Below are 72,089 nucleotides of genomic sequence, written 5' to 3'. Positions count from 1 at the left end.
AAATTCTGTTTTTGCACTAATGTATATATTGTCTAACAGCATAAATACTTTAGCTTAAATTGGCTAAGATTTGCATGTAAATACCTTTATCTTTTTTATTGCTTCCAAGATGATCTTTTATCTTGAATCTTGTAGATACCACACAGCTGAATTTAAAATAACTACATTATGAAAATCTCTGTGTTTAAAACTGGATTATTTATTTCATTTAAATTACTGCAATTTTTAATGAGAAAAATTAATCCATGTTTCCTTATTTTTTCCCTTGTGTGTACTGTGTGCTTTCCCCCTAATTTCTATCATTATTTCCTTTTGTTATATTTAGATGACTATAGACTACCAGAACTTTTGCATCATAAAAACAAGATAAAAATTCAAGGGGTAAATGAATGGAAATAAACAATTTTAATCAAAGTCTGAGAACTCACCTTAATCATTGAGTTCAAAGTAACTAAAATGATCAAATGAATGAATTAGCTTATGAAATAAAATACATTAAATAAAACTTGCCAAAATAGTAGCTGAAGTTATAAAGGGGAAAACAAATACAAATAAACAAATCCATACTTGGAGATGAAGGTATATTTTGTAAACAAAAAATATAACAGTGAATTTACTTCATAATGAATATAAACAGATATGATTAGTATTTATTATTATTATAGTAAATTACTAATTTTGATGACTCAAAATAATGAAAATTTTGTGCAAGAACATATGACTGGATCATATATTACTGTGCTAGAATCAAGTTATAAGGAAATGTTTGCTTTTTCTGTAAGTTCCAGTAGAACATATTTAATCATTGTGGTGTTTTTCCCTTGTCTTCTTTTCAAAACACATGTTCTGCAGTTTCTAAAATTTCTTCATATTTCTTTACTTATAGACTCATCCTCTTTGGAAGTCTGCTTGTAAGTTAACTCATGCCCATGATGTACCTCCTGATTCTCTTCTTAGTACTACATTTCACTCTGCATAAAACAGCAAACGTTTCTATAAATTCTTCTTCTTCTTCTTCTTCTTCTTCTTCTTCTTCTTCTTCTTCTTCTTCTTCTTCTTCTTCTTCTTCTTCTCCTCCTCTTCTCCTCCTCCTCCTCCTCCTCCTCCTCCTCCTCCTCCTCCTTTTTCTGAAGTAGATGATGCCTTCATAATTTCTATGTACTGGGACATAATATTTTCAGGAATTTTACTAAAGAAAGTAGTCTTATACTGCATGTAAGGGGCCAACTATAATATCACAGTATAAAAATTGAAAGCAGGAAACAAAAATATGTGTTGGTTCAGTTGTAACAACAACAGCATTAAAAAAATCATATTTTAAAACTAATGGGATTTTTTGATAGAATATAATCTATCATCTCCACTTAATTGGGGTTAAAATTTTAGTTGAGGTCTTAGTTTCAACTGCTTTTCTGCCAAATGAAGCCTGAAGCCTTCCTCTCTGATTTTTGTTTGAATATAAAAGTGTGGCAAAAAGTCATTAGTGTCCAATTTCAGGCCTTTATGCTTTCAGATATTATATTTCTTTGCAAATTAAAGATCTATAAAAATAGTTTTACTGCTTGGACTACAAATTCAGCCAAAGGCACACATATATTGTGATAATATTGTTTCAAAACATTGTATGTGTCATTTGCACTGTAATATCAAAATCTCTTTATATAGAAACCAGTGTTTAATTTCAGGGCATAGTACAGAATTATTTTGATCAATAAATAGGAAGTATCAAATACTTAAAAACAAAACTCCATGTAGATTACCTAATATTTAACAATCAATCTCATCAAAGCAACAGGAAAATTTGTCACATTAAATAACTAGTCAGAATTTGGAGAATTCCTAGTGCTGTACATGTGACCAGTCTTCATAATTTAATTTATTTACTAAAATGATACATATTTATGATCAAATATTATTAAAATGTTTTCATTGAGGTTATTGTTTATAGAATCAGGATATTGTATGTTTGCTCCTAAGAGTCTCAAAGATATTCTTTTCTTTTCAAGGATAAATTGTATTAATTATTTAAATTGACAATATCATTTGAGATTTTTTTCAAAACTAAATCACTAGCTAGTTGACTCAGTGTACATTATAGGTTGTTATAACACCAGATTAATTTGTCATTCCTTTTGTATTCTAGATTGCAAATGAAAAAGACTCTCTAGCCTCAAGATTTACTTGACTGCAGCATAATGCAGAGAAGTAAGAAAAGCTGAGACATTCAGTAATAGTTCACAAAAGACTTGTTTGACCTCTTGCAATTTACGAGAAAGGAAAATGTAATCTTTAGAATAAAATAAAACTTTTCTTGAGTAATACACAATTAGGAATTCTGAGGAGGTATGTGTATGTATGTTTTCAAGGATGACCACTTTGCAATAAACAAGCAACAATAGTAAGAATCCCTGAGAGAGGCTAATGCTCGACTCCTAGTAGTCATTAGTTGCTGTAGTTCTTTGTCTAAGGGTAAGAAAAATATCACCTTGCCATGTTAATAAGTTCTTAGATATTATAATTTTCCAGTCTTGTTTATTTAGGCATATCTTGGAAACACTTTCACAGCAGACTTTCTGGTATTTTGGCTCTTAAAATCTCCCTTACAATGTTGTCTGAGTTACAGATGTAGATTTAATCATTAGGGATAAGATCTGTATAGTCTGTTGTTGTCTATAGTTTCCAGCTATAATTTTCTCTGATGGTCTCTGTTTTCAGTGAAGAGAGACTTCTTTGATGAAGGATGGTAGCTACACTTCTCTGTGAGGATAAGAATAAGATTTAGAATGCAATAATTATGCTAGTTTAACAATGACAGAAGATTATTTCCTAAGGTCTATTGCCTTATATAACCCATGTGTATGTTATTATGCATTATTTTCTTCTTACTGAATAGAACTTAAATTCAATAGTTGGTAGTTGCTACCAAGATGTGAGTATTACTTAGTACACTTTTTATGTATATCCTGCTATACTAGTCATTGTTGTATTGATAGGATTGTTTAATTGCTTCCACTCTTAGCAGCTTAGATAGTATTTTCTGGGACCATGAGAGTTAGACTGAAGGAAAAGTGCTTTCAGGTGAGATTCATGTAAAATTATCTACATCCTGTGTACTAACTATGCAGTTTTTTAAACAATAGGGCAAATTCTCAACCCAGAAGAAGCAAACAAGGGCAATGTCTATAATGTAGTTTGTTTAGGGAATTATTTGGATTAGACGACAAAATTCCAATTGGCTTCAGCATAGAAGTCCTAGAAAAATTATGACTTGAGAAAACATACTTTAACATAATAAAGGCTATATAGGACAAATTCACAGTGAAAATAATTATACATATAGAAAAATTCACAGCAACCCCATTAAAATTAGTAATAAAATAGAACTAACCTGTAGTTCCACACATTTTCAATATACTGCAGGAAGCACTAGCTGGAGCAGTAATGAAAAGATGAAAATTAAAGAGGTTCATAAAAGAAAAGAGTAAAAATTTCTCAATTTTTAGACAATGTAAGATACATTTAAAATTCCCCCAAATTCCATCAGCATTCTTCTAAAAACAATCAACAATTTTTACAAAGTGGCAGAGTGCAAAATCAACTTAACAAAAATAAGTAGTTTTTCTTTACAGCATCAACAGAAGCAATGAGAAAAAGATCATGGATATACTCCCACTGACAAAAGCATCAAAGATACTACAATGTCTTGGAATAAATTAGCCAAGAAGGCAAAAGACCTACACAATGAATAAGGCAATCTCCAAAGAAAGATTGCAGCCGACACTAGGAAATGGAAAGAGATCTTATGTTCATAGATTTGCAGACTTAATAGTGTCAAAATAACTATCCTACGAAGAGCAATTTACACATTCAAAAGACTTGCATTCAAAATTGAAATACCCACAAACACCATAGAAATAGAAAAAAAACCCTCCTAATCTACATATGATATGAGAAAAGGCCTTAGATATCCAAAGCATTCTGAAATCTTGTCAAACCAAAAAGCTTCCTTACAAAGAATCAGTCAACTGGAGGAGAGGAAGCTCACAGTAGGGAAGGGAAGATTTGTCAGCTATATATTTGACAGGGGATTTATATCTACAGTGAACAACAAACTCAAAAACAAGAATCAAGGAATCAAATGGCCAACAAAAACTAGACCACAGATCTAAACAAAGTTCTCAATAAAACAAATAAAATGGTTAAGAAAGTATTTATGTGAAAGGAAATGGTGATCTAAAATAAAAAGTTAATTTAAATTGCTCCATTGGGATGCTGAAGGAGATTAATGGAATTCGGAGTGAATGTGTCAGTTAAACATACCTTCATAAGAGAAGTGAATTTTGTATTTTTTACGACTCATTTAAATTAATTAGTTCATTCTGTCTAACAATGTTAAGTTTGAGCCTTCACTAAGTCTATTCTTGGCAACAGCCAAGAATACAACATGAAATACATTATATCTTCCTATAAGCAATTGTACTGGTAATAAGTACAGAGAATATAAGCAATGATCTAAAAAAATTTCAAAGCCATTAAATTTAAAAAGGTGCTTAATACAACAGAGAGAATTAAGGTGGATGTTAGGAAGCAACAATTGCTGGAATGGTAAGATATGCACAATGCTCAGAAAGTGACATCCACATGTCTGTGGCTACCAATAGCTGTGTAACTGGATTTAATGCCCACTGAATAGAAGACAAAACCTCCCAGAGAAAATGAAATTTAAATAACATCAGCCTTCATGGATAGAAATGTTGGTATGTTGGAAAATGCACATAAATCATCATATAGAAATGTTGAGAACCAAGTTAGAGATTCAGATTTAAGGCTGGAGACAGAGGAGAGCTAGAGCTTTCAAGACAGATAGTATCTTGTAAGTATTCTTCAGAAGTGTGCCTTTGTAGTGCTAGTCAGTGATGGGAGAGAATCCATGTGGAAAAACACATGGTGAAGAAACAAGAAATTATGGCCAAGCATATAATTAAATTGTTTAAGGACATGAACATTCAAGGTGAAAAAAAGAAAAAAAAAAAACCTTCCGTTGAACACCTAGAAAGCTATCTAACATTATAAGGTGCATATAATTCTGGAAATATTATAATATTATCCTATCAAAATGACCAAAACATTTTTCTAGTCTTATGAAGAAACATAAGATGAATTTTTATTTTCAACCAATATAGTATATACAGTGGTCACATAATGAGTAGATTGGAGTTAACTTAGAAATAAAGCATCTCTTTGTTTATATTTTTATATTCATAAACTATTAATCACAAGATAATTATAGAGAGATTTATGCAAACACAGCTTTATTTAATCATTTGAAGTTTAAGTTATAAGAGTGAGTTCAGGGGTTGGGGAGATTATTCAGTTTGTAAATACTTGGTGCATAAACATGAAGAATTGAGGTAAATCTGCAAACCAATGAAAAGAAAATACAGAGAAAGAAGAAGGGGAAAGGAGGAAGAAGAGCAAGAGAAGGAGGAGGAAAGGGCAGCCAGATGTGGTGATACATGCTTTCGATACCAGAACTAAAGTGGTAGAGACAGTAATATTCTTGGGGTTTGTCAGCCAGCAGCATCTAGTTGGCATACTACAGGCTAGTGATAAAATTAGGATAAGCAGGTCTGGAGAAGAAATAACATCCTAAATTGTCTTCTGACCATATGTAAGTGCATATGGATGTGGACTTACACACAGATGTGCAAAAACTCACAAACAAAGTTCAGCATAAATAGCCCCATTTCCACTACATGTAAATGCCCAAATCTGGCAAGATATTGATTCAAGGTCATTACAATGAAGCATCTCCTAATCTATTCCACTAGTCACTAGCCTAAGCTCAGAGCTTTGGCCTGCCTCTTTGAAAAATGCCTTTACACGTGTAAGCTTCTGTCTTTGAACTAAGGTTGAAAATTGATATGTCAGGGAGGAATCTGGATTCATCAAGGGTGATCAAGCAGTCCTTGGTGTTTTTCTATCAATGAAGGAAGCTATCTATCAATTCTAGAACTGTGGATTGTTACACATATTTCAGATAGTTTAACCCTACTAACACATAAGAAACTAAGGTGTGATAGTAGTATTTGTTGTCAACTTGACTATATTTGGACATACCTAAGATCCAAGAAAGCTTTTTCTTTCTTAGTACATTGACCTGAGAGACCTACACAAAATATGGATCATCTGAGGTCAAAGGATTATTGTAAGTTTGGATCACAGCTTCTGGCGGCAGCCTACATCAAAGGAAATGGAAGGAAGCTATTGCTTCTTTCTTGCTTGTCCCCACTCCCATAGGTAAGTTCATTTTTCTTGTTCCCGAGCCACCCTTTTACTGGTATTTAAACCCACTTTTTTGGAATTCCACTTTAAACTGAAAACTGACAGTTCTGTAGGATCTCCCTGGTACCCCAGGCCTTATTGAGAGTGGTAAGATATCCAGTTTTGTGTACTAAACAGCTAAAGGCAGAAGAGAGATCAGGGTGTTTCTTTTGAGTCCCAGACATTGCTGAAATGCATGATGCTTGAATGTTTCCTATTGACTGCATGTGTGTCATGCTTGAGAGGTTCTTAGTCTTCTAGGATTTTCAATAATCGAACTTATTACCGGGACATAACAACCTCATTTACAGTTCTAGAGATATCATTAAAGGTTTGAACAACATGTAGGAAAGATGGTCATCAGCACTATAAATTGGTATTGTCCAGAAACCCCAGAAACACCCAGCCAAGAGCTGCTTTAATCTGACATCACTTTTGGTAAGAATGTATCTTTATGCTCTCTACAGCCAAATAGCTGACAATGGAAAAGTTAGAAATCCTAATTGGTTGTGGATGGTAATATGGAATTAGAAGATCTTTATTCTATCCCACAGCTAACAGATTAGATGGTGATTGTTGGAAATTTGAGTTATCATTCAGGTACACAATTCTGAAAAATTTATACAAATATATTTTACATTTTAACAGCATATTTTCAATAGAATGCGTTACTATCCAAATCTAAGAAGAGAATGTCTAAGATTTTATCCAAGAATAAGGAATATTTATGAATTGAGAATCACTGGACTCTGTTGGAATTAAACGCATTAGGCTCTGGCTAGGACATGTCATTTTTCTGTTTTTAAAATGCTATTTAAAAAATTGCAAACTAAAAAAAAAATCACTGATGAACTTTTTATAAATAAACTATGTTAAAAGTGTTATCACTTACTTGCTTTTATCATGTGAAGAAATATGAGAAGGTATTCTGTATTGAAATATGTTTTATCCATGACAGATTCTAAAATATAGGATGGATAGTAGATGAGTTCATATAAAGCTAATTTAGTAAAACTACATTACCCATAGTGTAGCACTATTAATTCTCTAGAAAGCAAGTTGCATTTTGATTGCAACAGTTACGACATTAAAAAACAGAATGAGATAAATATGGAAATATGCTGTTGATAAAACTATTTCACCTTTCTTTTATCAATACTCCTTTATCTTCAATATTAGCATAAAATCAATGGATATATGAAGATTCATTTGAAAGTTAGGTGTGCTATATTTTAAAGTTGTCATTCTGTCTTAACCAGTTTTACCTAGTTTCAGAAGGCAGGCAGGGCATTTTTCAGTGGTTTATGACTTATTCTACCTGAAGCTCTAGTCAATATTATTCAAACATGTGCATGCTTTTTCTGGGGAAAGGGATTAAATCCATCAGTGAGTGTCCCATCCAAAATATTCACCAGAGTAAATTTATACAATAAACTAAACACATTTGGACAGAAATCACAGCCCAACAGCACAGGGTATTTTCTGTGCTTGAATTCCATTCTTGATAATAATAGACAATCCCTCACAATTCAAAGGCAGTTCTGTACTTTCTCAGGCTGACAACTGTTGTCCTTGTTGGGGTAGTACTCTCAAGATAAATTATGAATGCAACGTGAAAGCTGTAAAATTTGTTGTATCTTCTATTATCTCCATGTTAAAGGCCACAAAAGCTCTTCAGTGAAGTCAGCCATTAAGAAATGACAGGTATTGCTATCAGCCTTCTTTATTGCCTATTACCTGCAATGACAGCAGCTGCTACACCACCACTCTACAGCCTATCACATTATTTGCAGCTAAAGCCAGCTACTGTGTCATTTGGGCTCATTTTCTTGACAGTGCCATCATAAATCCATGCAGCTGCGGGGTAACTGTCGACTGCCTCGATTATCTTCATAGCCAGAATGAATCTTGAAATGTGTGTAACAGGCAATGACTGTTATGGATCAGGCACAAGGGCCATTCTCAATCCATCCTGTCAGGCCTGTGAAGCAATGCCTCTCACAAAGACAGTTCCTAAACTACTGTCATGTAACTGAGTAAAGTACATGAACTTTGAGAAATATAGAGGCTTTGCTAGGGAACCATGAGCCATGTCCAGTTACTACAGGAACCTCTCTATAAGATCACATTGCTTTCTAACAGGACATTTTTAAAGGTAAAGCACACTCTTTGGCATTTCATATATGAGAGCAATGCCTATTTAAGGAAATAAAATATCAAGTATTTGCTTGAGGAAGAGAAAGCATTAGCCTATTCTCATATAATAAGTACAGAAGACTCTCTTACTCTTTGTTACTGTTTCCTTGTAACTTTGGGTTTAGTTCTGGTGATTCATTGGGCACGCAGAGTTCCTACATGCTGAAGCCAAGGTTGCCTTAGGGCTTTCACCCAGGAGGCTCCACATTCATCTTCATCTACTGAATTTCTTCATGATGTCATTTCTCTTTGTAAAAAATGTTAAACCGGGGTTGGGGATTTGGCTCAGTGGTAGAGCGCTTGCCTAGGAAGCACAAGGTCCTGGGTTCGATTCCCCAGCCCCGAAAAAAAAAAAAGAAAAAAGAATATTTAAAAAAAAATGTTAAACCATCTTTTTAAAGAAAACATAGACTGTGATTGTACTAAGCTGCCCGAAAACCACTAAGTAAATGTATTTAATATCTCAAATGTTCAATTTTTCTTTAATTTGTTAAGTCACCTACCATTCTTAGACTATCATTTGCTGTGACAGTGTCTAGAAGGCCTTCTACTAGTGTTTAGTTCAAGCCTAATGAAGGTATGTCATCAGCAAATATCTCTACTTCTTCGGCTTTGTAGTGAAAAATTTCACTCTCTGTTTAAACACTATCTCCTGAAGAAATATTATGTTATTAAGTTACTATTCTGCACAAGGCTTGGTTTATTGAAGAATGTTTGTACAAAGTAATAGGTTTCCCTAAAACAGTATGTTATCCTGTTAAAATAGATTAGAGAACAATGTATGCTATTTTGATTATGAAAGTCATGTTAAAAGTTTATGAAAGATTACTGGGAGTCCATTGGTAAGATGCTCAGCTGGTAAAGGTACGTACCACCAAACAGGAAGACATTCAATTAAGACTTAATCATTGTCATGTGGCTATCAGTGGTGAGGCTGGAGAATCTAACCACAGGCCTAACACCCATTTACACTACATTCTTAATAAATGTTCAGCCTAAATTTAGGTAATTGTGTTACCCAAACTTAGTTAAAGGTAACATCATCATAATCTTAAGGATTATGCATCATTACCAACCTTAGAAACTTACTAATTGTAAAATATATCAGAAAGTGGTTTGTTGGCGAAAATAAAGGAATATGAGTTAAAAGATGCTAAAGTAGTTGGAATTCAGAAGACACAAGGATGCGGTAATTAACTTGTTGTTCATAAGAAGCAAGGAATGCTATCCTCATTGGTATTTAAAGGGAATTTGGGTTAAAATATATGAGGACGTTTTAGACTAACACAATGTTATGCTCTCTTAAATCTTATACTATGACATTTACAGAAAATAAAAATTTTAGTGGCATACTAGTATTCTTACATAAAATAAATACAAAAGCCTAGTTAAAACATAAAATTCCATGTACCATCAGAGATGAAAGAAGCATATTTAATTCATGTACTTTCAAATATGTGCACCATGGGGACACTTTTATCTGAGAGTTATATTCTATGACATCAATTTATACTTGTTCTACTATGGCTTTATCAGTCAACTTTTAAAATAATTATATGACTTTAAAGTTAAACTTTTTTTTACTTGATTACCAATTAAAGTGAAAAGGTTTGTATATAATTAGAACAGGTTAAATATTCATCAGTGAGTATGTGTAGGTCACTTCCTCAAGCAGAAATAGATTTGCAATTTATTAATATAAAAATAATTTTAAAGAATAGATTAAATAATAAAATTAGAGTACTGCATGTGTTATAAGTTTAAGGCAATAATATGTAAATACATCCAAATTTGCCAGTCCCTGAAGAGTATAGTGTAGATTTTAAGATGATGAGTATAACATTAGAAATGGTGATAGTCACTGTTTCTGCCTGAACCTGGAGCTGACCCAGTTTCACCACTTTCTGTACCAAAAATCCTTAGGGAAGAGAGCTGGACTCTCAGAAGTACAGACAATCCTGAAGCTCAGGGGAGACCACCACTTCTGCTCACATTCCTGGCCTAAGAGGAACCTGCCTGGAGCCCTCTAGCCACAGGAACTTAGGAGCAGTGAGGGGTAGGATCCCTCCTGTCTTTGCCTGCACCCAGAGCTGAAAGCCAGTCTCCAGGAGCTCTGACAGACCTCAGAGCAGAGGTAAGACCATCATTTCTGCTATAAGGGACCTGCCTGGAGCCCTCAGGACACAGGAACCCAGAGCAGTCTGGGACAGGATACTTCTGCCTACACATAATACTACAGCTCTCTGCAAACAGATACCCTGGGGGAGAGAGCTGGACTCTTAGTAATGCAGATAATCCCAAAAGCACAGGTGAGAACACCATTTCAGCTCACATTCCAGGCCAAAGAGGAATCTGCCTGGAGCCCTCTGGACACAGGAACTGAAGAGCAGTCTGGGTCATGATTCTTTAGGTTTCTGCCTGTGCTCACAACTGAACCTGTGACATATCTCTCTCTACCCAGATTCTGCCAGGAGAAAGCCTGTCTCCAGGAGTGCTGACACACAGGCTTACAGCAGGGTCAAGCCACTAACAGAGACAGCAACACCAGCTAACACCAGAGTTAACCAGATGGCAAGAGACAACTGCAGGAATCTAAGCAAAAGGAACCAAGTCTCCATGGAATAATTAGAATCCAGTAATCCCACTGAGGCAAATACTGGATATCCCAACACACCAGAAAAGCAGGATTTGGATTTAAAATCACATCTCATGATGTGAATAGAGGACTTTAAGACAGATTTAAATAACTTCATTAAAGAAATAGAAGACAACACAGGTAAAGAAGTAGATGCACTTAAAGAAGAAACACACACACATAAACACACACACACACACACACACACACAAACCCTTAAAAAATTACAAGAAAACACCACCAAACAAGTGAAGGAATTGAATAAATACATCCAGGATTTAAAAATGGAAATAGAAACAATAAAGAAATCACAAAGTAGAACAACCCTGGAGGTAGAAAACCTAAGAAAGAGATCAGAAGTCATAGACACAAGCATCACCAGCAGAATACAAGAAATAAAAGAGAGAATCTCAGGGGTAGAAGATACCATAGAAAACATCGACACAATTGTCAAAGATGATATAATACACAGAAAGCTCCTAACCCAAAGGCCAGTGAATATCTTCGACAAAATTATAGAAGAAAACTTCCCTAACCTAAAGAAAGAGATGTCCATAAACATACCAGAAGTCTACGGAACTCCAAATAGATTGGACCAGAAAAGAAATTTCTCCCATCACATAATAGTCAAAACACCAAATGCACAAAAGAAAGAAAGAATATTAAAAGCAGTAAGGGAAAATGGTCAAGTAACACATAAAGGCAGACCTATCAGAATTGCACCAGACTTCTTGCTAGAGACTATGAAAGCCAGATGATATTGAGCAGATCTCATACAGACCCTAAGAGAACACAAATGTCAGTCCAGGCTACTATATCCAGCAAATTTCTCAATTACCATATATGGAGAAACCAAGATATTCCATGACAAAAACAAACTTACACAATATCTTTTCCCAAATCAAGGCCTAGAAAGGAAAATAATTGCAAAACTACAACACAAGGAAGGAAACTATACCTTAGAAAAAGCAAGAAAGTAATCCTCTTGCAACAAACCCAAAAGAAGATAGGCACACAATCATAATTCCTCCTTTAACAACAAAAATAAAATCATCTTTCAACAAAAAGTTATCAAAAAAGACAAGGAATGTCACTTCATATTCATCAAAGAAAAAAATCTACAAAGATGAACTCTCAATTCTGAACACCTATGCTCCAAATGCAAGGGCACCCACATTCATAAAAGAAAGCTTACTAAAGCTCAAAGCATGCTTTAATAGAGCATGTCTCAATGACAGTAGAATACTTCAACACTCCACTCTCATAAATGAACAGATCACGGAAACAGATCATGGAAAATAAATAGAGACACAGTGAAACTAATGGAAGTTATGAACCAAATAGATTTAACAGATATTTATAGAACAATTCATACTAAAACAAAAGAATATATCTTCTTCTTAGCACCCCATGGAAACATTTCAAAAATTGACCATATACTTAGTCATAAAATAGGACTTAGTAGATACAAGGAGTTTGAAATAATCCTACACATTCTGTCAGATAACCATGGACTAAGACTGATCTTCCATAACAACAACAACAACAACAACAACAACAACAACAACAACAACAACAGAAAGCCCCCACACACATGGAAGCTGAACAATGATCTATTCAATGAAAACTTTCTCAAGGAAGAAATAAAGAAAGAAATAAAACTTTTTTTTTAGAATTTCATGAAATGAAGGCACAAAATACCTGAACTTGTGGAAACCGATGAAAGCATAAGAGGAAAACTCACAGCTCTGAGTTCCTGCAAAGAAAACTGGAGAACGCATACACTAACAGCTTAACAGCACACCCGAAAATTCTAGAATAAAAAGAAGAAAATTCACCCAAGAGGAGTAGATAGCAGGAAATAATTAAATTCAGAGCTAAAATCAAACAAATAGAAACGAAAAGAACTATATAAAGAGCCAAAAAAAACCAGGAGCTGGATCTTTGAGAACATCAACAAGATCGATTAGCCCTTAGCCAGACAAACAAGAGGGCAAAGAAAGAGTATCCAAACTAACAAAATCAGAAATGAAAAGGGACACATAACAACAGAGGAACTTCAAGAACTCACCAGAGCCTACAAAAAAAGCCTACAATCAAAACAAATAAACTGGAAAATCAGGATGAAATGGAATATTTTTTAAGCAGATAGCAGGTACCAAAGTTAAATTAGATCAGATAAACAATCGAAACAGTTCCATAACTCTGAAAGAAATAGAAACAGCCATTAAAAGTCTTCCAACCAAAAAAGGGGCCAGGAAACAGGATCTAGTGCAAAATTCTATCAGAACTTCACAGAGGACCTAATATCAATACTTTCCAATCTATTCCACAGAATAGACACAAAAGGAACACTACCCAATTCCTTCAATGAAGCCACAATTATGCTTATACCTAAAGCACAGAAAGACCCAACAAGAAAGAGAACTTCAGACCAAAAATTCAAGGCCCATACCTAAACACAGTAAAGTAATATATAGCAAAGCAGTACGCAACATCAAACTAGATGGAGAGAAACTTGAAGCAATCCTACTAATCTGGGATGAGACAAGGCTGCTCACTCTCTCCCTACTTACTCAATTTAGTTCTTGAAGTTCTAGCCAGAGCAATCAGACAACTAAAGAAAGTCAAAGGGATACAAATTGAAAAGGAAGAAGTGAAAATATCACTATTTGCAGATGATTTGATAGTATATTTAAGTGGCCCCAAAAGTTCCACCAGAGATCTCCTAAGCCTGATAAACAACTTCAACAAAGTGGCTGGATATAAAAAAAATTATATCAAACAAATCAGTATCCTTGTTCTACTCAAAGGATAAATAGGCTGAGAAGGAAATTAGAGAAATGATAACTTTATAATATTCACAAATAATACAAAATACCTCGGTGTGACTCAAACCGAGCAAGTGAAACATCTGTATGACAAGAACTTCAAGTGTCTGAAGAAAGAAATTGAAGAAGATCTCAGAAGATGGAAAGATCTCCCAGGCTCATGGATTGGCAGGATTAATATTGTAAAAATAGCCATTTTGCCAAAAGCGATCTACAGGTTCAATGCAATCCCCATCAAAATACCAATCCAATTCTTCAAAGAGTTAGACAGAACAATTTGCAAATTCATCTGGAATAACAAAAAACCCAGGATAGTGAAAACTATTCTTATTCACCATCCCTGATCTCAAGTTGTATATTCCTGTGCTGGAATTTGTATTCTCTTAGGGTCTGTATCACATCTGTCCAGGATCTTCTGGCTTTCATAGTATTTGGTGAGAATTCAGGTGTAATTCTTACAGGTCTTCCTTTATATGTTAACCTTTTCCCCTTATTACTTTTAATATTCTTTTGTTTGTTTGGTGTATTTGATATTTTGGCTATTATGTGACAGGAGGTATTTCTTTTCTATTTGGAGTTCTGCAGACTTCTGGTATGTTTATGGGCATAACTTTCTCTAGGTTAGGGAAGTTTTCTTCTATAATTTTGTTGAATATATTTACTGGCCCTTAAGTTGGGAGTCTTCATTCTCTTCTATACCCATTTTCCTTAGGTTTGATCTTTTCATTGTGTCCTGGATTTCCTGTTTTATGCTAGGTGCTCTTTGTATTTTACCTTATCTTTGATGGTTGTGCATATGTTTTCTATAGTATCTTCTGTTCCTGAGATACTCTCTTCTATTTCTTGTATTCTGTTGGTGATACTTGCTTCTATGGCTCTTGATCTACTCCCTAGGTTTTCTATCTCCAGGGTTGTCTCCCTTTGTGCTTTCTTTATTGTTTCTATTTCCATTTTTAAGTCCTGGATGGTTTTGTTCAATTCCTTCACTTGCTTGGTTTTGTTTTCTTTTAACTCTTTAGGGGATTTTTGTGTTTCCTCTTTAAGTTCTTCTACTTGTTTACTTGTATTTCCTTCAGGAAGTCTTGTATCCAGTATTTGCTTGGTGGGAGAGCTGGGCTCTGATGATGCCAAGTCGTCTTGGTTTCTGTTGCTTAGGTTCTTGTGTTTGCCTTTTGCCATCAGGTTTTCTCTGCTGTTAGCTTGTCCTGCTGTCTCTGACAATGGCTTTACCCTCCTGTAGGTCTGTGTCTTGCACTCCTGTAGACCTGTTTTCTTTCAGCCAGATCTGGGCACAGAGAGTTCTGCTATCAGGTATGTAGGTGCTTCTGGTGACTGGCTTTCAGCTCTTGATGCAGTCAGAAACCTGAATGCTCCTGTCCCTGAATGCACCTAGGTCCCTGTGCCCAGAGGGCACAGATAGCCCTAGCCAATTTCCTCTAGGGTCAGGAATGTTGGCTGAGAGTATTCTCCTCTTAGTTCTCAGAAGTGTCCTCACTTCTGAAGGTTCATCTCTCTCCCCCACAGGATTTGGGTGCAGGGATCTGTGTGACTGGTTCAGTTCTGTTCAGGGTACAGGCAGAAACCAGTATTTTACTGCTGCTGACTGCTCCTATATTCCTGTACCCAGAAACACTATGTAGTTTCTTCTTGGGCTAGGGATGTTGGCAGAAACGGCAGAAGTGGTGATCTGTCCTGAGGACTCAGGGTTGACTAGACTTCTGGGAGTTCAGCTCTCTCCCTCATAGGATTTGGGTGCAGGGAACTGGGGGATTGGTTTAGTTCCTAGATTTTAGTTCTACGTTTACATCCTTGATTGTTTGACTCAATTTGTTCACCTGCTTGGTTGTGTTTTACTGCAGTTCTCTAAGGAAATTTTGTGTTTCCCTTAAGGGCTTCTACCTGTTTACCTGTGTTCTTCTTTGTTTCTTTAAGAGTGTCATTTATGTCCTTCTTAATGTCCTCTATCATCATCATGAGATGTGATTTTAAATCCAAATCTTGCTTTTCTGGTGTGTTTCAATATCCAGTACTGGCTACCTTGGGAGAACTGGGTTCTGATGATTCGAAGTAGTCTTGGTTTTTGTTGATAAGGCTCTTGTGCTTGCTTCTTGCCATCTGGTTATCTCTGATGTTAGTTTGTCTTGCTGTCTCTGACCAGAGCTTGTCTCTTCTGTGGCCTTGTGATCCTGTGATCTTAGAAGTGAGGTTACTCCTGGGAAACCAGTACTCTCTGAGTAGATTTTGAGTTCAGAGAACTATGGGACAGCCTAATCTCTGTGCATAGATGGAGACTGGAAGGGTCCTGACCAGACTCCTCAGTGGGTTTTGTGCCCTGTGCACTTCTGGTGGTTCCCCCTTTGGACAGTTAGTGGAGTGAAAATGGCATCTCACTTGTTAATGAGTGTGAGTGCTCTTGGGAGATCAGCTTTCTCCTGGCAGGTTTTGGGTCCAGAGGGCTGTGGGACAGCCTTAGCTCTGGGTACAGATAGAGACTGAAAGCTAGAAAGTTCTTATACCAGCAATTTGAAAGAACATCTGAAAATTCTGGAAAAAAATGTAGAAGATACCAGTACACCAAAGAGGAGTAGAAGTCAGGAAATAATCAAAATCAGGGCTGAAATCAATCACTTACAAACAAAGAAAACAATACAAATAATCAATGAAACGAAGAATTGTTTTTCTTTTTTTAGAAAACCAATATGATAGACATTTTCTTAGCCAAAGTAACCAAAAGACAGAGAGACACTACCCAATAAAAAGAAAATTCAGAAATGAAAAGAGGTATAACAGACACTGAGGAAATTTAAAGAATAGTTACATCATACTTCAACATCCTTTAAAATTTTAATAAATGATTGATTTTTGTAGACAAATACCACTTATAAAAGTTAAATCAGGACCCAACTAACAATTTAAACAGTCCTCTACATAAGCAACCCCCAAAATCCTACCACAGAACTACAGCTATAGCTGAAAAACTGCTGAAAACCTGAGTCAGCAAAGTGGCTAGATACAAAATTAACTCAAGGAAATCAATAACTCTTCTTTATGCAAGTGACAAATATGTGGAGAAAGAAAATGGTTCTCTCTACAATAACCATGAATAATATAAATTATCTTCGTGTAACTCTATCCAAGCAAGTGAAAAGATCTGTATGACAAGAAGTTAAAGTTTCTCAAAAAAGAAAGTGAAGAAGATATGAAAATATGGAAAGTTCGCCCATGCTCATGGACAGGCAGGATTATTGTAGTGAAAATGGTCACATTACCAAAAGCAACCTACATATTCAATGCAATTTGTATTAAAATTCCAACACAAATTTTAATAGACCTTGATAAGAACAATTCTCAGCTTTATGTGGAATAAAATCAAAACCAACCCAAAACAATCCTGAACAGCAAAAGAACTTTGGGAGATATCACCATCCCTGACCCTAAGCTGTATTACACAGCAATAGTGATAAAACTGCGTGGTATTGGTAACGAAAAAGACAAGGTGATCAATTAAATTAAAGACCGAGAAAAAATGCATATCCTCTATGGTCACTTGATTTTTTGATAAAGAATCCAAAACCAAACAATGGAAAAATGAAAAGAGCTTAAACAAAGAGAGGTCAACTTACTGGATATCTACTTGTATAAAAATGAAAGTAGATTCTTACTTATCCACCCTTCATAAATCTTAAGTCCGAGTGGATCTAGGACCTCAATATAAAACCTGATATACCATTGAAGAGAAAGTGGGAAATAGCTTTGAATGCATTGGTACATGAGACAACTTCATGAACCAAGTACCAATGGATCAGGAGCTAAGATGAATGACAAATGGGACCTCATGAAACTGTAAAACTCTGTAATGCAAAGAATACTTGTCAACAGAACAAAATAACAGCCTGCATATTAGAAAAGGATGTTTCAACAGCCCTATATCTTACAAAGGGCAAACACTAACAACAAAAGTAACCCAATTAAAAATGGGCACAGTGCTAAACAATGACTTCCCAACAGAAGAATGCTGAGAAGTACTTAAGGAAATTATTCAAAGTCCTTAGTCAACAGGAAAATGCAAATCAAAACAACTCTTAAGATTTCCATCTTATACCAGTCAGAATGCCTAAGATCAAAAAGTCAAGTTATAGCACATACTGGCAAGGATGTTCAGCAAGAACAACACTCCTCTATTTCTGGTGTGAGTGCCAACATGTACAACCACTTTAAAAGTCAATTTAGCAGTTTCTCAAAAATAGTTGTAACCCAAGACTCAGCTGTATCACTCCTGGGCATATGCCCAAAAGCTGCCCCACTAAACCACAAGAAAATTTGCTCAATTATGTTTGTAGAAGCTTTATTCAAATGCCCCTAAACTGGAAACAACCTAGATGTTCCTCAACTTAGGTTGATAAAGAAAATGTGGTACATCTTCACAATGGAGTACTATTCAGCTATTAAAAACTAAGACATCATGAATTTTGCAGGCAAATGGATGGATCTTGAGAATGTCTTCTTGATCGAAGTAATGTAGAACCAAAATAACACACCCAAAAGGCATATACTTGTAAGAGATATTAGCTATAAAACACAGAAAACCAATTATATACTCCTCAGACGCAAATAAGCCAATCAAGAAGAAAGGCATATTTGATGACACTAGAATCTCACATAGAAGGGGGAATAAAATAGTCATACGAGGCAGATGAAGAGAGTATGAGGAGTGTAAAGGGCAGAGGTTCAGGATCAGAAGTGGGGTTGTATAGGAGGGATGGCCAAATGGTTATGAAAATGAATGGAAATCTTCAGCTGACAGGAGTGGGGAAGTAGAGGCCATCTCTAGGAAGAGATAGAGACCTGATAAGTGAGATGCCTAAAAGTCAATGAGGCTGTCCTTGACTGTGAGTCACAGTGTTGAGAATATGTAATCAGAAAAACCCACCTCTTTTTGGGGACAGGAACACCAAAAGAATGATAGGAACACTAACCTGCCCACAAAAATTTCAACTGCAAATTTATCCTGTCTACCAGAAATGCAAGAATGAGGGATGGAGCAGAGACCAAGGGACCAGTCCAACTTGAGACCCATCCATGGTTGATCATGAGTTTCAAATCCCTGACACTGTTAATAATACTCTTTATACTTGGAAACAAGAGTCTAGCATGGCTGTGTTCTGAGAGGTTCCAACCAGCAGCTGATTCAGACAGATGCAGATACCCACAGTCAAAATGTGGATAGAACTTGGGTACCTTATGGAAGAACAGGAAGAATTATGGCCCCTAAGGGAATAGGAACTCCACAAGAAGAACAACAGATTCAACTAACTGACCTAGAAACTTGGGGCTCTCAAGGTCTGACCACTAACCAAAACCACACACAAGCTAAACCTAGGCCTCTCAGCACATGTGTAGCAAATGTGCAGCTTGGTCTTCATCTGGATCCCAAACAATTGATCCTGGTGGTGGAGGTCCATTCTTTGCTACCCACCCCAAAGTTCTGAGTTCCCAAATGAATCGCAGACACACACATGCACGCACGCACACACACACACACACACACACACACACACACACACACACACACACACTGAGTAGGCCACTTCCTAAACTTGATTTGGTTAATCCACCTCCCCCACTTATTCTTGAGTTATTGAAATCTTACTAAAATGTATATTCCATCTTTGCTGTCCTGGACCCAAATGGGCAGCCCTTTTAAGACTGCTAACTTTTGGCTCCTACATGGTGGCTACGGTCTCTATTCCTTACCTTCTCAGACACAGCATTTCCTCTCCTCTACCTTCTCTCTGCATGGTGAATCTCCTTGCTTTTCCTTTTCCCTGTTCCTAGCCTAGGAATCCTAAAAGACCTGTCTCTGTCTGCCTTGCCCATCCATTAGCTGTCCCCATCTTTATTTAACCAACCTCCCCTCCCTGCCTAGAACTCCCAGGGACTAAACTACCAGCCAAAGAGTACACATGGAAAGGCTCATATCTCCATCCACATATATAGCAGAGGATGGTGTTGTGTGGCATCAATAAGAGGAGAAGCCCTTGGTTCTGTGAAGGCTCATTTCCCCAGTGTGGGGAAATGCTAGGGTGTTGAGATATATAGAATATCCAATAAAATATTTTTAAAAATAATCAACTGGGACAGGGTCCTTGAGAGTTTTACAAGCATACACCTATGTGTGGAGTTTTGGGGACTCAAATTAACATAATACAAGCACCATTACACCAAACTCATTACAATCCCAAAACCTGTTACCTGCGTGTAGGATCTGTTCTACAAACGTTGCTGCCTTTTCTGGCCTCCATGAATGAGAATGCCTAACCTCACAGTTACTTTATATGTCATGGTGTGGGGTGGGGTACCTGCTCAGAAAATGAATGGAGTGGGGATTAGGGGGCGGATTTTGGGAAGTGACAGGAAGGGGGGCAGTAAGGGAGATGTAAAGTAAATAATTGAAAATAATAACATCTCTGTAAAGGAGGAATACAACATTAGCAAACATCTCTGTTCAACCATGGAAACTATTACAGAAAACAATAACCAATCAAAATGGAGAAGTGTTGGAACCAGTTGCAAGAAAAAACAAAACAAAACAAAAAAACAAAAACAAACAAACAAACAAAAAAACAACTACAAAACAACTCCTATACGTATGGTTTGGAGCACACTATAGAAAATAGTGCAGTGAGATTATAAGATAAAGATCAGGAAGTTTGCTATGAGAATGTGTCTCCTAGTAAGATCAAAAGCTCTAGTCATAGGGTCTCAGCACCTTGACTGCCTGAACACAAGTTGATTAAGGAGAACAATAGACATGCAGAATTGGACATTGAAAAGATTATAAGCCCTCAATCCTTCACTAAGTGCTAAAGCAACTAAAAAGAGCAGAATGTAAGTAAAGTAGTCTTTTCCAGTGAAGAGGACACTAATTACTTATTCAATACCAAATTGTCAGCATATATACAAGTAATATTATATAGACTGAGTAGAAATATATGTATATACATATGATATATGTATATAGCACCAATTAATCCAAATAAGGCTCTATATATATTTTGAAGGAGACTAAGAAGAGGTATACTGAAGGATTTGGAAGGATTAAAGGAAGAGGGAAAATGAAATACTATACTCTATATACTCTAAATGTCTATCTCACCAAAAAAAAAAGAAAAATAGCACAATCAGTTTTTAACATGAAAATATATACCTGTGAATCAATGTAAATGTATGTGTGGAAATTTCTCTCCTCCCCCCCTCCCGTGTGTGTGTGTGTGTGTGTGTGTGTGTGTGTGTGTGTTTTAATATGCATGTGTGTGTGCATGTATGCGTGCCTGTGCACATGTGTGTTCTGCTCTCAGGAAAATAAATTCAGATGTAAAGGTCCAATCGTTCAAATCTTCTTCTATCTGTATTTGCAAAAGACCAGATTTAATTTATAACACTTATTCTTAATGTTCTTACATTGAGCTGTGAAATTAACAAGCAGGCATCTCTAATGTGGACATTTAAAAATGATTCTCGAGCATATGCTCCTACTGAGCTATTTTGGATATTCTATAAACAAGAAATACATTCTTCTAGATTAAAAAAATCATAGCAGAATGCTTTTAATAAACGCAGAATGGTCTGTGACTAATCATTTTGTTCAGTCTTCACACTTTCCGAGTTTATTTCCTCTTCTGATGATAAAAGGACATTTCATTTCATTGATCTAAGGAATAGGAATGAAATCAGGAGAAAACAGAGGGGGAGGGATTAGTGGTGAGTTAAAGGACAGATTGAGTGTGTGTATTTTAATCTGGCAGTTGTCTTGTATAATGCTTTTGCCAAAAGACTAGTAATTTCACACAAAATTTAAATATTGTAGCAGTCACCCAACTTAAACATTTGGCAAATAGTTATGCTATTTTAAAAATAAAAAATATTTCTCAAATGCTTCTGTTTTCAAAATACTGTCTCACACTATTCTTTATGTTTAGTTGATCAACTTTTTTCTGTAAATTTGGGAACACATACACATATACAATATGCATGCATAAACATATATGCATATACACATTTAAGTACATGAATATACCATATAGTTGCATACACACACACACACACACACACACACACACACACACACACACACACACCACATTCCTTCTTTTAAAATGTTGGTTTATGCAATTAGTTATAAAAATAAAATACAATATTCTTTCCCACATGTTTTTCTTCCTCCCACCATCGCTATGTCCTCCCTTTCTCCCTCTTTCCCATCCTCCCTTATGACATCCCTTCCTTCTTTTTTTTCCTTCTTTCCTTACTTCCTGTTTTCCCCTTCCTTTTCTTCCTCCTTACTCTTTTTCTACTAAGAAAATTTCTACAACATATAAAAAGTATACACAAAAGAAATGCATTATTATGAAGGAATATATTTCTAACATAAGATCTTGAGAAAAATGTACATTTTTTTATATTTTTCTCAGTTAAAAGCAGAACAACAACAGCAACAAATCATACTAAAACCCTTTCTTTACAGGAACATGCAAACTCTCATTCAGATGTGAATTGTCTCAATAGAATATTTGCCAGACTCATGTGGTTTCAGGTACCATGCTCCCAATCACACCGCTACTATTGGCTACTATTTTCATCCTGTGATATAAAAAGAAATTGTTTCAATGGAAAATTATTTGAGACTGTTGAAGTTAGTTATACAATTTGCCTGTTCTACTTGATAACTTTACTATCAAATGTAAATTATTCCTAAAATTTCTAAGACACTTTCTGCCAAAAGTTCAACTTCAAATTGTTTTTAAATAATGATGAATGGTTTTGTTATTGTTCAAAGATGAATAATAATGCATATTTTAGTTTAGAAGTGTTTATATACAAGTAACCAAAATGTGGATTCATTATAATCTGATGCTGAGGGAAGAAATAACAAAAGAAATTAAGTACAATATATATTTTAAATCAATCGGATTTCTTCTTCTGAATTACTTGCTTTTAAGAAAAACAACTTTTTTCACAATATACAGAAAATTTAACAAGTCATTAAATGAAATCCATGATCAGTTACCTTTTATAGTAAATGCAGCAATTAAAGTATTCTCGTAGATTGCTAATTATTTCACTCTGTTCTCTTTGGTGATAGAAGCTTGGTTTAACCAAGTTTCTAATTATAATAGAAACAACAGCTCATCATAGAGAATGACCCATTACAAACCTTGGAAAAAATGGCTACATTAAATGATGCTTACTTGAGCCTCAGAAAACTTCATTCTCATTGACCTTGCTAATATAAGATGGACAATATACAGAAAATTCTCAATGAAAAAAATACAGATGATTAATAAACATTTAAAAATTCTGTAATGATATTAGTTGTTGATGCCACATGCCCTTCCGACAGGGTACTAAGAATCAGTTAAAGCCTGCAGGATTAAAAAACACACACACACACACACACACACACACACACACACACACACACACACACACACAGGTTATTCGCATCAAGCCAGAAGAAGAAGAGACTCCTGTAGCTTTATTCACCACTTATATACCCAAGTTCACCAGGTAGAAGATATCTGGGAAGCACAGTGGGAAACCCTGGCTCATGACTTAGGTAACAAAAGACCGACTACGTGACCTGAATTAACTAGGGAGAAATCCAGGAAGACCAGCCTAAATCTCAAGGACAAAGGCCCAGAAGACAAAAGCCAGGAACAAATTGACCACTGCCCAGGTATGGCCCAGGTGTGTCAGTACCAGGCCAGACTGCTCCTTTGTCAGGAACAAAAGGCTTCCACATGCATCAGCCGGGCTCAGCAGGGGTCAAACTCTGCAAGAGACCCGAAGGGTCTGACAAGCGGGGTGAAATATTGCAGGGGACCCAGGAGGCTCTGACAGTTAGTTGTGGGTTAGTCTCTGTGACCAACACGGCCAGAAGAGGATCAATCCATGAGAGACAAGAGGGTAGTTTGATTCACCATTTCTAAGTGGCCTGTGTTAATTTAAGCTTCCAGAGTCTGAACAGGAGTAATTTATTTAGGCATATTTAAACCCACAATACTTTGGTATAAAACCTTTCCTGGTGATAATTAACCCAATAATTACACAGAAAAGTTGAAGAAACGAAAATCTGAAAACTTTTGTAAAGTACATGTGACGTCTTCAATAAAGATGGATTTTATAGATTGCCTACATGTGACATATTCCACAGAGAACAGTTCTATAGATTGGCAAGTTCATGATAACTGGTGTGGGAGAATCAAGAGTGGTCCTGGACACATAGCTAAAGCAAATGTTATTATGATCTTCTGTTTTCTGGGTTTATGTATCACACATTTGAAGGAATCCCGTGTCTTTAATATTTCTGGTTCCCTTAATGATATTCTGTGAGCACAAGAAACTCAAGTGGTTTTGACAATTAGACCCCTGGAAAATGCAGAGTAAAACTGCTTTATGATTCTATCTTATTCAAATCAGAATGCCTATCCTCAAGAAATCAAAATAGAATAAATAATGAGAGGATACAGAGATGGGGAGACTTTATTCATTGTGGACAAGAGTGTAGATTAGTACAAATACTATGGCAATCAGTATGAAGGCTTTTCAAAAAGCTAAAATTAGAAGAAACAGATGCCCCATCTATACTGCTCTTGTAAATATACCCAAAGGTTTAAAAACTCTACCTGCTTCTCCAAGTCCATTGCTCCTCTATTATCAACACAGTAACTAAATGAGCTATGAAGTTTATTAAAGGATGATTAAAATGTGATAAATGTGATAAATATTTTTAGCATTAAAGAAAAATCATGGCTTGATGAAAATAGATGAATGAAAAAATATTCTATTGAGGTAAGGCTAGGCCTGGAAAGGGAAGCATGGGATTCTCTTGCTCACACTTGCAGAGTTTACCTCCAAACTCTAAGATTTATGTTTAAGTTAGGGAGTCTGTAGAAACTAAAATGAAAGAAAGGAGTAAGAGAATATAAAGAGGTAGATGTCCTGGTTGATATCTGAGTATATGTAACAGAGGGAAGTTATGGTTTGCAATAGAGAAAAGTTAGAATGTTGGGGAGCACAATTAAACTCAGGGTGTATTCAAAAATACCTTCAAAAACTCACTACTTTATATACTAACTAAAAATATAATATAAAAAAGAAGTTTCTGTAGTTGCTGGTAGTTATTTTTCTAGTGTCGAGGCCTAGTAAGCTTGTACTTGTCCACATTGGCTTATGTATTGGTATTGTTCTGGTTCATTCACATTCAGAAAAGAAGCATGGCAACTAATTAGTGAATACCAAATGGTCAGCTCTGAAAACATTTATATAAATATATGCATATACGTGTATGTATGAACATTAAATAGTTAAAAAGACACTATGTGTTTTAAAGATTGAAAGAGCAAATTGAAGGAGTCCACGGGAAGGTTTGCAGAGAGGAAAGGGAAAGGAGAAATTATAAAATTATATTCTAAATGACCCACAGTAGGGGAAGGCTAGGAGTGGGGAAGATGGGTGGGGAGCATCCTCATAGAAGCAGGGGGAATGGTAAATAAATAAAATAATCAAAAAATCAAATAAAAAATAAGAGAGGTATTTGTAGAGAGGTGTTTTTCATTGGTAGACAATACTGCTGTTCATCACCAGGCAGCACTAAATAAAAATTCCTGTGCCAGGAACAGGATACTATCTTATATGTTGATGGCCACGATTCTCCTGGTGTTTTTCCAAAAGATACTATGCCCTTTGCTCTCTGGTATCAACCAGCACTCAATAATGTTATCTTTTTGCTGAAGACAACACATTTCAAATTCAGGACATAAGAAATCAAGCTAGAACTGAGTTAGAAGGTTTGCTTGTTTTTTATTTTCCTCTGCTGGCTAGCATTTGTCACACCATAATAGTCTTCCAAGGAAAGAAACTGAAGTCTAATCCATGGCAGGAATACATGCTTGACACTGTAAACCTGATCAGAAAATCATTAATCTAGAGACTACAGACCCTGTGGGGAAATCTGCTAGTAATGTTTTGTCAAATATCATGTAGTCAAATAGCCTTCTAAATATTTATGTTTGTTCCTACGGAAGTGCCACCTTCAGCATGAGTCAGTGGAACTTGTTTGCAAACATCACACGCACACACACACACACACACACACACACACACACAGAGAGAGAGAGAGAGAGAGACAGAGACAGAGACAGAAGACAGAGAGAAATAATAATAATAATAATATCAAAAAAAAGATAAATAAAAATCTAGATTCTACATACAAGTAAAAATGACTCATTTGTATTTCAGTGTGGCTTGTATTGTTTATAATGATGGTCTCCATGTGCATCGATTTTCTTTCAAGTAATCTCATTTTTCTTTACAACATTCTAAAACTCTATTGTGTATATATATACCACATTTTTCTTTATCCCTTCATCTGGTAATGCACATCTGGGTTGCTTGTGTACCTTGCTTATCAGAATTAATGCTCCAATAAACATGGAAGTCCATGTCTTACTGTGATATACTAACCTGGGTTTCATTATGTATACATACCCAAGAGTGATGTAACTGAATAATATAGGAGTTGCATTCCAAGGTTTTAGAGAAATCTCTGTGCTGATTTCCATTGTCGTTTCCTTACCTTATACTCCCCAGCCAGATATAAAGGGTCCTTTATTACCATTTTGCTATTTTGTTTTCTTTGGTTTTTGAAAAGAATAATTCTGACTGGGGTCAGATACAAGGTATTTTTAATTTGCCTTTACTACGTGGCTAAATATATTCTATAACTTTCAGATATCTATTGACATTTGTATATTTTTCTTTCAGAACTGCTTAATCATTTCACTTAACCACCTGTTTTGACTGGAGTTTTTCCTATTTAGTTTTTTTGTTTTGTGATTCTTCATATTAATCCTCTGTCAGATGAATAACTGGCAAATATTATGTTCCATCCTATAGTCTTTATTTTCTCTCTCACAACTGCTTGCATTGCTAAAGAGAGAAACTTTAACTTAATTACTAATTATTCTTATTATTTCCTAAACTATTGGAAATTTTCAAAAAGTCATTACATGTGCATACATATTAAAGTGACATGCTTATAGTTTTTTCTACAGATTTCCAACTTTCACATTATATTGATAAGTGCATTTGAATTATTGAAGTAACTATTTTCATTCATATATCCAATTTTCTGAAGGCCAGTTCTTAGATACTGATACATTTTATCATATGCATTTTTTACACTTTTCTAAAAAATCAAATAGGTGGTTGTAGAAATAAATGTTTATTTACATGGTACCAATTCTGTTTTATTGATACATGAGTGTATGTCTGTATTTGTGCCAGAATCATACAAACTTTTTCCATTACTACCAGTCTATATTACAATGTGAAATAAAGAACCATAGTTATAGTTGCCAGGAGTGCCTACACACCTGAGAGCAGAGGAAAGACTAACTTTTCTGCTCCAAGTGACCTGCCTTTTGGACTCACAACAAACAAAGGCAAATGTCCTCTGTGACAGGGCACATCTGGTTTCTGGCTATGCCCAGAATGGAAGCGAACTGATCCCACAGCTCCCTGCAGCCAAATCCTATGGGGGAGAGAGAGTTAAACCCCCAGAAGGGCAGAAAATCTTGAGACGCCAGGACAGACCACAACTTCTGCCAACCTCTGCCCACATCCCTGGCCCAAGAGGAAACTGCATAGTGCCTGTGGATACAGGAATATAGTAGCAGTCAGCAACAGGAACATGCTAGTTAAGGCATGCACCCTGAACTGAACTGAACTGAACCAGTCACACAGATCCCTGCACCCAAATGCCTTGGTGGAGAGATCTGCACTCTCAGAAGTGCATACACTCCTGAGAACTCAGAGGAGACTACTCTCTGCACACATTGCTGACCCAAGAGGAAATTGACAAGTGCCATTTGTGCCCCCTGGGCACAGGGACAAAGGAGCAGTCAGGAACAGGAACCTTTGGGTTTCTGCCTGCACCAAGAGCTGAAAGTCAATTGCCAGGAGTGTCTACATACCTGAAAGAAGAGCTCTCTGCTCCCAGATCCGGCAGGAAGAAAATAGATCTATAGTACTGCTGACTCACAGGCCTAAAGGAGAGTCAAGCCACTTTCAGAGATAACAAGACAAGCTATCGCCAAAGACAATCTGATGGCAAGAGGCAAGAGCAGGGACCTAAGCAACAGAAACCAAGATTACTTGCTATCATCAGAGCCCAGTTTTCCCATCAAATCAAATACTGGATATCCAAACACATCGGAAAAGCAAGATTTACGTTTAAAACCACATTTTTTAATGATGATGGAGGACTTTAAGAAGGACATATAACTAACTCCCTTAAAGAAATACAGGACAACAAAAGTAAAAAGCCTTTAAAGAGGAAACACAAAAACCCCTTAAAGAATTACAGGAAAACATAACCAAACACATGAAGGAATTGAACAAAACCATCCAGGATTTAAAAATGGAAATAGAAACAATAAAGAAAGCACAAAGGGAGACTACTCTGGAGATAGAAACCCTAAGGAAGAGATTAGGAGTCATAGACACAAGCATCACCAACAGAATACAAGAGATAGAAGTGAGAATCTCAGGGGCAGAAGATACCATGGAAAACAATGACACAATGATCAAAGATAATGTAAAATGCTAAAAACTCCTAGCACAAAACATCCAGGAAATCCAGGACACAATGAAAGATCTATGCTAAGAATAATAGGTGTAGAAGTGAAGATTCCCAACTTTAAGGGCCAGGAAATATCTTCAACATCTTCAAGTTATAGAAGAAAACTTCTCTAACCTAAAGAAAGAGATGCCCATAAACATATGAGAAGCCTACAGAACTCCAAATAGATTGGACCAGAAAAGAGATTCCTCCTATCACATAATAGACAAAACACCAAATGCACAAAACTAAGAAAGAATTTCAAAATAAGTAAGGGATAAAGGTCAAGTTACAAATAAAGGCAGACCTATCAGAATTAAAACAGACTTCTCACCAGAAGCTATGAAAGCCAGAAGATCCTTGGCAGATATCATACAGACCTTAAGAGAAAAATATGCCAGCCTGGGCTCCTATATCCAGCAAAACTCTCAATTTACATAGATGGAGAAACCAAGAGGTTCCCTGACAAAACCAATATACACAAGATATTTCTACAAATTCAACCCTACAAAGGATAAGAGATGGAAACTCCAAAACAATCAGGGAAACTACACCCTAGAACAAAAAAGAAGCAGATCAGGAAATAATCAAACTCAGGTCTGAAATCAACGAAGTAGAAACAAAAAGGACTATACAAAGAATCAACAATACCAGGAACTGGTCCTTTGAGAAAATCAATGAGAGAGATAAATCCTTAGTCAGACTAATAAGAGGGCAGAGAGAGTGTATTCAAATTAACAAAATTAGAAATGAAAAGCAAGACGTAACAACAGAAACTGGGGAAATTAAAAGAACATCATTAGATCCTACTACAAAAGTCTATATTCAACAAAACTGGAAAATCTGGAAATGGACAATTTTCTAGATAAAAACCAGGTACCAAACTTAAATCAGGAACAGATAAACCATCTAAACAATCCAACAAATCCAAAATCAATAGAAGCAGTCCTTAAAAGTCCCCCTCCCCCCCAAAAAAGAGCTCCAAACCAGTTGGGTTTAGTGGAGAATTCTATCAGACCTTAATAGAAGATCTCAAAACAATACTTTCCAAACTATTCCACAAAATAGAAACAGATGGAGGACTACCCAATTCCTTCTATGAAGCCACAATTATTCTTATACCTAAACCACACAAAGACCCAACAAGGAAAGAGAACTTCAGACCAATTTTCCTTATGAATATCGAAGCAAAAATAATCAATTAAATTCTCACAAACTGAATCCAAGAAGACATCAAAATGATCACCCATCATGATCAAAGACGCTTCATCCCAAGGATGCAGAGAAGGTTCAATATATGGACATCCATCAACGTAATCCACAATAAAATCAAACTCAAAGAAAAAAATACAAGTTCATTTCATTAGATGCTAAAAAAGCATTTGAGAAAATTCAATTTTTCTGCATGATAAAAGTCCTGGAAAGATCAGGAATTCAAGGCCCATTCCTAAACAAAGTAAAAGCAATATACAGCAAACCAGTAGCTAACATTAAACTAAATGGAGGGAAACTTTAAGCAATCCCATTAAAATCAGGGACTAGACACTGTTGCTCACTCTCTCCCTACTTATTCAATACAGTACTCAAAATCTTATCCAGAGCAATCAGACAATAAAGGAGGTCAAAGGGATACAAATTGAAAAGCAAGAAATCAAAATATCACTATCTGCAGATGATATGATAGTATACTTAAGTGACCCCAAAAGTTCCACCAAAGAACTACTAAGCCTGATAAATAACTTCAGCAAAGTGGCTAGGTATTAAATCAACTCAAACAAATCAGCATCCTTCCTCTACTCAAAGAGTGAACAGGCTGAGAAAGAAATTAAACAAATGACACCCTTCACAATAGTCCCAGATAATATAAAATACTTCTGTGTGTCTTTAACCAAGCAAATGAAAGATCTGTATGACAAGAACTTCATGTCTTTATAGAAAGAAATTGAAGAAGATCTCAGAAAATGGAAAGACCTCACATCCTCATGGATTAGCAGGATTAATATAATAAAAGTGGCCAATTTGCCAAGAGCAATTCACAGATTCAATGCAATCCCTATCAAAATTCCAATTCAGTTCTTCACAGAGTTAAAAAGAGCAATCTGAATATTCATTTTGAATAACAAAAAACCCTAGACAGTGAAAACTCAACAATAAAGAACTTCTAGGGGAATCACCATCCCTGACCTTATGCAGTATTACAGAGCAATAGAAATAAAACCTGTATGGTATTGGTACAGAGACAGGCAAGTAAATCAGTGAAATAGAATTGAAGACCCAGAAATTAACCCATACACCTATGGTCACTTCATTTTTGACTAAGGATCTAAAATCATCCATTGGAAAAAAGATAGCATTTTCAACAAAGAGTGCTATTTCAACTGGAGGTCAACAAATAGAAGAACGCAAATTGATCCATTTTGTTTTATTTCCCTGTACAAAGCTTAAGTACAAGTGGATCAAGGACCTCCACATCAAACCAGATACATTCAAACTAATTGAAAAAAAAAGTGGAGAAGATTCTCGATCACATGTGAACTGGGGAAAATTTCCTGAACAAAAACAGCAATGGCTTATGCTCTAAGATCAAGAATTGACAAATGGGACCTCAGAAAACTGCAAAGCTTCTGGAAGGCAAAGGATGCTGTTATTAGGACAAAACAACAACCAACGGATTGAGAAAAGATCTTTACCAACCTGCATCTGATAGAGGGCTAAGATCCAAAATACTCAGAGAACTCAAGAAGTTAGACACCAGAAAGCCAAATAACCCTATTAAAAATGGGGTACAGAGCAATATAAAGAATTCTTGGCTGAGGAATATCAAATGGCTGAGAAGTAACTAAAGAAATGTTCAACATCCATAGTCATCAGGGAAATGCAAATCAAAACAACCCTGAGCTCCCACCTCACAACAGTGAGAATGTCTAAGATCAAAAACACAGGTGAAAACATGCTGTTTAGGATGTGGAGAAAGGGGAACACTCCTCCATTGTTGGTGGGATTGCAGACTGGTACAACCACTCTGGAAATCAGTCTGGAGGTTCCTCAGAAAATTAGACATTGCACTACCTGAGGACACAGCTATACCTCTCCTGGGCATATACCCAAAAGATGTTCTAACATACAACAAAGACACATGCTCCACTATGTTCATAGCAGCCTTATTTATAATAGCCAGAAGCTGGAAAGGACCCAGATGCCCCTCAACGGAGGAATGGATACAGAAATTGTGGTAAATCTGCTCCACGTAATGGAAGCCAGCGCCATCTAGTGGTGGCGAATGTTATTGCGGCCCTCTACAGCAGTCTCCTTAAACAAAGCTCAAGTCCAAGTGAATCAAAGACCTGCACATACAATGAGATAAAATGAATCTAATAGAAGAGAAATTTGCAAAGACCCTTGAACACATTGGCATAGGGGAAAATGTTCCAGGCTCTTCAATCAACTACAGACAAAAGGGATCTGATAAAATTGCAAAGCTTCTGTAAGGCAAAGGACACTGTCAATAGGACAAAATGGCAACCAGCGGATTGGGAAAGATCTTTACCAATCCTTCATCCAATATTGGGCTAATATCCAATATATACAAAGAACTCAAGAAGTTAGACCCCAGGGAACCAAATAACCCTATTAAATATGGGGTCCAGAGCTAAACAAAGAATTTCAAATGAGGATCTCAAATGGTTGAGAAGTATCTAAAGAAATGTTCAATGTTCTTAGTCATCAGGAAAATGCAAATCAAAATGACCCTCAGATCAATTGACCTTACACCAATCAGAATGGTTAAGATCAAAAGCTCAGGTGACAGCAGATGTTGGCAAGGATGTGGAGAAAGACAAACTCTCATCCATTGCTTGTGGGACTGCAAGCTGGTAAAACCACTTTCGAAATCAATTTGGACCTTCCTGAGAAAACTGGTAATCTACCTGAAGATCCAGCTAAACCTCTACTGGATATATAACTAAAAGATGCTCCAGCACATAATAAGGACACATGTTCCATTATATTTTAGCAGCCTTATTTATAATGGCCATAAACTAGGAAGAACCCAGATGTCCCTCAACAGAGGAATGGATACACAAAATGTGGTACATTTCACAGTAGTGTATTACTTACCTATTAAAAACAATGACCTCATGAAATTCGCAGGGAAATGGATGGAATTAGAAAATACCATCCTGAGTGAGGTAACCCAGACATAAAATAACACACATGGTATGCACTCACTGATATTAGCCCACAAGCTCACAATGCTCGTGATACAATGCAGAGATCATATAAAGCTTAGGGGGAAGAAAGACCCAGGATGATTGCATGTGGTATAGGGAGGGGAGAGCTGGGAGGAGGGGAAGAAATAAAGGGGGTGTAGTATTAGGCACTGGAGGGGATAGGAGAGTCAGGAATTCAAATAAAAACATGTAGCAATGGCAGATGAGGAACTGACTATGGCCACTGCAGGGTTCCAAAAACCCGGGAAGTGAGAGGCTCCTAGGACCCAATGAGGATGACTTTAGCCAAAATGCACAGCAAAGGGGAAATAAAACCTGAAGATACTACCTCCAGTAGATAGGCATGGTCCCTGGTTGAGGGATTGGACCACCTACCCATCTCAAAGTTTTAAACTCAGAGATGTTTCTGTCCAGTGAAAGATAGGGACAAAAAATGGAGCAGAAACTGAAGGAAGGCCCATCTGGAGACTGATCCACCTGGGGATTAATCCTGTCTGCAGACACCAAACCCAAACACTGTTGCTGTTGCCAAGAGGCACTTGTTGACAGGAACCTGATGTGGCTTTTTCTTGGGAAGTTTAGCCAGCAACTAACTAAAAAATCATGTCTTGAACCAGAACCAACCAAAGATCTTCCTTCCTAAAATGAAATCGAATGTACTCTTCAGATAGTCTAACCGTCAAGCTATATTATTCTGAAACCTAATTTCCAATTCAGTAGAACATCTGCTTACATTCTTTGCCACATTTCTATTTTCTTACCCTTTATGGCACCCAACATCTAAGACGGCCAATTTCTATAAGCACAGTGGCCTCACTTATATATTGACATCTTTGCGTTTTGTACCACTGTGGCTGTTGATTATACTTTGGATTCCTGGGACTTTATATGAACTATTTCATTACCTAGAATTGCAGAGTGTTTTATGGTATATGCTCTGATATCACTCTCTGGGTGCAGTATTTTACATACTCAGAGTGCTAAACTTTATAATAATTCATGCTTTATTTCAGTATATATACCGCCTCCAAATTTTTTGCTTGTACATTGAACTTTCTAAATAAAGGCTAAAAAACAGCATGAATATCTCCTTCACACTAACCATAGTGTCAAGCGTAAGGCTGACTTTTATAAACAAGATTTTTTAAAATTTAAAATAAATTTATTTTATAATTCAAAATGTATGTGTGTGTATGAGTGTATATGTATACTATATGCATGAAGTTCCTGTGGAGGCCAGAAGAAAATGTCACATTTCAAGCAACTGGAGAAGAGTATAAAATAATATCTAGAAAGGTAATTTATATTTAAGTAAACAGGTGGCTCTTAGCTACCATTTTGGTACTGTAATAGAGTCCTGTTTCTCTGGAAGAGCATCATGTGCCCTTAACCATCAGTCTCTCTCTCTATCCCCTTAAGATATGTTTTAATTTGACTGATGCATATACTTATGTGTCTCTGTGTTTATATACCTTGTGTATGTAGGTACACACAAAAGCTAGAAGAGGGGTTCAAGCTTCCAGGATCTGGAGTTACAGGCAGCATTTTGTTACCCAATATGGGTGCTGGGAACCGAACTCAGGTCATCTAGATGAACAGTACACTGAAGCATTTCTTCAGTCCCATAACCAATCTTGGTTATACTTTTAAAACAGAATTGAATTCACGTGATTTTATCTCTGCCCAGAACCCCAAATATATTTGAAGCAAGATCTTCTCCTAGTTCCCTAATCTCTTTTGATATGTGGTATCAGTCATAAAAGAAAGGACCTTTCTCAAACATCAATTAGATCATTGCTAACGATGTGAGTGTTTAGAACTGAATTGGCAGAGTGGCTGGCATATGGCAAAGGCTCAATTTCGATTTCTATTAATGACAACATTAAGCACAATAAAAGGAAAGTCACAAAACCTAAGAAGTTTTCTCAGTCTGTCTAGCTTTACTTTGGATTTCTCCTTAAGCCTTTCGTATTGCCTGAATTAGTCAAATGTGGAGGGATGAAACATTGTTATCCTATATGAACTGAGTAGCTCTTAATGCTGCAAGTAGCCTTCCTTATTATCATTTAATGATAAGTCCTAAATCTAGATATGTACCATGTACAAGAACAGGCATCAACACTCCAACCACTTTTAGTCACTTTATGTACATCAGTCGCTATCTCTTGTATTTCCTTTATTTATGAGAGATTAGGTTGTTTAATTAAATTAATTTATTTGTAAAGCATAATCTCAATTGCCTGAGATAAAGTTTTACCTGTCTCAATGAAAGTGGAAGATTGACTTGAAGATCTTTCTAGAATTTCCCTGCCAAAGATGAATACCTGCCAATTGAGTCATAGGGCTCCGAGTTGACTCAAAGCCAAATAAATAAAGGTAAACTTTAGGGCATATTTCAAAAAGCTGTGGGTTCTATAGACCATTTCCTGTGTGGGAAGAGGTGAAAAGCTATCAGCTATTACTAATATTATGTTTGTATTTGATGATTCTTCTGGCCATTTCAATTCTCTTGGAGTGTGGAGAAAAACTGTTATTAAATTTCTAAGCCCTCTGGCAATAGATTCTACTTGCAACCATGCGTAGAGATGTACATTAGGCATATTATAGACATACAGATATATTACCTAGATGTTATAAAGACAAGGTAAAAGATAAGTCTTTCCACCATGGCTTCAAGTCTTTTTTAGGTGCTTAGGAGGGCACAGGATTTATTCAAGTTGGGGTAATATTCTGTATAGATCATTGCTGATCATTGCTGCTTTGGAGTGAAAAATAGCCTTCCATTAATAGTGATGCTTCCCTTTAGATCTTATTTGAAGCTCTTTATTTGTTCCCTAGAATTTCAATATCCATGAAATATGCTGCTACAAAGTGCTGTGACTTTAAAATAGATTTGTTGGCTAAAGTTTTCTTTTTCCCCCTTTAATGGGAGTTTTAAAATATTTATGAGGAGCAATGCATATAATACACTATTTTAAGGGCACACCAGCTGTTCCTCACACTAACTTCTTATAAATGCATATTTTTAGTCTTGATTCAAGCACATTATTATATCTGGTAAAAATTAAGAAGATAAATTTGGAAGTTATAGAGAGAGGAGGGAGGTAGACAGGGTGTGGTCTTTCAGTTCCTAATTCAGCATTCAGCATTCTCTAGAATGGTTTCTCACAACAAGAAGCAATAGTGATAGAAACAAAAATTATGTGCAGCTTCATGGTTAAGTGTATTGTTTGCAGTAACAACATGGTTTCTTAGAGATCATATAATGCCGTGGTGAACTGGGAAGTTATTAGGTCAAATATGGCTATGAGTGTGGCTGAACCAAGACACAGGCATCTGTTGACCGAACAAAGTTTTCAAATCCCTGACTCGAAGACCATATCACTGAACAAATGGTTTATATATTTGCATTACTGTACAGAAAATATTAAACTGTATATAGAAGCTGAATTTAAAGTCAGATGATTTCTTTTAAAGGAATTACATGTAAATCTGAAAAACATGTAGAATCTATATTTATAATGCTGTTAATCACTGATTAATGAGACGGAAATCTGCATAAATGGAACCATATTTTATATATATATTAATAATAAACATTGTGGAGCGTTTAATTCTTAGGCACTAACAATTCTATCGCTTGGGAAATGGAACTGAAAGATCAGAAGTTTGAGGCATTCATGATGCTTGTAGTTGATTTTGACACTAAATCAAACAATCAATCAATCAACCAATTAACCAACTAATCAATGAATGGTTAATTCTTTTAATTTACTCTAGACATTTAATTTAGTTACAGTCAACATCATGTATGTACATATGTAATTATATTTAAAATAAATTTATTTTTTAAGTTAATGTGGAAAAAAGTCTGAATAATAATATGGAAAGAGAAGAAAAAGTTAGAAGATTCAAATTACCTGACTTTATGACTTACTATATACAGTTATAGCATTCAAATTATATTAACGAAACTAATATAGATTAATGAAGCAAAACAGAAAACCCAGAAACACATACACAATAAGATTTTTCATGTTGAACAATTTCAGGTAGCATATAAAAATAACCAAGTTCATACAATTAGAAAGTTATGCATTCTTAATCATGAGTACAGTTATGATTCTATTCTAAACTTAAATTATAAATCAGGAGGATCATTTCATATTACAGAAATCTGAGCAGAACTATATCACCCAGATGACCAAGGTTAATATTGATTATTGACGCTTAACAGTCCTTACTGGTCATGCAAACTTGAGGAGAGAGACCTGTATTAGTTAGGGTTTTATTGGTGTGAGCAGACACCATTACAAAGGAACTCTTATAAGGATATTTCATTGAGGCTGACTTACATGTTCAGAGGTTCAATCCATTATCATTAAGGCAGGGGCATTGTATAGCAAGAATGGTTTAGGAGGAGCTGAGAGTTCTACATCCTCATCTGATGACTACTAGGAGAAGACTGGCTTGCCTAGGATTAGGAGAAGGGTCTCATTGCCCACCCATACAGTGACTTACTTCCTCCAACAAGTCCATATCTAATATTGTCACTCTTTGGGCCAAGTGTATTCAAACCACTCTTTCCTCTCTCTGATCCCATAGTTTGCTCAAACACATGAGTCTATGGGGCCATATCTAGCCATGGCCTAATTAAAAAAAAAAACAAAACATACCTTTAGTCCAAGTTCCAAAGTCTTCATAGTCTATAGCAGTTTCAACAATGTTAAAAGTCCAACATTTCAAAGTCTCTTCTGATTTATCCAATCACTTACCTGTAATCTCTAATGCAAGACAGGAAACCTGATGGGTAAATTCCAAACTCTGGATCTCCATGTCTGATGTCAAAACCATCTTCAGGTCTCCAACTCCCTTTTCATATTTGTTGATTCTAAAAACTTCTTTCTCTTAGGCTAGTTCTACTCCCTGTTATCAGCTTTCCTCCACAGGAATCTCATGGCTCTGGCATCTTTAATATCTTTGGGTATCAAAGGCAACTTCAATTCATATCTTCTTCTTCCAATGTGTGGGATCCATACACAAAGTGTGGTCTTCTGGGCTCCTCTACAGGGCTTACTTCACACTTCTAACACTGCCCTCTATAACACTGCATGTCTAGTTAATTCCACTCTCCTGCTGTGGCTGTTCCTGGTGGTTATTCCATGGTACTGGCATCTCCAATACACTGGATCTTCTATTAAAACTATGTTTCACCAATGACCTCTCATAGGCTCCCTTCAAGGTGCCAAGCCTCAACTTCTTTGCATAACCCCTTCCGTTCTGGGCCCTCAATAGGAACTGAGGCTGCAACTTCACTGTACTCTCTATGACCCCTTTGTGTCTTCAAAACCAGTAAACATGGGTTATTCTTGTACATTATCATGTTCAGCCTTTACTATCTCTGGAAAACAGCTTTTGTAAATGCTCAGAAAACACTTACCAGAAGATTTCATCTCAGTGATGCTGGTCTCTTCTTAATCACTGGTAGATTCTTAGCTTCAGTCAACCAGCTGTCAGGGCTTCAGAACATTATCAACAAGGCGGGAGCATGGTGACAAGTTCTACATCTTCTTCTGATGTCCACTAGGGGAAGACTAGCTCCCATGATAGGAAGGTGGTCCAACTTCCTCCAACAAGGTCACAATTACCCAAATCATACCTAACTTCTAATAGTGCTACTCTCTGGACCAAGCAAATTCAGGTCCTAATGCCTCTGACCAGTTTCAGGGAATTACAATTACTTTCTGCAACTAATGAAGTACATGTGTCTTAATGAACTGCCCTCAGATAGACTGCTTTGTGTGGGTGATGGTTGCCACCATCAGTAGAGGGAAGATAGTACAGGCCTTTAGGCTGAGCATAGATGGTGCTTTGGGAAGTAGTACAATGTAAATAAAGGGAGACACAGGGAAAAATTCAGGGTAGAAGTCAGAGGTCACAGTGGCTAGGTCAGAGGGAGCACGTATACTATTGAATATTAATGTATCTAGTTGAATACTATTGTAAAGATCTGAATTTTACTAATGAAAAAGTAGACATGGCTTTGAGTTGATAATTGCTGGGAAAGGACTGAAGCAGGGAAAGAAAAATGAGGATACTGTTAGAGGAAAGTCTAGCAAATCCAGGTGGGAGGTGACAGTGGCCTGGAGAATGAGGATGAAGTGACAATAAAGGGTGGAAATTACCGTAGTGTTACCAGGACTCTCTACTGATATGGATGTAGGTGTAGGGTGAAGGAAGCTGTCCATACTGTGCATGTACCTGGAAGAGAAGTTTTAACACTAATTTAGTCTGAGAAGTCTTCAGGATCAAACTGTGGGAGAGAGAAACAGACCAGGAGTTTAGATTTGGACACAATAAGTTTGTGGTAACCAATAATTTTGTAAACCAATATTGATGTTGAATGTGCAGATGAATTTATTTGTACTTAGGGTGTGATAGGGGTTTGGAGTAGAACTTTTGGTGTTTTTAGATTCAAAAGAAATTTGAAGTTATAAGAGTGAATGAGATTCTTTCAAAGGCAAGTGTAGGCAGGAAGGGAAGGTGCAGTTAGCTCTCAGCTCCATCTTTAGTATTCAGAGTTAGTAGGAGGGCACTGCCACAGAATCTGAGAAGGAACATCGTGAAGGATGTGGTCAGAACAAGTATTTGAAAATGAAGGAGTGACCAGTTATAAAAAGTGCACATTAATCAATGATGGGAAAAGTCTTAGTCTGAGAAGATCAACTATAGTGAACATCATAATGAAAACTGTTCTGTTTACTACTTTGTTATGAAGGAGAAACCAGATATGGATCTGCTCAATATTTAAAGCTGGATATAGGCTTTTTCTTCAGAGCCTTTGCTATAGAAGGAAAGTACGTTTGTATAGAACTGGACTCAGTTATTAGTAGCATGGGATGCTCAGAAGTTATAGCCATGGAGTTAAGTGGGAATCATTGTGTGGAAATCACTAAGATGGACCATCGGAGGTGATGTGTGCAGCAATCTCCTCCATGCTAACACATTCCCTCACGGTGAGAAGTAGAGGCATCCTTCCAAGAAAGTTACAAGCATTTACAAGAAAGTTACCAGACAAACTATTGACCAAAAGATTATATGAGCAGTGATAATAGCTTTGGGATAGGAGAATGATGTACTTACCTGAAAATTGTATAAGCAACTTCAGGACCCTGTTTCCATAGGTAAGCTTTCACTCATATCAGTTTTTTTTCCTGATAAGACAGATGCACAATTCACTCTTGCTCTTATAAGTTTATCACCTATATTTTTATAAGCAATCTTTCACCAGTGCTGCTCCAATAAATTCATTGATTCGCTAATCTAGGCTTGTGCAGAAACATTGCTTCCATTTGTCATTGATAAACTGTTGCATGTAGCTTTTGTTACCCTGCTTTAAGCTCCTGGAACAGGCTGCTCTACCAGCCCCCAGCTCAGAGAATATTGGATACACATATGAAAACCAGACAGACAGACTGACAGACAGACACAGACATACACACAGACAGACAGACAAACACACACACACACACACACACACACACACACATTGCTCAATTTCAACCTGCCTTCTTGGATCAACGGCTGGGTGCCTCCAATCTATTGTGGCAACAGTGGCCTTCCCAGTAGCTAGATACACTAAATCTGTACTCAACCTCAGGTGCTCAGTCACCTTCAGTCTCAGATCAACAGCTCAGCTTCCTGCTGGCCTATGGCCACCCTACCTGAGAGCTCACATAGCTGGTTAGCTTTTCTCCCTCTAAAGCATGGCAGAAACTCCTTTCCTCTTTCTTTGACATCACTTGCCTACAGGGATCCAGAAGTTCCACCAATTCCTCCCAGTTCATTGGCCGCTGGTTCTTTATTGATGGATCAAGAAACAATTGTGGAACAGAATCTTAGCAACAAAAACATCCTTACAATGTCCTATATAAGGTATATACTATTTCTCTATTTGGCCTCATGAAATCATAGTAGAAGAAAAGGGAGAGGTGTTACTCAATAAGACTCTGGCTAAAGAGAGACTTAGAGGATTATCCATCATTGGTAGGGGTGAATAGTAGTGGGAAGGCAGTGTAGTACAGTAGAGGGTAGTAATGATTGAGCATTGTTAGCATTTATGCAGGGGGCAGTGGGTGGGTATTGCAAGCATATATGGAGGCTCTTGCAAAGGTGAACTTCACAGTTGGGAAGAAGGAAACAGACAGGCTTAGGCAAAGTTTTGAGGGCCAGACAAAAGTCATGTCACAAAACACTCTTTGCCAGTACATCGCAGATCAGAAAGCATTTATAAAGAAATTTTCCCCAGGTTTATTTTTATAAAAGAATGGGTGAAACCTTTTATTTTTCAGTTGGGAAGCTGACAGAGAAATGTGCTCTCAAATGATCAGGTCCAACAGGACAATGTTTATATTATCTAAATACGGTGAGATGGCATTCTTTCAAATATGTTTATGATCCATGCTAGTATTCAATAGTATGTATTTCTTTCTATTTTAATTTGAAGTGTATAATTCTTCTAGAAATATTTTACCCAATGTCACATTAACACAGAAAAAGGAGTCTACAGAGATGGCTCTGCAGTAAGAACGTACGCTGCATGTCCAGAGACCTGGAGGGTTGGTTCCTAGCACCCACAAATGAAGTGATTCATAATAATCCTTAATGGAACTCCAGGGTTCTCAATCCCCTCTTTTTGGCTTCCTCCATGTAGTTATTTCAATAAGACTTGCCCCTGTATCTTCATGTATTTGAATTCTTATTCACCAAAGAACAGAACTTCTTGAAAGAATTAGAAGAATTAGGAGGTTTCACCTTGTTGGAGAAAGGCTGTTATGGCTTTGGGGTTTCAAAATCCCATTTCAAGGCCAGTGTCTTTGTCTTGACCTGTAGTTCAGGACATGTTTTTCAATCACATCTTCAGCCTCATGCCTGAGATGGACTAAGCCCTTGAAACTGTAAGCTAGTTCCCAGGTAAATGCTTTCTTTTATAAGAACTGCCTTGGCTAAATGTGTCTCTCAACAATAGAATAGTAAATAAGACACCCAGTTATTAAATTCATGTGTGCATTCCCACACATAGTCCTAATCATATACACTCAAGTAAAAAAAGTAAAAACACAAAAGAAGGCAGTGAAGAAATTATTTAATTACCTACACTGATTCATAAGCTAGCTATTTCCCTATGGCACTTGTGAAGTTATACGAAGAGAGGCAAAACTGTGCAAGGCATTCTGAAGAAATCACTCAGGTAGGCAAAGGAAGACAAACCTTTGTAACAAATGATACCAAGGACTACAACAGACATAACTGGAAAGGACTTCAGGGACATAAACAAGAAATAACAAACTCAGCTTGAGTGTTGGGACAGAAGTGGCATATTGTGAGAGAGAGTCAAGATGATTGAAAGCCGAACAATAAATATACTACTCTCACTAGGAGCACTCCAGGCTGCTGTAGCCTGGAGTGGTGAGGACCGTTCCTAGATCCATCACAGCCCATATCTGAGCATCTGACACACCAAGGTCAGGACAAGAAGAAACCTCAAACATCCCAGCCAGCATCAGCATTGATAGATGGCTTAATTATCTTGGGCCCCTGATGAATGAATAGTGTAACCATTCCCAGGAGATATTTTGTAGTCCTCATGTTGACAATGACTTAGCTAAATGGGTTATTACAGCCATGATCTGATAAGATAAAAACATTTCTAAGCTACAAAGCATCATTGTTTTATCCTGAGCTTGCTATACAATTTTCTTGGGGCATAAAAAGATGGCCTACTTATGAATAGATGGATAATACTGGTATCTCTCTGGAAGTGTACTTGAAAAAGGACATAGTTGTCATTTGCTGCAATAAAAAGACATAGGAAGACAGGTTTAGCATTGTGAGCTGACTGAAGAAACATTTAGTTTGAAATATACATATACTCAAATATAAATGCATTATTTTAGGAAGCAAAAAGGAGAAAGAAAGAGAATATTTCAGGATATTCAAAATACAGACATATCAGTTAACTTTTTTTGGATATTTTCTTTACGTACATTTCAAATTTTCCCAGTTTCCCCTCCAGCAACCCCCTATGCCATCCCATCTCCCACTGCTTCTGGCACTCCCATACACTGAGGCATCGAACCTTCACAGGACCAAGGGCCTCTCCTCCCATTGATACCGAAGAAGGCCTTCCTCTGCTACATATGCAGCTGGAGACATGGGTTGCTCCATGTGAACTTGTTGGTTGGTAGATGATCTGGGAAATTTGGGGTGTCTGGTTGGTTGATATTGTTGTTCTTCCAATGGGATTACAAACCCCTTCAGCTCCTTCAGCCCTTTCTCTAACTCCTCCGTTGGGAACCGCATTCTCAGTCTAATGGTTGGCTGTAAGCATCTGCTTCCATATTTGTCAGGATCTGTCAGATGCTATCAGGAGACAGTTATATCAGGCTCCTGTCCGCATGCACTTCTTGGCATCCGCAAGAGTGTCTGGGCTTGGTGACTCTATATGGGATGGATCCCCAGGTGGGACAGTCTCTGGAAGGCCTTTCCTTCAGTTCTACAGTTTGTCTGTGTCTTCTCCTGTGACTCTTTTGCTCCCCCTTCTAAGAATGACGAAAGCATCCACATTTTGGTCTTCCTTCTTCTTGGGCTTCCTATGATCTGTGAATTTTTTGTTAGGTATTCCAAACTTTGGTGCTAATATCCACTTATCAGTGAGTACATATCATGTGTCTTCTTTTGTGATTGAGTTATGTCACTCGAGATGATATTTTCTAGTTCCGTCCATTTGCCTAAGAATTGCTTGAAGTCATTGTTTTTAGTAGCTGAGTAGTACTCCATTGTTTAAATGCACCAATTTTCTGTATCCATTCCTCTGTTGAAGGACATCTGGTTTATTTCCAGCTTCTGGCTATTATAAGTAAGGCTGCTATGAACATAGTGGAGCATGTGTCCTTGTTATATGTTGGGGCATATTTTAGGTATATGGCCAGGGGTGGTATAGCTGGGTCCTCAGGTAGTACTATATCCACCTTTTTGAGGAACTACCAAACTGATACCCAGAGTGGTTGTAACAGCTTACAAATCCACCAACAATGGAGTAGTGTTTCTCTTTCACTACATTCATGCCAGCATCTGTTGTCACCTGAGTTTTTGATCTTAGCCATTCTGACTGGTGTGAGGTGGAATCTCAGATTGTTTCGATTTGCGTTTTCCTGATGATTAAGGATGTTGAACATTTCTTTAGGTACCTCTCAGCCATTCAATATTCCTCAGCTGAGAATTCTTTGTTTCACCCTGTACCCCATTTTTAATGTTTTTTGACTCTCTGGAGTCTAACTTCTTGAGTTCTTTGTATATATTGGATATTAGCCCTCTTTTGGATGTAGGATTGGTAAAGATCTTTCCCCAGTCTGTTGGTTTCCATTTTGTCCTATTGAAAGTGTCCATTGCATTACAGAAGCTTTGCAATTTTTAAAAAAAATCTTACTTTTATTATTTTAAATAATTTTATTTTTCACATATTGTATGTATTTGCTATTCAAATGTTATCCCCTTTCTCCATCTCTCATACCAAACCAACCTCTACTTCTATGAGGATCCTCACATTCCCACCCACACAGTCTAAACTCAATGCCTTAGCAATACCCTACATTGGGGAAATGAGCTTTCCCAAGACCAGGCTTGTCCTCCCATTGATGCTGGACAATGCCATCCTCTACCACATATGTAGCTGGAGTCATGGAGTCCCATTTATCAATTCTTTATCTTAGAGCATAAGACATTGGTGTTCTGTTCGGGAAATTATCCCCTGTGCCCATGAGTTTGAGGCTTTTCCACACTTTCTCTTCATTAGCTTCAGTGTATCTGGTTTTATGTGGAGGTTCATGATCCACTAGGGCAAGAGTTTTGTACGAAGAGATAAAAATGGATTGATTTGCATTCTTCTCCATATTGACCCTCCAATTGAACCAGCACTATTTCTTGAAAATGCTCTCTTTTCCACTGGATGATTTTAGCTCAATTTCCAAACATCTAGTGACCAGAGAAGTGTGGGTTTATTTCTGGGTCTTAATTCTATTAAACTGGTCTACCTGCCTGTCTCTGTACCAATACTATACAGCTTTATCAGAATATCTCTGTCAAATAGCTTGAGGTCAGGGATGGTGATTACTCCAGATGTTCTTTTATTGTTAATAATAGTTTTTTGCCATCCTGGGTTTTTTGCAATTGCAAATAAAATTTCAAATTGCTATTTCTAACTCTATACAGAATTGAGTTGTAATTTTGGTGGGGATTTGTGGGGCTGCATGTGCAGGGAGCTCCCTTTGGAGAACTCTGGCCTGGTTAGGTGCAGAGGTTTCAGGAGAAGGAAGAGATCTCAGGTAAGGAGGGAGAACTGTTTCTGCAGCCTCTGCTGCTGTTGCTGTTTTTATCTGCTGCTTCAGTTGCTAGGGCAGGGCTGAGCCAGCAGGAGACTGACTAGCCTGTGAGTGGTGCAGGGGAGCTTCTGCTAGTGATTTCAGGAGAGCAGATCTCTCACCCCAGAGGCAGTGTTACAGCTCTTATGACAGAAGCTCATAGATGATGGAATAATTCCTGCACACCTTTAATCCTTCTGGACTTGACTTTTTTTGTAATCTTATTTTTAACCTTTTATTGCTGACACTATTACAAGATAGAACAACTACAAACATATTAATTAACCAAAAGTCTGTGCACAGAAACAAGGCAAAGAAGACAAATCGAGATGCTAATATACATTTGTGTAATGAAAATATGGGTGCATTTCTTTTCTACATTTCCATATCTTCATGGCTACTAGAATGGTCACACACTGCATATATAAGCAACAAGTTCAGCCTACGAGAACACTATGATAAAGCCCCCTCAAAGAAACTGAGAAAACAACTTCACTGTAATCCTGCCACAGCTGCCCCTCTATTCCATACATTTGCACATGTCTTCCTGCCATTGACACTATATACTTATCATGGACAGCTTCATATTCACACCCATGGTGCACAGATCCAGGTGTTACCGGAAGTCGGTTGGAAATACAGTTTTTCTCCACTTCAGTTTCCCAGTTTTCTTTGAGTATGCCTTATATTTGATTCTTCAATACAGTGTTTGGTTGGGTCAATGTCTGACAGCAGGTACTTCCTATTTATTGCTTTGGCCCTAGAGCTTGGGAAGACCTCATCTACATATTTGGTTGTGGTCCTGCTTCTAAGTCTGATCTGTAGTGAGCACCAGAGGAGGTGGGGCTTTCAGTGTTGCCCTATGTGACTGATCTGCCTCAAACCTCTCTACAGGTACTTATAGAGGGGGCTGTAGCTACGAGGTACCTGACTTCCTGGGAGATTGGGAATGTTCCTGCAGTCCCTTTTACGGTCCCTGGGGATTCGACTATCTCGACCAGAAATCGGGGTACACTTCACAGCCCATCACCCTACAAAAAAGAAAACCTGATAACGCAGAGGCCACTGAAAGTCTACAGGGCTGCCAGTTCTTAAATCTACAAGAAGGTTTAGCATTTTGGACTTCTGCAGAATACCCCAAAGCCAATAGGCCAAGGGAAGGTTCCAATTGGACAGAGCGTCTCTCCTCTTTCCTGTAATGGGCAATTCACCACCACATAGAAAATTCCCCTGACCGTGATTCTTTACCCCTGGAGCAGTATCCTGTGGCTTCCCACAGCCTGACACCAGCCTGGCTGAGGTGTGTGGGGTAAGCCTGGTCAATCTTCCCATGTCCTGCTTCTCCAAGCGGCCGTGCCCTGTGGAGGAGCAGACACGGGACCCTCCAATGCTTCAGAGGAGACACTAAACAAACCATCTGCCCCCTTCTGCCCTCCCCCCAACATCCCACCCAAAGGCTTGGACTCCATTAACAAACAAGGAGTTTCCACCTGCCTCTCCCCTTACTCCACCTAACCCCTATCCAACCAGGGAGAGATGTCTTAAAGCCTTAAAGGTAGTTCTTACCACCCAACCAGAAAGAGACCACATTAAGACAGAAGATATTACCTATAAAAAAAAGTAATATCCAAGGAGACCCTAAAACCCCTCCTCCAAATCACCCCCAATTCTAAGGGCCACTGTTAAATTTAATAGTCCCTGCCTTGATTGGCTCTTCAAGAAAACCATCTGATTCCCAGCCCTCACACAGCTGGGAGACAAACAGCTGGTGCTAAAATACATCCGCCCCTCCCTCAATCCATGAAATACACCTGTGTTTGCTATAAAAGAGAGCTCAGGGGGATGGAAATTATTACAAGATTTGAGGGCAATTAACAAAACCATGCGAGTCTGGGGCTCCGCACACATCTCACCATCCCTACCAGTGTACCCCTATTAGAAATAAACAGATATTCATTATAATGAGAAACCTAAAGGCCTAGAAGCTTAGCCAATTAGTCTTTCTTCCCAGACACTTCTTCCTGCAAAAGTTTTTAATCTCAGGCCCATCCTGAGAAGTCCTGCCACTGTAGAAGTCCTTTGTTTACAGAACCTCGGGCTAATCTCCCTCTGTTCCAGCTTCAGGCGCAATTAATCTCAAACCGACAGCCAACCACTGTCAAGCCGAGGACTCCTGCTGCTTAATCAGCCAGTTTTCCCCTTTTCTCTCAGCCCGGGCAAAACCGCCTGCGGGGGGCCCCCACTCTGTTCTCAGTTCTTCTGTGGCATCAAGCAGCGACTGGGTGTCCAAGAGCCTAAGAACCAGACAGCCCCAGGTGGTCACAGGCCCAGGACCCCCGAGGCAGCTCTGGCTGACCTCTGTCCCCACACCTCAGACTGTTCTTCCCAACCCCCGGAGAGTAGTTCCTGCAGCTTCCCACAGTCAGACGCGCATCTGGCAGCTGCATGGGTTAAGAAGGGTCAAACTTCCCAAGTCCTGCCTCCCCAGTGGCCAAGACCTGCAGTGGAGCAGGCACAGAACCCCCCACCATTAATCCAACAACTGCTTCTCACCCTCTCTGGCCCTGACTGTGCTATCAAGACTCTATTCTTCCTTGGAGCGTTCCTTCAAGTTGGACCTTTTCATCTCCTTCCAATCTACATTTAGTATTTACCAGCCACGGAAAACCAAAAGGGGAAACACAGAGATCAGTCTGCTTAGAGCACAAAGCCGCATAGGACAGCGGAGCAGGCTCCTTCTCCCAACCCCCTGTATTAAGGCTGGGCAAAGACAATGGAACAACACATGAAACCGGAAAGTTTTCAGGCTTTGTTAAAATGCTGCTTCTCCCTAACAGGAACACCTAAGACAATGGTTGTGCTTTCCAACCCGAACTTTTCGTGTCTTTTTATTTAAATGTATATTTTCTCCCTAGCATTTGTGATTTATGTCCCAAAATTTTCCAAATTTCATCGAAGGTTTAAAAGTCAACTAATCCACTCCCACAGGTCAAACCAATTATAATGATAACCATTATTTAATCCTTCATTAACAACCAGTTTTCTTTCACAGACAAACTGTTCCGGCTTATCCCAGATACATAATTAACATTTTTCTTTCAGCCATCCAAAACAAATGTAAAAGATGCCTTCCATGACTAAATTCCTCTCACACCCTTGCTTTCTAGGATCATTAACAACAGACCATGATGTGCTCCCAAGCAAACCATCACAGGCTTAAACATATGCTACCCAGCCTATGCAGACAGCTCCCTACTGGGGTTCTGCTCCTCTGTGGCAAACACCCAACAGGTTTTTCTACACTGCTGCTCCCACAGATCCAGTCAAGACTGAAATTCATCTCGACCAGCCTGAGTCAACAAAGCTGCCTTCCTCCAGGCACCTCATCTGACTGAAGACTTCCCAGATCTACAGATGACAGCTGAGACCCATAGACTTGGGACCTTCCAGCTACAGATGGATTCTCTTGCCAAAGCCAAACAGCCACTGAACATGGGAAGTTACATGATAGTAAGGAAAACATGATGTCTAGCTAGATTAATTAATGTTGTTTAAAACCAATGTTAATACCCTCAAACTGTACAACCCATGGAACAATTACTTGGTTCCATGATCCTTTGTCCTTCCAAACCCCATCCCTACCCCCTCATTACCCCTCAAGCTTAGTTTAGTGTTTTCTTTTGATATTGCATTCCCACACCAAAGTTTCACTACAAATGACACCTCCCATTTAAAAAAGTGAAAGGGGGAGTTATAGGGCAGCAGGTGAAAGAGCGAACCCCTAAACGGGAAGCCGAGTCTCTCACTGCGATCTCGGGGTGGGGTGCCCCCAGGAATCACGAGTAGCCATTCTTGATGTAAAAGCACGAGGTAGCTTTATTAACGAGATCCCGGGTCTTAGCGGGATCCCGGGTCGGCACGTATCTCACACAGGAGACAGAGGAATCGACCCCGAGCGTCCAAACTCGGGGGACTATATAGGGGAGGTTAGTGGCATTCGCGGTTACACATGATGGGTTAATTCAAATGGTGCACAGTTAATTTCGGTGCCAAATTACATCAGCAAGGAGTACGTGCTCTCTAGCAGCTCGGCAGGCAGGTAGGGTGGCTCATCTCACCAGGGGGTGAAGGAAGGGAGGTGGCTACAGATGATCAATGTCCTTGGGGCTGATAGCTGGTTTGGCAAGTCCTGTCTCTGGCTCTCCCTCAGGCACGTCCGGCCCTGCACATCCGGACTCTGACAATGAGTAACCTTTTTAAAACTCTAGTTCTACACAGGCTGTGAAAGGTGCCCTGATTCCTGGTCAAGATAGGTAAAATCCCTGGGGACTCTAAAAGGGACAACAGGACCATTACCAATCTCTCAGGAGATCAGGCCTTCATAGCTACAGCCCTGCACCACTCCCTGTAGAGAGGATTGAGAAAGATCAGTCATGTAGGGCAACACCCCAAACCCTTCCTCCACAGGTCACATAGGCTCAAGACAGATCAGAATTAGAAGCAGGACCACACCCCAAATATGTAGATGAAGTCTTCCCAAGCTCTCAGGCCAAACCAATAGGGAGTACCTGCTGTTACACAATGACCCATCCAAAAACTGTATTTAGCAATTGTGTTCAGAAGGAATAAAGGTGTGCAGGAATTATTGCATCATCTGAGTGCTTCTGTCACAAGAGCTGTAACACTGCCTCTTGGAGACAGAGATCTGCTCTCCTGAAATCACTGGCAGAAGCTCCCCTGCACCACTCACAGGCTAGTCAGCCTCCTGCTGGCTCAGCCTGGCCTGAGCAAATGAAGCAGCAGCAGCAGGAAAGGGGCAGCACCAGCAGCAGAGGTGGCAGAAGCAGTTCTCCCTCCCTGCCTCAGTTCTCTGAGTCTAGAGATCATAGTGGGGGAGATCCTGGCATACACAGCCCCACAGGGATTGTATTGATTCTGTAGCTTGATATTGGCAAGATGGTTGTTTTTACTATATTAATCCTGCCAATCCATGAACATGAGAGATCTTTCCATCTTCTGATATCTTCAATTTCTTAATTCAGGGAGTTCTTGTCATACAGATCTTTTACTTGTTTGGTTAGAGTCACACCAAGGTATTTTATATTATTTGTGACTATTATGATGGGTTTCATTTTCCCAATTTCTTTCTCAGCCTGTTTATCCTTTGAGTAGAGGAAGGCTACTGATTTGTTTGAGTTAATTTTATATTCCACCACACGGTTGAAGTTGTTTATCAGTTGTAGAAGTTCTCTGGTGGAATTTTTGGGATCACTTAAGTATACTATCATCATCTGCAAATAGTGATATTTTGATTTCTTCCTTTCTAATTTGTATCCCTTCGACCATCTTTTGTTGTCTAATTGCTCTGTCTAGGATTTTAAGTACTACATTGAGTAAGTAGGGAGAGAGTGTGCAGCCTTGTGTTGTCCCTGGTTTTAGTAGGATTGATTCAAGTTTCTCTCCATTCAGTTTGATGTTGACTACTAGTTTGTGTATATTGCTTTTAGTATGTTTAGGTATGGGCCATGAATTCCTGACCTTTCCAAGACTTTTATCATGAAGGGGTGTTGAATTTTGTCAAATGCTTTGTCAGCATCTAATGAGATGATCATGTGGTTTTTTTTCCTTGGAGTTTGTTTATATAGTGGATTACATTGATGGATTTCCAAATATTGAACCATCATTGCATTCCTGGGATGAAGCCTATTTGATCACGATGGGTGATCATTTTAATGTGTTCTTGAGTTTTGTTTGTGAGAATTTTATTGAGCAATTTTATGTAGATATTCATAAGGGAATTGGTCTAACTTCTTTCTTTGTTGGGTCTTTGTGTGGTATAGGTTTAAGTGTAATTGTGGCCTCATAGAAGGAATCAGGTAGTGTTCCTTCTGTTTCTATTTTGTGGAATAGTTTGGATAGTATTGGTATGAGGTCTTCTATGAAGGTCTGATAGAATCCTGCACTAAACCCATCTGGTCCTGGGCTTTTTTGGGTTGGGAGACTTTTAATGACTGCTTCTATTTCTTTATGGGTCATGGGACTGTTTAGATGGTTTATCTGATCCTGATTTAACTTTGGTACCTGATATCTATCTAGAAAATTGTCCATTTCATCCAGAATTTCCAGTTTTGTTGAACATAGGCTTTTGTAGTAGGATCTGATGAATTTCCTCTGATTCTGTTGTTATCTCTCCCTTTTCCTTTCTGATTTTGTTAATTTGGACACACTCTCCCTGCCCTCTGCTTAGTCTGGCTAAGGGTTTATCTATCTTGTTGATTGTCTCAAAGAACCAGCTTCTGGTTTTGTTGATACTTTGTATAGTTCTGTTTGTTTCTACTTGGTTGATTTCAGCCCTGAGTTTGATTATTTCCTTCCATCTATTCCTCTTTGTGTAATTCCTCCTTTTTGTTCTAGAGCTTTCAGGTGTGCTGTCAAGCTGTTAGTACATGCTCTCTCTCTAATTACTTTCTGGAGGCACTCAGAGCTATGAGTTTTCCTCTTAGCACTGCTTTCATTGGGTTCCATAAATGTTTGTATGTTGTGCCTTCATTTTCATTAATTCCAAAAAGTCTTAAATTTCTTTATTTCTTCCTTGCCCAAGTTATCATTGAGGAGATCATTGTTCAGCCTCTATGTGTATGTGGGTTTTCTGTTGTTTTTTTTTTTTCTTATTAAAGACCAGCCTTTGTCCATGGTGATCTGATAAAATGCACGGGATTATTTCAATCTTCTTGTATCTGTTGAGGCCTGTTTTGTGACCAATTATATGGTGAGTTTTGGAGAAGGTACCATGAGGTGCTGAGAAGGAGGTATATTCTTTCATTTTACGATAAAATGTTTTATAGATATCTGTTAAATCCATTTGGTTCATAACTTCTGATTTTTTTTCATTCAGTCTCTGTTTAGTTTCTGTTTTCTTGATCTGTCCATTGCTGAGAGTAAAGTGTTGAAGTGTCCTACTATTATTATGTGAGGTACAATGTGTGTTTTGAGCTTTACTAAAGTTTCTTTTGTGAATGTGGGCTCCTTTTATTATGGAGCATAGATGTTCAGAATTGAGAATTCATCTTGGTAGATTTTTTGATATATATGAAGTGTCCTTTCTTACCTTTTTTTGATAACTTTTGGCTGAAAGTTAATTTTACTCAATATTGGAAGCCCTACTCCAGCTTGTTTCTTGGGACCATTTGCTTGGAAAAAAATTTTTCCAGCTATTGACTCTGAGATAATGTCTGTCTTTTTCACTGAGGTGCATTTCCTTTATGCAGCAAAACACTGGATCCTGTTTATGTATCCAGTCTGTTAGTCTATGTCTTTTTATTGAGGAATTGAGTCCATTGATGTTAAGAGATATTAAGGAATAGTGATGTTTCCTGTTATTTTTGTTGTTAGAGGTGGAATTACTTTTGTGTGGCAATGGTCTTTTGGTCTCTTAGGTTTGTTGCAAGAAGATTACTTTCTTGCTTCTTTATAGTGTATAGTTTACATTCTTGTGTTGGAGTTTTCCATCTATTACACTTTATAGTTCTGGATTTGTGGAAAGATGTTGTGTAATTTTGTTTTTTTCATGGAATATCTTTGTTTCTCCATCTATGATAATTGAGCATTTTGCTGGGTATTATAGGCTGGGCTGGCATATTTGTTCTCTTAGGGTCTGTATGACATTTTTCCAGGATCTTCTGGCTTTCCTATTCTCTGGTGAGAAGTCTGGTATAATTTGATACGTCTGCCTTTACATGTTACTTGCCTTTTTTCCCTTACTGTTTTTAATATTTTTCTTTGTTTTGTGCATTTGGTGTTTTGATTATTATGTGAGAGAAGGAGTTTCTTTTCTGGTCCAATCTATTTGGAGTTCTGTAGACTTTTTGTGTGTTCATGGGTATCTCTTTCTTTGGGTTACAGAATTGTTTTCTCCTACAATTTTGCTGAAGATATTTACTGGCCTTTTAATTTGGGAATCTTTGCTGTCTTTTATATCTATTATCTATATGGTTGGTCTTCTTATTGTGTTCTGGATTTCCTGGATGTTTTGCATTTTCTTTGACTGTTGTGTCAATATTTTCCATGGCATCTTCTGCACTCGAGTTTCTCTTCTACAGTTGTATTCTTTTGGTGATGCTTGCATCTATGACTCCTGATTTGTTTCCTAGGTTTTCTTTCCAGGCTTGTCTCCATTTGTGATTTCTTTATTGTTCCTTTTTCCATTTTTAGAACCTGGATGGTGTTCACTTCCTTCACCTGCTCAGTTGTGTTCTCCTGTAATTCTTTAAGGGATTTTTGTGTTTCTTCTTTAAGGGCTTCTACCTGTTTACCTGTGAGTTATTCATGTCTTATTAAAGCCCTCTATCCTCATCATTAGATTTTTATTTTAAATCACAATCTTGCTTTCCTGGTGTGATGGAGTATGCAGGACTTGCTGTAATGGAAGAACTGGGTTCTGTTGATGCAAAATAGTCTTGGTTTCTGTTGTTTATATTCTCGTGCTTGCCTCTTGCCATATGGTTATCTCTAGTGCTACCTGCCCTTGCTTTCTGTGACTAGAGTCTGTCCCTCTTGTGATCCTGTTTCTGTCAGAACTCCTCAGAGTCCAGCTGTCTCTGTGATCCTGTGATTCTAGTATCCTAGGGTCCTGAGATCCTGGGTCTGTTAGAGCTTCTTGGAGTCAAGCTACCTCTGGGATCCTGATATCCTGGTGTGACCAAGCTTGTGAAATCCCGGATGTGTCACAGCTCCTGGGAGTCAAGCTTTTTCACGGTGTTGCAGGAGTGTGTTGGGAGCCAGTGCCCTAGGTTTTCTTTGGACATTGGTGCACTCTGGAAGGAAACCATGTCTCTGGCTGGGGAAGGGATTGTGTTTCTCTGGTTCCTGTGGGAGTCCCTGTTATGCCGTGTATTTTAAAAGTTGTTGTTGCCTGAACTATGATCTTGAGTGTTTCAGAGCTCCAGTGCTCCTGGTTGTGTCCAATTCCCTGGGAGTTGAGCTTCCTCTATGTTCCTGTGATCCTGTCATCCTGTGCATTTCAGAGCACCTGCAAGTTGGGCTTCCTCTGGGAGTTGTGGGACTGGGTGCTGAACCAGTGGCCAAGGTCTGCTCTGGGCACTGGTTTAGACCAGAAAGGACTTGTGCCCTGGCTGAGTGGTGGTTCCTGAATTCCTGGATCCTGGGGAACCCAGTTACTTTGGGTGTTGGGGCAGATGTTGTGGTCGTTTCACTTGTGAACCTGGGTGTTAGAGTACCTGGAGTTTGAGCTTCCTCTGGATGTTGTGGGACTGTGTATGGAGCCAGTGCCCAAGGTCTTAGTTAATTTTCAAAACAGTGGTAATTAATTATCTGAAAATTTTCAAGTGGTCAATGAACCACATGATAAATTTGTTCAGTTTATATATAAGCTATTTACATACATTTAAACCATATCCTTCCTATGTCCCTGTATTTTTACAAATAGTTTTCTTTTTTGTGTGGAGGGAACGTAAATGGAAATAGGGCATTAAATTTCAAAGCAAGTGCCAGTAAAGACCTGGAGTCATTCTGCTGTCCACTCTGGATATTTATAAGGCTTATTCAAAGCAAAAGTGGTGTGGGGACCTGAGAAGAACACAAACTTCCAAGTCACACTCTGAGATCCAAATCAGTCTCTGTTTATTGATCGCATACTCCTGTGAATGTGCACTCTCCCTTCTATTGAACATTCGCCATCACTTCATAAATCAAACTTGTTAACATAGTTTTATATTACATAGCCTGTTTTTATATGTCTTACTACAAATTCTAATTCTATGGTCAATGACCAAGATCAACCCTGACTACACAGGTTCAAGCTCAACCTGAGCTATAATTGACCTTGTTTCAAGATAAAAATCTTGAGCAACAGAGATAAATTGTGCCAGTAAATTTATATTTGAAAATACAGTTTTATATAATGTACTATGAAGAGGTTCTGGAATCTCCTTACCCACAAGTTATCATTCTATAAGAAGGCTATTAGAGCTTTACAATACTTTCTCACTGTAATAACATAATAAAGTAGTGTAAGCATGCACACAGTGAATGAAGCATAAAACCATATGATTATTTCAATAGGTGCAGAGAATTAGCACCCATTTATCATAAAAAACCACGTTAACAAATTCAGAATGGAAAAATAAATTCCTTTATGTAACAGAAACCATGCAGAAAAAAATTCTGTGATTAAATTCATTCTTAGAAGTGAAAGTTTCCTTTGGAATTAAGAACCACTCAAAGACACCCACCCTTTTCAATGCTTCTCAGTAATGTTTGTGAAAGCTCTTACTAGAGTAAGTAGGTAGGAAAAGAAGTGAAAACAACAAAAATGTCAAAAAAAAAAAAACAAAAAAAACAAAGTACGTTTCATCCATTTAAAAATATTTCTTTGTGTGTAAGCATGTAAGACATTATGGTTTATGTAAGTACATACATTGACAGGCATTGAAACTAATTTTTGTTCGTTTGGGAAAGAGCACCAAACTAAAACCAGGAAGTCAAAAACTGAAGTTAATAGTAGACAAAACACTGTGTCTTTGTAGCATACGAGATTTGAAGGGCTAAAAAGGAAAAATATTGATTTGGGCTTTATAGGAAGATATATAGGGATAGTTCAGAAATGAGTTGACATTTTAAAAGGTTTCCAAGAGGTTGAGATTGAGAACTCAAAGAGACTTCAAGAAAAGGATTCCCCAGGTGAAAAAGCTTTTGAACATAAAGAAATGTTTTCTACTTGTGAATAGTCTAGTATCTGACTAGAGGTCAGAAAGATTGCAGGTAAAGAGCAAGGAACAATAGATAGGAAGAAGGGAAACAGAAACTAGTCATTGAGGACTGGAACTCCATGCATGCAATTATTAGGGATCTATTAACATATATGATAAGAAGAGAACAGAGCAGTCCTGGCTCCAAAACTGAAAGAGAGACCATGTCAAATATTCTCAAGAGTGTTCACTGAGGTATGTGGTTGACATTTTCAACACATTAAAGACAGAATGAAGACATTGTTGCTAATGTCTAATTGGGTTCTGCTCTTCTCTGTATGCTTATGTATGAAGATATGTGAATTGTGATGCACTTGTGTATGTCTATGTGTTTGTATGATTTATAGAAAATGGGTACATGATAGATGATAGATGCATAATAGCTGATAATAGATATATAGATAGTAGGTAGATGGATAAATGATAGCTGTCTACCTGATTGGTATAAGATGTGTAGAGAGAAATATGAATAAACATGCTGATATATACACACACATGCACATATACAAACATGTAAGGGAGGGATGGAGGGAAGGAGAGAGAGAGAGAGAGAGAGAGAGAGAGAGAGAGAGAGAGAGAGAGAGAGAGAGAGAATGAATCACGACTGCTACTGAAACAGAGAGCTAGGAAAGGGCCATGTTTGTTAATAAAATGCAGTCTAACACTTCCTCAAACAGACTGTGGGTCATGCTAGTGTTATCATAGTGAAAACAAACAGAAGCTATCAACCAACACTAACCAAAAATATTTAAAAAAATGAATTACAAAAATTGAATGTCATCTTCTTAATGTTTTAAGTATCTTCGTTTTAAAATAATCAATAAACTTACTGATAAATGTAGCTACCCTCCTTATTTTAAATTGATCTGTTATATTACCCTCTGGGGCAAGTTAAAAATACAGTCAGTCTGTTCTCCATTGCTTGTTGAAGAAGCTAATCTTGGTTATTAATTTGACTGCATCTGGAATTGTGTAAAACACAAGCTGCTGGGCATCCATTTGAGGAATTCTCTTAATCAACATAGTTGAAGTAGAAAGACGCCTTATAAATATGTGTGATATTTTGTGGTAGGAATCCAGATAAAATGATATGACTTTTTTATATTTGTCTTCACTCTCACTGGCAAGATAACCTGTCCTGTTTCTTTACCCATATTAGAGCCAATATATTTGGGTTCCGATGTTGATCTGGACCAGCCGACTTCTAAGAATCACCCAAGCCTTAAGTGTTAGACTCTGACTTCTGAGGCATCCACCCCTGGGACTGGGATGACTACTAGATTCCTAGTACCTCTAGTGGAAACTGGCCATGTGGGTCTAGCAGGGTATGGATATGTATAAGTGCTGTTCTTTTAAGGAACCCTGACTAATATACTAGTTATATAAGTGGTCATCTCTGCTGAGATTACAGACTTTGCTAGAAATTGAGTTCTGTACAATCGTATTTTCTTGAGATAACTTTCTTAGCTCCTTGGGATGACACTATACACACTGGAAACTCCTGGGGTGTTTAGCTATCTCACAGTGAGTAAGTGAGTACCTGTAATATTTCTCATACACAGGAATATTGCTACTCCCTTAGTTTTGATTTTTCTTATGTCAGAAGCACTAGTTCACCTGAATATATTAGTAGAGTTTTAATTTTTCTTCTTTTTACAGTCTCTAATTAAAGTTCTATCCATGTATTTTTTCCTATTGCTACTATAACCAATTATCCTGCACTTGGTAAGTAAAACACTAACTTCATTATGCTCCAGATCTCTAGACTGAAATATTCAAATCTCCCTGGTCTAATTAGTGTCAAGATGTTGGTAACTCTTCCCTTTCTAGATACTCTAAAGGAAAACCAAGTATTCTACCATGTTAAGCTTCGAAAGGCTGTCAGTATAGCATAGCTTAACATCTTTCCTCATCAACCTTCAAAGCCAACTGTACAGGATTAATTCCTCCTGTTGTATCTCCTTGATGACCTTATACCCCCGACCCTTTCAACATATAAGGAATCCTATGGTTGTCTTGAGTTGGATTGGAAATCTCAAGTTAATCTCCCAGTGATAAGGTTCATATGCTGATCTACAATCTTTCTCACTATGCAAATTGTTGTTGCAAAGAATATTTCTACAAACCAATTTGGCATGGCTTCCTTAAGAGCTGCTATTTTTTATGTAGGTCATCTTAAATAAGGCTTAGATTTTAAAAGTAGACAGGTAGCCAAACTTAAATAATGAAATGCTTTTTAGATTTGGATGCTCTGTTTCTATGTAGAGAAGAAGGCCTGAGTGAGTGTGTACTTTGTCACAGGCACAGCCATGAGACACTCAGACTCATGGAGGAATGGCAAAGCAAGCCTCCATCCCTAGGATGGTGAGCGTCAGATGGAAATGCCAAAACCTTTCATGGAAAATGAATAGACTAAGGACAGTGTGCAGAAAAAATGTTCCTATGGCTGCCCCCTCATGTCTCTGCATGTCCCTGCTGAATCTCTCTCTCTCTCTCTCTCTCTCTGTCTGTCTGTCTTTCTGTTAACATTCTTTCTTTTTTAAATTTATTTTACACTCCAGATTTTATACCCCTCCCTGTCCACCATCCAATTTTTCCACATCCCATACTTCCTCCCTGACCCCCCAACCCACACCCCCATCTCCATGAGGATGTCCCTACCCTGCCCACTCCACCAGATCTCTAAATTTCCTGGGCCTTCCAACCTCTTGAGGGTTAGGTGCATCTTCTCTGACTAAACCCACGCCTGGTAGTCTTCTGCAGTATATGTGGTTGGTGATCCAGTATCTGAGAGATCTCAGAGGTGAGGTCAATTGAGACTGCTGGTCTTCCTATAGGGCTGCCCTCCTCCTCAACTTCCTCCAGCTTTTCCCTGATTCAGCCAGCGGGGTCAGCAACTTCTCTTCATTGGTTAGGTACACATAACTGCATCTGATTCTTTCAGCTGCTTCTCAGGTCTTCTGACTGACAGGTCATTGAACAGAAGCTAAGCAGAGACACAGAGAAACTAATAGAGATTATGAACCAAATGGATTTAAAAGATATCTACAGAACATTTCATCCTAAAACTCAAGAATATACCTCCTTTTTAACACCTCATGGTACCTTCTCCAAAATTGACCATACAATTGGTCACAAAACAACCCTTAATTAACTGGTTCAAGAATATTGACATGATCCCAGGCATCTTATCAGACCACCATGGCCTAAAGCAAAGTAATAATGACAGCAAAAGCAACAGAAAACACATATACATGTGGAAACTGAGCAATTATCTACTCAATGATAGTTTTGTCAGGGATGAAATAAAGAAAGAAATTAAAGACTTCCTGGAATTTAATGAAAATGTTGAAAAACAGAACGCAAACTTATGGGACACAATGAAAGCAGTGCTAAGAGGATATTTCATAGCACTAAGTGCATGGGTAAAGAAACGGGAGAGATCGTACACTAGTAATTTAACAGCACACCTGAGAGCTCTAGAACAAAAAGAAGCACACTCACCCAAGAGAACTAGAAAGCAGGAAAGAGTCAAACTCAGAGCTGAAAGCAACCAAATAGAAACAAAGAGAAAGATACAAAGAATCAGGAAAAGCCAAAGCTGGTTCTTTGAGACAGTCAACAAGATAGATAAACCCATAGCCAAACTAACCAGTGGGCCAAGAGGCAGTATACAAATTAACAAAATCAGAAATGAAAGGGGGGACATAACAACAGAAGTGGAGAAAATTCAAAAAATCATCAGATCCTTCTATAAAAGTCTATGCTCAACAAAGCTGGAAAATTTAGATGAAATGGATGGTTTTCTAAACAGAAACCACATATCAAAGTTAAATCGAGAGCAGGTAAACTTTCTAAACAGGCCCATATCCCATAAAGAAATAGAAGAAGTCAATAAATACCTCCCAACCAAAAAAAGCCAAGAGCCAGATGGATTTAGTTCAAAGTTCTACCAAACTTTCAAAGAAGACCTTTTACCAATATCCTCAAACTATTCCATAAAATAGAAATAGAAGGAACACTATCTACATCATTCCATGAAGCCACAATTACTCTTATACCTAAACCACACAAGAACCCTACCAAAAAGGAGAATTTCAGACCAATTTTGCTTATAAATATATATTTGATACAAAAAATACTAAAAAAATTCTTGCAAACCAAATCTGAGAACATATCAAAATAATCATCTGTCATAACCAAGTAGGCTTCATACCAGGGATGCAAAGTTGGTACAATATATGAAAATCTATTATAGTAAATCTACCATATAAACAAACTTAAAGAAAAAAAACCACATAATCATCATCTTAGATGCAGAAAAAGCATTTGACAAAATACAACACCCATTCAAGTTTGAAGTATTGGAGAAATCAGGAATTAAAGGCCCATACCTAAACATAATAAAAGCAATTTACTGCAAACCAACAGCCAATGTCAAATTAAATGGAGAGATACTTGAAACAATCCCACTAAAATCAGGGGCAAGACAAGGATGCCCACTCTCCTATATCTATTCAATATAGTACTCATCGTACTAGCTAAAATAATAAGACAACAAACAGACATCAAGAACATACAAATTCACAAAGAAGAATTAAAGGTATCACTATTTGCAGATGATATGATAGTATACATAAGGGATCCCAAAAATCCTACCAAAGAACTTCTCCAGATGATAAACAATTTCAGCAAAATGGCTGGATATAAAATTAACTCAAATAAATCAGTAACTTTCCTTTATGCAAATGATAAATAGAAAGAAATAAGAGAAACAATTCCCTTTACAATAGCCATAGATAATATAAAATATCTTGGGATAACTCTAACCAAAACCAGTGAAAGATTTGTATGATAAGAACTTCTAGTCTCTCAAGAAAGAAATCACAAAAGTTCTCAGTAAATGGACACATCTCCTAAGCTTATGGATTGGCAGAATTAGCATAGTAAAAATGGCCATCCAACCAAAGGCAATCTACAGATTCAGTGCAATCCCCATCAAAATCTCATCATAATTTTTCAAACACATAGAAAGAACAATTCTCAAATTCATCTGGAAAGGCAAAAAGCCAAAACAGCAAAAACAATTCTTAACAATAAAAGAATGGCTGGGGAAAATCATCATCCCTAACATCAAGCTCTACTATAGATCAATAGTGATAAAAACTGCAAGGTATTGGTACAAAGACAGACAGGTTGATCAATGGAATAGAATTGAATACCCAGAAATAAAACCACACATTTACACACACTTGATCTTTGTCAAGAAGCCAAAAATATATAATAGAAAAAGGAAAAATCATCAGTAAATGATGCTGGTCTAACAGGATGTCTGTAATGTAGACAAAATGAAAATAGATTTGTATTTGTCATCTTGCACAAAACTCAAGTCCAAGTGGATCAAGGACCTCAATATAAAACCAGATCCACTCAATCCAATAGAAGAGAAAGTGGGAAAGACCCTTAAACTAATTGCAACAGGTGGAAATTTCCTAAACAGAACTCCAATGACCCATGCTCTAAGATCAATAATTGGTAAACGGGACTTCATGAAACTAGAATACTTCTGTAAGGCAAAGAACATAGTCAATAAGACAAATCAGCAACCTACAGATTGAGAAAAATCTTCATTAACCCCACATACAATAGAGGTTTAGTATCCAAAATACATAAAGAACTTAAGAAGCTAACCACCTCCAAACAAAAAACAAACAACTCAATAAAAAAATGGGGTATAGAACGAACTGGAGACTTCACATCAGAGGTATCTCAAATGGCCGAGAAGCACCTAAAGAAATGTTCAAAGTCCTTAGAGATCAGAGAAATGCAAATCAAAACAACTCTGAAATTCCACCTTAAGAATGGCTCAGATCAAAACCGTAGGTGACAACACATATTGGTGAGGATGTGGAGATAGAGGAACACTCCTCTATTGCTGATGGCATTGCAAATCGGTACGACCACTCTGGAAATCAATTTGGATGTTCCTCAAAAAATTGGAAATTGACCTACCTAAAGACCCAGAAATATCACATTTTGGTATATACCCAAAAGATGCCCTACCATGCCACAGGAACAAGTGTTCCACTATGGCCTTATTTGTGATAGGTAGAAGCTGGAAACAACCCAGATGTCCCACAACAGAAAAATGGATGCAGAACATTTACACAATGGAATACTAATGAGCTATTAAGAATGAGGACATCTTGAGCTTTGCAGGCAAATGGAAGGAGCTAGAAAATATCCTAAGTGAGGTAACTCAGACCCAAAAGGACATGCACCCCATGTTCTCACTAACAAGTGGATATTAGTCAAATAAAAAACTACAGAATACCCAAGAGACAGGCCACAGAACTCAAAAAGTTCAACAAGCTGAAGGACCCAATTGAGGATGCCTCAGTTCCCCTTAGGAGGAAGAGGAAAGCAACCACAAGGGGGGAGAAAGGGAGGGACTGGGGAGGAAAATAGGTGGGGGTGGCGGTAGCAGGGGACATGATCCAGTATTAGGTAGGGGGGAGTGGTTTTTTCTACCCTTATAGAAATAGGAGTGGGATGGGATATGGGGCTTATGGACAGGAATCTGTGAAAGGGAATAACATGTGAAATGTAAATAAAAATTATCCAATAAAAAATTCTCATTCAATGAAAAAAAAAACCATTGCTTTGTTTGCTTAAGATCATAAATTTTAAAATATAACAGAATATTGTATGGCCAGATAGCATAAACTTTAACTATGAAACATGCAAACTCTGATGTGTGTACAAGAGTCTTGGCTCATTTTAGCTTAAATTTTCTCAACTTTAAAGCATGATATTGCTGATAAGGATGGAATATCCCTGTAATTCCTGCAATGGAAAACTGAAGTAGGGAGAATTAGTGAAGAGTTTATACTGAAACTCGCCTACAGGGTATAGGGAGACATATATGGAAGAAAATGCCAATATTGAAATTGAGTAGTAAAATTTGTAGCCACTGTTTGCCATTTTAACTTAAAAACTCCACGGCTTACGGTATGTTCAGATATGACTATGGTATAGGGGTCAGCTCTTTGCTATTTTTGAGCTGATTAACATTATGGGAAAGTATTAAAAATATTAAAATCACTAGTATTATCTTAATTTAGTTGTGTTTGTTAGAGTATCAACAGTCTGATGGATATGATGTATATTAAAAATCAAGTTTAGGTTTCTGGAATTGGTCAGTTTAATTATGGTTTTCTTTATTAAACAACACACATTAATTAATGTTTATAAATATAAGTGGATAGGACAGTGGAGTGATGACTAAGGGGGTCAAGTGTTTGCTGTGTGAGTATGAGGTAAGGAAGTATGAGGAGTATGCCTAAAGGAAGACAGAGAGTTACATCTGTGTAATTCCTGTAGTGAGAAGGGAGGCAGAAGCAGAATTTCCAGTAACCTGAATCACCAGGTAGCCTGGCCCAACAAAGGTACTCAGTCACCAGCAAGGTAGAAGGCTAGGGCAGACTCCCCAAGTATGTGTCCTAAATGTCTACACACACACACACACACACGCATGCACACACACACACACACACACACACACACACACACACACACACAAAATGTTTGAGGCAGGAAGGCTTTGAACAGCCTCAATTATACTGACTAAGCTGCTTCCTTCCCAGTCCTTGGGTTTGGTGGTGGGTAATAATGCTCTCTTATGTGTCTTTGTCCATTATTATAGTTCCATGTGAAAAATAGGAACACATATGAGAGAAGCCACGGGCTGTGGAGGCTTATTTATATGAGCACCTTCATCCTTGTAGAATGTTAAATGCTGAACTCGGATTACATTAGATACATTTGCAAATATCTTTACTATTTAAGGTGTCAACAGGAAACATTGGCTCACCTAAGACCTTTAAAAGTGTTCATTATCTTTATATCCAATGTGTAAATATACATAGGAATGCATTTGTGTTAAGGATTAATACTGCAAATGAAGGATGAGAGAAGGCTGGAGAAGGGAAATAAATTAATTTCAAACATCTTTTATTATATTTAAAAAGGTTCCCCTGGATTATATTATTTTGATTTTTCAAAGCATAACAAAATGCTTAATGTTTTTAACATAATTCATGAACTGAACACCCCACAGTGGGACTTTTAACCAATTTTAAACTGATATGGGAAAGCTGAGCTCTAAGCTTATAGTTAATGCTCATAATATATGTTGATGCTCTTCTGCCTAAGCAAAGAGAGAAGAAGGTTCCGTTACGGTTTCTTCTCTTTCCTCATATTGTTTAACTCCAAAAGATCTGATACATCCTTGAGTAAAATAGTGTCAACCTGCAGAATGACAAGACATTTTCCCCTCATATTAAAACAATAAGAAAGACTTCAGTGATTTCATTCGATTAATTTCAGACCTTTTGACAGTCATTACTCCTGAAGGCATTCCATTGATGAGCTATGAACCCAGGCTTTAGTACTGGTCTATACTCACTTGTCTGTTTTCTTTAAAGTCCACAACAGGATTTGTGTCACTTCTTGTTGTTTTACATTCAGTGCTCCTTATATGTTCTTAAATGATGATCACGACCTAAATGAATTACAGACCTCAGTATAGAATTATAGAGAAGTGTCGGAATGCTATCCCCCCCCACTGTTTATTACTGTTATTCAATGAGAGACTGAACATATAATACATATGATGAACATATATTCACATTCTACATACTTTATACTATACAGTCTTCACAAATCTCTGGAGGGATTCACTGTACCTTTTTTACTTTCTTTTCTTCCAATGAGAAAACTGAACACAAGGAAAGATATTATCTGTAGGAAGTCAAGCAGTACTCAGGATTCAATTTGTGGGACTGGAAGCTATAGCACGGCGGGAAACAGAATGATTAGCCTTTAAGGTGACTGTGTACATATGCCCTGTGGAAAGTTTAAAATGCCTCTGCATTAACCTGGAGTATTCGGGAAAATTGGAGGAAAATACAGTCAAGACTTCAGACTCAAAAGTTTAGTAAATGCAGCACAGTTGGCTTTCTATATCCACTCTTCGAAATATGGTATGTCTACAAATATTACCTGAGTAGAATTGCTATTTTAAAGTCCTGTTTGTTGATTCTGGTTAACTAATTAGGGCTATAATCACTATAAAAATGAACATTTTCATCCTAAATCTGGTAGGATGGAGTAGGAAAAAAAATAACCCACTGACTTTTTATGTAAACAACAGCAGCTCTTGACAGTCTGTCTTCTTGTGTCTGAGAGTTTTAAGGGGGTGGGAATCCAACCGAAAAAACTGGACAGAGTTCAACAAGTGCACACCTTTGGCTGCCAGAGGCACAAAACAGATAAATCTTCCAAGTTTCAAGCCAATTATTCTCAACACCCCAAAAACGTCAGTGTGTGAAAGCAAGGCATTGCCCTGGATTGCCGCCAACATATCAGAGGAAAGCACACTTTCTGTGGAAATGCAAATGATGGGACCCTGCACCTATTCACAATGTGCTTGGCAGTACAGAGAACTTGAGGTCACCCTGTACTTTCTCAAAATGAAAAGCAGAGACACAGGTTCCTCTCCATTTGTTGTCTACAAACCATTCTCAAAAAGGGGAGAAAAGACCTTAATACTGAAAAGGAATGTTCAGCTATACTCAGTGTACAGTGGAATCTGCCTTTAAACTGCCACATTTAATTGGTGTGCTGTACCAAATACATGCAGATTCCTAATTTACCAGGCAATGGTATTTTGCTTGGAAAATGAATGGTATGTTATAAGAAAGTTTCCATAGGAGCATATATATTATTTCAAGTCTCTCCAAGGTCAAGGAAGTCTGAGTAGTTATAGGTTCTGTGCACTAAAAATAAGAGATTAAAGATGGGTAATATGATTCACACATTTAATAAATAAGTGTGTTGTTTGAATAAATAATATTTGCTTTCGGAAACACATAAAAGTTCTTGATAATATTTAGAAATAAAACTTTAGTTTTTGTCAAAACTAAAAGAAACTATATTTTGTCCAGTGAGAAAAAGAATCACACATCTGAGGACATTATGTGTAATATTCATTCTGTCTGCTTCATCCACACCTCCTAGCTTTCCCATGCTTCTTGTGAGTTTTTCCATTTCGACTAATATTTTAAAATTAGGCTTCTGATGTGTTAAAATTTAGAATTCTACCAGGCTGCCTTATGGGTTTTATCCTGAGCTACTTCCTTGTTTCATTCTTCTCATGTCACCAGGATCAATCCTTTTCTGCACAACCCACACATGAGCATACACACACACACACACACACACACACACACAAGAGACAGAGAGACAAAGAGACAGAGGCAGAGTGAGACGGAGAGAGAGTCAGAGACAGAGAATCAGAGACGAGAGATAGAGCTTTCGATCATGTGTCACTGAAGGTGTAAAAGGCAGACTGTCCTCTACACAAATACCAAGAGCTAATCTATCTCGTCTTTGGCAACTGCCTTCTGCATCTTTTCATTGGAACAATCGATAGATGTATAAATCTTCCAATTTAGTATAATTTATGTTCATAAGCTCACCCTCTGAAATTGAAAACAAGCCTACAATTAAATGTTTTTTTTTTTAATTTTACTTTATTTTCTTTAAAAAAAATTTAATTTATTTTTACACACCAGATTTTATTCCTCTCCTGGTCCACCTTCTGACTGTTCCACATCCCACACCTCCTCTCCCCCACCTCCCATACCTTCCGTCACCATGAAGATGTGCCAATCCTACCCACCCCACCAGACCTCTAAACTTCCTGAGGCCACCAGTCTCTTGAGGGTTGGCTACATCTTCTCTGACTGAACCCAGACCAGAAGTCCTCTGCTGTATATCAGCTTTCATGTCATGAAAACAGGAACTTAGACTCTTTATGTTGAACAGTTATTTTCCTTCTTGACTCATTTATTCTAGAATATTGTATATTTATAGAAACTTAAGAAAAGAGATTATTATCTTCTGAACATGACATGACTATTATACATGAATAATAACACATGAATGCACAGCACAGTGATTACCTAAGCCAAGATCTTAAAACATTGGGCCCATCAATATTCACCATGGAGGGAATATGGAGCCAAATGCTTCGGCTCTCACTAAGACACTGTTGCATTTAATCTTGTCTGGAGGTCAGGATATCATAATCTTCAGTGACAGAACCCTATAAGATGTCCTTGCTCAAATAACTCCTACAGATGCTTAACCAACCCTAATTAAGTGCACTGGGCCTCAAATAGATAAATAAAAGCATAAACAATGGAGAGGGCTTGGTGGCAATGGGGTTCAGGGAAAGCAAAAAGGAAATGAGAGCATAAAGTGGGAGAAATGTGATCAGAATTTATATATATATATATATATATATATATATAAGAAAGAATATACAAATAAAACTCAATAAGGAGTCTTTGAAGCAATGGCTGGATTAGAGTCCATTTACCTTGGGCACTTACAGAACACTTATTCAGGCTGCAGTTAAAGAATTATCAGAGCGAACAAACCAAGACTCTGTATATAGAACAAAAGAAACATTGTACAAAAGAAAGTTATCTGGCAGTATCTGGTTCCTAGTGTCCATTTCTGCACTATTACTTTTAATAGCTGAGGTTAGTCTGTGCCCTGAGTGCTGCAATCAAAGGACTAAGCCTTGAAGAAACTCAAAGCCCCTGTCTTATTTCTATCTTCACTTTCTTCCTTGGCTAAGTCAAGGAGAAGATTTCTTTCACAAAGCTCCTTGAAGAGGCTAATTGGTACATTTGACATGCTTGACGTCCTGCCTAGGCAGTTGATGCCTGTAGCTTGAGATTTTGATTTCTGGGAAATGTAATATACTGTGAGGGGAAACATAGCTTTAGTTTGAGCATTTTGATAATAGACTTTTATATGGTGTCTCCATGGTGACCAAGAGTCCTAAAAGGTGAAGCACTAGGGAGGAAATGAAGCAGAGAGAGGTAGGAGTGAGAACCGACCACCCTAGGCTTCCTGTCAGAACATTCTCCCCAGTGATCCCCTTAGGAAGTTCAGCAGCATCAGCCTCACTCATTAAACTCTTTAAAGAAGCTTTTGTATATGATTTTACTCAAAGAAAAATTAAAACCTCATTTTCGACAATGAGCATTCTGTGTGGCTGCATAGCCATTTTACATGACAAGTAGATATGTCACACAAAACTGGTTTCCTCTTCAAGATTAGAGGAAGATTAGATTCTCAGGGCTGAAGAGGAGTTGAATGGTGAACAAAGAAGATGTGGAGGATGTGATTGGGACTCTTTGGGTACAATCTCACTATCCTGAAATCCAATGTGACTTATATGTCTTAGGACAAAGACACAAGGCAGCCATAGTCTCGATCCCAGTTGATAATATTACTCCCCTCTGAAACCTCAGGAAAAGTGTCTTCATATTGTCATGGCTTTCAGCACCAATCTCTTCCAATCTCCTATTAGGATGACCCATTAAACCTTGCTTGCAATAATCAACCACTGACATTCAAAACAAATAAACAAACAAAAACCCCAAAACAAAACAAACTCTAAATACCACATAGCAAGCTTGTCACAGAAATACCTTATTCCTGGCACCACATTTGGAAATCAATCATGATATTAAAAAACAAAGTTCTGTGTCACATTGATAAGGGGTGGACTCATGACACATAGTCCTGATGTCAACTCAAAAACATCTGGAATCAATTATGGTCCAAGCAGCTGGATACTCCTGCGATGAGACATTCGAAAGAGATGACAAGAACAGATTGCTTTATTGTATAAAGTTGGGCCACACCTCCTTTTGGCAGCCCACATTGAATGACATGGGGGAAGGAATCTGCACATTGCCTGGTTTTCTCACTCTTAATGGCAAGTTCATCTACTCTGCTGCTGAGGCATTAATTTGCCTGTATTTGAATCCACTTCTTGATTCCAAGGTAGACTAAAGACTGGCATCTCTCTAGAACTTCTCTGAGACTCCATTGACAGATTGGGGCTGCTGAGACATCCAGTCTCATGGAGTGATCAACTACTATTCTTTGACTTTTCTATCAGAAAACAACCATTGTTGGACCACTCAAATGATAGCTTATAAGCTACCCCAGTAAACCCATTATTCTTGACATATACAGACACTGAGCTGTATTCAAGCTTAGTTCCATCTTTGAGCGAATACTTGCTGAGTGTAACTAAAGTAAATGTCAGCATATACTAGGTATCTGTAGGACAAGGATGAATGTGACTGTTCTGTTTTTGCAGTTCTCATTTTCTTGGGAGTTATCATCAGGAAAACAAAAGTGCTTATCTGTTGTTCTAATTTCATTTATTAAATGACAGTATGTCAAGGCAGCTTTTAACTCAGAATATAATTGTTTGTGTTTCACTGTTTGAAGAGGTTCTTTTATTAATGCTTCTCTTTATATTTTTTTCATTTTGAAAAATTTAGAATCTATCCATTGATCAATGTGTCTGTCTTTGTACCAATACCATGTAGTTTTTAATCACTATTGCTTTGTAGTATAGCTGAAGGTCAGATATGGTGATTCCCCCAGCAGTTCTTTTATTGTTAAGAATTATTTTTGCTATACTGTTTTGTTTTGTTTTGTTTTTTACTTTCCAGAAGAATTTTAGAATTGCTCCTTCCATGTCTTTGAAGAATTGTGTTGGAATTTTGATGGGGATTGCACTGAATGTGTAGATTGCTTTTGGTAGGATGGCCATTTTTCACTATGTTGATTCTGCCAATCCATGAGCATGGAAGATCTTTCCATTTTTCTAAGATCTTTGATTTCTTTCTTGAGAGACTTGAAGTTCTTATCATACAGATCTTTCACTTGTTTGGTTAGAGCTTTCCCAAAATATTTTATATTATTTGTGGCTATTGTGAAGGGAGTGGTTTCTCTAATTTCTTTCCCAGCCTGTTTCTCATTTGTATAAATCTACAGATTTATTTGAGTTAATTTTATATATGGTCACTTTGCTGATGTTGTTTATCAGCTGTTGTTTATCAGAATTTTTGGGGTCGCTTAGGTATACCATCATATCATCTGCAAATAGTGATTCATTTATTTTTTCTTTCCGAGTTCCCTGTACCCAAATCCCATAGGGAAGAGAGCTGAACACCCAGGAGTGCAGACATCCTGAGACTGCAGGACAGACCGCCACCTCTCCACACCTCTGCCCAGTCCAAGGGGAAACTTCACAGTGCCTCTGGACACTGGGATATAGGAACAGACAGCTGCTGGTACCCACAGTGCTGGTCTGTGCCCAGGACCAAACTGAACCAGCCAAACAGCTCCCAGTACCCAAATCCCATGGGGAGAGAGCTGGACCCTCAGAAGTGTGGATACTCCTGAGAAGTCAGAGGAGACTACCCTCTGCCCACAATCCAGACCCAAGAAGGAATCACATAGAGCCAACTGTGTACCCTGGATGCAAGGACCTAGGAGCAATCAGGGGCAGAACCCTTTGATTCCTGCCCGAGTCAAGAGCTGGAAGACAGTCTCCAGGCGCACCAATACACTTGAGAACAGAGGTAAGACCCACGTTTCTGTTACCAAGTGATCTGCCTGGTGGATTCAGGATATACAGAGGTCAAAATCCTCTGGGTCAGGGCACTTCCTGTTTCTGGCTCTGCTCAGAAGTGAACTGATAACATCCCACTGTTCCCTTCACCCAAATCCCATGGGGAAGAGAGCCGAACACCCAGGAGTTGTAGACATCCTGAGGCTGCAGGACAGACCGCCATTTCTGCATACCTCTGAGCACACCCCCAGTCCAAGGGGAAACTTCACAGTGCCTCTGGACATAGGAATATAGGAATAGACAGTTGCCAGTACCTGCAGTTCTGGTCTGCACCTAGGACCGAACTGAACTGGCCAAACAGCTCCCTGCACCCAAATCCCATGGGGGAAAGAGCTGGACCCTCAGAAGTGTGGATACTCCTGAGAAGTCAGAGGAGAATACCCTCTGCCCACAGGCCAGACCCAAGAGGGAATCCCATAGTTCCAACTGTGCCCACTGGGTGCAAGGATCTAGGAGCAATCAGGGGCAGGACACTTTGATTCCTGCCCATACCTAGAGCTGAAAGACAGTCTCCAGGAACACCGACACACCTGAAATCAGAGGACCTGTTCTCAGTAAAGGCTGAAAGAAAACAGGAAAACAGTTCTACAGGAGCGCTGACACAGAGGCCTACAGCAGGGCCAAGTCACTCCCAGAAACAGCAAGACAAGCAAACACCAGAGACAACCCAATGGCTGGCGGCAAGTGTCAATTTGTATCCCCTTGATCCCTTTTTGTTGTCTCATTGTTCGAGCGAGTACTTTGAGTACTATATTGAGGAGATATGGGGAAAGTTGGCATCTTTACCTTGTCCCTGATTTTAGTGGGGTTGCTTCAAGTATCTCTCCATTTTATTTGATATTGGCTGTGCTCATTTACAGTAAATTGCTTTTATTATGGTTTTGGTTTGTTCTTAGATTTAGTTTGCAAGAATTTTATCGAGTAGTTTTGCATCGACATTCATAAGCAAAATTGGTCTGAAGTTCTCTTTTCTTGTTGTGTCCTTGTGTGATTTTGGTATCAGAGTGATTGTGGCTTCATGGAATGAATTAGGTAGTGTTCCTTCTGTTTTTATTTGTACTAGTTTTAAGAATATTAATATTAGGTCTTGTTTGAAGGTCTGATAGAATTCTCCAATAAAGCCATCTGGCCCTTGACATTTTTTTTATGTTGGGAGATTTTTAATGAGTCTTCTATTTCCTTAGTGATATGGACTTGCTTAGAAAGATAAAATAAAAAAGAAAAGAGATTTTAAAATCTGTTTTATACAATAAAATCTTTTTATGCAATATATTCTGATTCCCCTCTCCCAATTCTTTTTGATCCTTTCCACATCCTTACTCATTTATAATTTAGGTCCTTTTTCTCTCTCTTTATTTTTAGAAAACAAACAAACAATCAACAATAAAACACATATATACAGTGGCAAGCAGAGGCATACATTCATAC

Source organism: Rattus rattus, chromosome 8 (genome assembly GCF_011064425.1).
Source record: "Rattus rattus isolate New Zealand chromosome 8, Rrattus_CSIRO_v1, whole genome shotgun sequence".
In the NCBI taxonomy this organism is placed as follows: Eukaryota; Metazoa; Chordata; class Mammalia; order Rodentia; family Muridae; genus Rattus; species Rattus rattus.
Note: the sequence above shows the minus strand (reverse complement) of the source record.